The 72,089-nt window shown below is 29.5% G+C and overlaps 5 protein-coding genes across 8 annotated transcripts; 3 read left to right on the top strand and 2 right to left on the bottom strand.

The window, feature by feature from the left end:
- Window positions 1-11,649: 11,649 nt before the first annotated feature.
- Window positions 11,650-16,927, bottom strand: LOC111288199 (protein FLX-like 2). The gene is made up of 5 exons (XM_022878984.2): window positions 16,755-16,927; window positions 13,692-14,272; window positions 13,288-13,433; window positions 13,089-13,186; window positions 11,650-12,307 (listed from the first exon to the last, which is right to left on the bottom strand). Exons 2-5 carry the CDS (start codon window positions 14,249-14,251, stop codon window positions 11,891-11,893), a joined length of 1,221 nt encoding a protein of 406 aa, XP_022734719.1. The 5' UTR covers window positions 14,252-14,272; window positions 16,755-16,927; the 3' UTR covers window positions 11,650-11,890.
- Window positions 16,928-27,979: 11,052 nt separating this feature from the next.
- LOC111288559 (uncharacterized) lies at window positions 27,980-29,037 on the top strand. The gene is made up of 3 exons (XM_022879492.2): window positions 27,980-28,080; window positions 28,417-28,485; window positions 28,588-29,037. Exons 1-3 carry the CDS (start codon window positions 28,018-28,020, stop codon window positions 28,660-28,662), a joined length of 207 nt encoding a protein of 68 aa, XP_022735227.1. The 5' UTR covers window positions 27,980-28,017; the 3' UTR covers window positions 28,663-29,037.
- A 13,624-nt stretch (window positions 29,038-42,661) lies between these two features.
- On the bottom strand, window positions 42,662-47,504 carry LOC111287554 (uncharacterized). The gene is made up of 2 exons (XM_022878179.2): window positions 46,437-47,504; window positions 42,662-43,040 (listed from the first exon to the last, which is right to left on the bottom strand). The coding sequence occupies exons 1-2, from the start codon at window positions 47,388-47,390 to the stop codon at window positions 42,909-42,911; spliced, it is 1,086 nt and encodes a 361-aa protein (XP_022733914.2). The 5' UTR covers window positions 47,391-47,504; the 3' UTR covers window positions 42,662-42,908.
- A 1,521-nt stretch (window positions 47,505-49,025) lies between these two features.
- LOC111287504 (protein MOS2-like) lies at window positions 49,026-50,793 on the top strand. Its single transcript, XM_022878114.2, has one exon. The coding sequence runs from the start codon at window positions 49,239-49,241 to the stop codon at window positions 50,604-50,606; it is 1,368 nt and encodes a 455-aa protein (XP_022733849.2). The 5' UTR covers window positions 49,026-49,238; the 3' UTR covers window positions 50,607-50,793.
- Window positions 50,794-64,068: 13,275 nt separating this feature from the next.
- On the top strand, window positions 64,069-71,817 carry LOC111287095 (KH domain-containing protein). 4 transcript variants are annotated; one of them, XM_089759154.1, is made up of 7 exons: window positions 64,069-64,374; window positions 64,960-65,330; window positions 67,399-67,584; window positions 67,725-67,826; window positions 67,961-68,032; window positions 68,118-68,234; window positions 70,386-71,817. In XM_089759154.1, the coding sequence occupies exons 1-7, from the start codon at window positions 64,185-64,187 to the stop codon at window positions 71,628-71,630; spliced, it is 2,283 nt and encodes a 760-aa protein (XP_089615280.1). In that variant the 5' UTR covers window positions 64,069-64,184; the 3' UTR covers window positions 71,631-71,817. The 4 variants fall into 4 exon arrangements, with proteins under 4 accessions (XP_089615280.1, XP_022733060.2, XP_022733059.2 ...); XM_022877325.2 differs by having other exon boundaries at window positions 67,961-68,035; XM_022877324.2 differs by having other exon boundaries at window positions 64,069-64,392.
- The last annotated feature ends 272 nt before the right edge of the window (window positions 71,818-72,089 follow it).

The following is a 72,089-nucleotide window of genomic DNA, read 5'->3' as shown; positions in this document are numbered from 1 at the left end:
AAAATAATTCTCTTTTTACTCACATTCTTTCTCTATAAAGGTTAGTTTCTTTGTTATTGTTTGTTGTAGAAAATCTTGTTAAAGACAAGGAACTTTTGTCTCTCAACAAAAGGCTTTTAGTGGTTTGGATCCACTAGTGCAAGGTGATTCAAACAAGGCTTCACTGTTTCTTGAAGGCATTTCGATTCACCTCCTGTGCATACCATAATTGGTAGAGGTGAAATAAGACTTATGAACAATGGCAATAATAGCATGTCTTGAAGCCATTTTTGTTTATTATTGAAAATACCATTTTGTTCAACACTAGGTGCAAAAATGAAGGCTACAACTAATTCACAAGTTCATCTACAAAAGTACATGTTTATATTTCTTAAGCCTTGTATTATTAACAATTTTAAGGTTTAATTTCTTGCAAAATGGACAAGTTCAATTCCGTAAAGGAGATGGCTACCAATTTTCAAAAGTTGAAATATGTTGATGGAGGAAACTTTTTAAGGTGACAACAAAAAATACATATCCTCTTCACCTCATTGAAGATAACATATGTCTTTGCTACTCTTAGACCACAAGAGAAAGAAATTAAAACTCCTAATGAAATTCATAAGAGGCAAAAATGGGAAAATAATGATTACACATGCATGTGTTGCATTTTGAATGGTATATTTGATTCTTTATTCGATACTTATATTACATGCACATCGACAAAAAAGTTTGGGATAAGTTGGATACAAGGTACATAAAAAAAGATACTACAATCAAGAAGTTCCTAGTTTCCAAATGGAACATGTATAAGATGTTTGATTCAAAAGCGATCATGAATCAATTTGTTGAAATTGAAACTATCTTGAATAGGTTCGAACAATACAAGATGGAAATGGATAAGTATTTTATATCCTCCATAATTGACAAGCTTTTATCTACATGAAAAGATTTCAAAAGAACATTAAAACACAAAAAGAAAGATGTTACTCTTGAGGGACTTGCAATTCATCTTCACATAGAAGAGTGGTATTGCAAAAAAAAAAAAAAAAAAGAAAAAAAAAGAAAGTGCATGTTTCAATTGTGGGAAATAATGACACTTTAAGAAAGATTGTCAATCTATCAACAAGAAAAAGGATGCACTAAAAGCAATTAAGAATAACTTTGTTTCTATGATTTTTTAAATCAATGTCATTGAAAACAAAGAGGCATGGTAGATTGATTTTGGAGCCACAAAGCATGTATGCACTAACAATTCCATGTTAAAAACTTTTTAAGAAAAAGTGGAAGGCAATGTACTATACATAGAGAATTCTTTAAAAACTGAAATCAAAAGCGAAAGAACAATTGATTTAGAATTCATTTCGGATAAAACATTAACAATTACAAATGTTTTATATGTTTTAGAAGTTAGAAAAAAGCTTGTGTCTATTAGCTTGCTTAATAAACATAGTTTTAAGTTAGTATTTGAAGATGACAGATTTATTTTATGTAATGGTGGCATATTTATAGGAAAAGCTTATGCTTGACATGTTTAAGCTAATAATAATAATTATTATTATTATTATAATAAATTTGTCTATATACTTGACTTATTTTATTTGTGGCATTATAGATAAGGATATGTTCACTATAATAGAATGAATGCAATGTCTTAAATTTTGCTTAATTCCAAATGTGAAAAGTAACAATGAAAATTGTAAAACATGCATTCTAACAAAGATAACTGGGAAACTATTTCCTAAAGTTGGAAGAAGTATAAACATTCTGGAATTAGTACATAGTGATATATGTGATTTGCATGGAACATCATCTATAGGAGGAAAAAAATGCTTTGTCACATATACGGAGGATTTTTCAAGATATTGCTCTAGATACTTGATGTATTCTAAGAATGAAACATTAGATAAGTTTAAGACTTATATGAATAAAGTAGAATTGCATTGCAATTTTTGGATTAAAACATTAAGATTTGATAGAAAAGCAAAATTTTATGATCCTAGTTATTTTGAATCCAATGGAATAATCCATGAGGTGGCTGCACCATACAGTCCATAATCCAATAGTGTGATTAAAGGGAAAATTAGATCATTAATCAAAATGGTTAAAGCATTGTTGTCTTACGAAGTTTTTAGGGTGAAACATTATTAACATCATACCATATCCAAAATAAAATTCCTAATAAAAGGAACAAGTTAACCCTAAATGAATTATGAAAGAAAGGAAAGCCTAACTTAAGTTGTCTTAAGGCATGGGTTGTAAAGCAATTGTAAGGCTTCTCGAAAATATAAAAAAAAATTAGGTGAATAGAAAATTGAATGTATATTTGTTATCTTGTTCAACATAACAATACAAATATATTCATGGTGATAAAGAAAAATGATCATAGTTGTTAATTTCATTTTGGTACAGGCTATATCGATTGGTACGCTTCAGTTATACCAAAACATGGTACACTTAAGGATGATTTTTCATACTGAATTTGGTATTGAGTAATACTAGTTGTTTTTGTTAGTTTTGGCTTATTTGGATGAATTTTGGTGAAATAACATGTTTCAGTTGGTATGTGAATATGAAATATATTTGATAATTTTTAACTTGTTTTTTGTTATTTAATTATTTTTAACCTAATAAAAATAAAATGAATTAACAAAATGACCCTTAAAAGTTAAGTTTCTTTATTTTTTATTTTAAATTTTTTATACTTTATTTTTTCAAACCAAAATTTGTAAAGATTTCAATTTTTTTCAAGAAAACAATTATACTTTTTTTTTTTTTATAAAGTTTAACAATCATAAAACCTTGGTTAATTTTTTATCTCTTTGATTTTATCTTAATATTTATATGAAAAATACTTATTTAAATATCATATGATCAGATTAAGTGTTTAAAATATCATGAAAAATTTATGATATTATTTCTTATGCTTTTAAACTTATTTATTTGATTTTTGAATATATTGAATATTTATTTTGTAGATTATTAATAATATTATAATATATAAGTTCGTATATGTTTATAAATATATTTGTACTAAAACAAAAAATTCAAAATAATATGCCAAAATAACTTATATCGGTATATACCATATTTTTAAAAAAAAAACTAAAATGTTATTTGATACGATATTAACAACCTTGAAAATGATTCAATAACTTTTAATATAGTAATTGAGTCAAGAGATGCTATGTTTGATTTTGACACATATGCATTTATAGCAATAATTGCTATGATAAGAATACTTATAGCTTTGACCTCTATATACAAACTTGAAATTCAGCAAATGCATGTTAAAATAACATTTTTGAATGGTGAATTAGATAAAGAGGTGTATATGGAACAATCAGAAGGGTTTGTAATTGATTCCAAGTCAAGAGAAAAATGTGTGTAAATTGATTGTCATTATATTGACTAAAACAAGCTGCTAAGCGATGGCATTAAAAATTTGATGATATAGTTCTAGATAATGGATTCAAGATTAATAAGTTTGATAAATGTGAGTATAGTAAATTTGAAAGAGATAAATGTGTCATCATATGTTTATATGTAAATGACATGTTACTTTGCAGTATGGATTTAGAATAAGTAGAAAGTATCAAAATGTTCCTGTCAAGCAACTTTGTTATACAAGACATAAGTGTTCTAAATGTGATTTTGAGAATGATAATAATTAGAGAAAACTCTAATATAATCCTAACCTAATCACATTACATTGAGAAAATTCTCAATAAGTTTAATCATTTGAAAAATGCAATAGTTTCAACACCTTTTGATCCTAATTTAAAGTAAACTCCAAATAAAGGGATGTCAGTTACACAACTTGAATATATAAAGGTTATAGGTAGCTTAATGTGTGCAATGACATGCACAAGATTGGATAAAGCCTATGCAATTTGTAAGTTTATTAGATATACAAGCAGTCCAAGTAATTTATATTGGAATGTCATTTTAAGTGTCTTTAGATATTTAAAGAAAACTATGGACTAAGGTATTTCATATAATGGTGAACTTTAAGTTTTAGAATGATATATTGATGCAAGTTGGATTACCAATATAAAGGATCATTTGTCCATAAGTTGATGGATTTAATGATTGGTAGAGGTATGGGTTCCAAGAAATAATCATGCATAACTAATTCTACTATGGCTTCAAAATTGTGGCTTTGGCTTTTTCTTGTAAGGAAGCAGAATGGTTAAGGAATTTACTACTTGAAATTCTTTTATGGCCAAAACCAATGTCACCAATATCTATCCATTGTGATAGTTAACCTACACTATCAAAGGCTTCTAGCCAAGTGTATAATGGAAAGTTAAGGCACATTGGTCTAAGGTATAGCTATGTTGACAACTCATAAAAGATGGGATAATCACTATTGATTTTGTCAAGTCTAGTGGAAACTTGACAGATTCATTGACAAAAGGTCTTTCAATGCTTCCAAAAGGATGGGAGCCAAGCTTATAAAATAAGTCACACATGATTACACCTTAAATCAATACTTGATTGCACCTTAAGTATTTAGTTTTAATAAGTAAAGTACATCATTTGAATGTAATTGTAAGTACTTAAATTAAAAATATCCCAAGCTAGATAAGTACTTGAACTATATGATTATAATGGAAGGATGAGTATAAACTCTTTATGGATCCATAAAATGTAAATAAAGTGTTGGAATTCTTATATGGTTGCATTGTTGATGGAGCCACCCATGTGAGTGGAAGTGGTGTCACTTCTAGGACCTAAAGGCTTGGCTTTGAAAGCATTTATGAATATACTGGACACATGACCATTGAAATTGTGTCAAAGCATTGCCAAATGATACTTTAGTGTGATATAAAGTCTTATGTGTGATTCACTACATGACTAGTCACATAAATTGAATGGTTCAAAGATCTAAGATCTATCATTCAATTTGATTAGATCAACAACACTTTACTACCAAAGTGAAGATTTTAAATCATGTTATATGATATCTTCACCTATGCATAAGATTTTCGAAAATACCTAAACTTGTCCTATTTTGAAAATGGTGGGGGAATGTTAATTAGAAAGATTTTTAAAATATGAAAATAACGTGATTAGGTAAAAAACTTAATCAAAGAGAAACCATGTTAAGCTATATAAAAGCTTAAGGTATAGTTCCATGGTTAAAGGTTTGATTCTGCACATAAAAGAATCAAAGTAAAAAGACAATCATAAAGAGCAATTGATTGCCTTAGCTAAAGCAATTGACTGCTATATACTAGCCATGAACAGTCGACTGCCAATGCCAAAGTAGTCGGCTGCTTTATATTCCAGAAAGGTACCAAAGTTTCGATACATATCTTGAGAAAAACATCAAAGGATTAGTCAATTGCTAACCTTTTGCAATTAATTGCTATGGCTGAAAATAAGCCAGTCGACTACTTAACCTAGAGGCAATTAACTACTATGCCTAAAGTCTTTTATATGATAAAAATTACCAAGGCAGTCAATTGCTCTAAGGAGGAATCGACTAACCTAATGCTAGAATCATTCACGAATGAGTGGGAAGTTGGCTACTCAAAGAAGGAAACATTCTTAATGGCTATGGAGGAGGAACAGTCCACAAATGGATGGGATGAGGCCCAATGGAAGAGACTGTGGAACTCAAATATAACAAATAAAGTCAAGGTCTTTGGATGAAGGATGATCCATGAGATACTGCCAGTGAAACTACGCAAATAACAAGGAAGATAATTGCAGAAGAAAGCTGTCCAAGATGTGATGAACCAAGTGAGTCAGTAATTCATGCCCTACGTGACTGTCCTGTAGCAAAGGAGGTTTTAAAACTCGCAAGTTTTGCTTAGGAAAGGTGGGAATGACAATATCAACGACGCTGCAAGCTAGACAAAAACAGTGGGTGAAAAACTAGATGCAGAAACGTTTGGCCGTTTCGAAACGAAGAAGTGGGGGGACCAAACAACAATCTGGGCTATATGGAATAGTAGAAATGAAGAAGTGTACAAAGGGACCAAACAAGACCAATAACAAAGTTTTGGATATTTAGTGTCGTTTTTGGAAGGTGGAAAGCAGCACAAGTGAAAAAAGAAAACCCATGCAATATAAGATTGGAGGGCTGGAAGGCACCATCGGAGGCAAAAGTGAATTTTGATGGGGTTTTCAACAAAAACATGCGAGTAGGTGGAGTGGGGGTAATTATAAGAGATCATGAAGGAAAAGTTTGAGGGGCTCTCGCTGCAAGAGTGCACGACGTACAGAATGCATGGGTGGTAGAAAGCTAGGCAGCAGTTAAAGCTTTGGAGCTGGCTAGGGTTATGGGTTTCTCAAAAATCATATTGGAGGGCGACACTTTGGGAATCATTAAGAAGCTTGAAACAACATGTATGGATCTATCGTCATGTAACCTAGTCCTTGATGAAGCCCGAAAGCTTGCAGGAACAATGCACAGATGCACATTCAGGCACACAAGACGTTAGGGGAACATGGCTTCGCACCAATTGGCAAAACATAGGGAACAGGTTGAGGGTGATGTTGTCTGGCAGAGGAGTTTCCCAGTTTCTTGAATGATATTGTTGGAAAGAATTGTAATGATGTTTCAAATTTAATACGATGGAAGCTCTTTTCCCTAAAAAAAAAAAAAGGTTCGCAAGTTTATCTACAACAGCACATATATTTTGTATTTCTTAAGCCTTGTCTTAGTAATAAGTTGTGGGGACCAATGTTGTTTAAGTTAATAAAGAGTGTGCAATTTTATAAAATTGTTTACATAAATGTTATTCAAATTCTTAAAATTCTATATCTTTATCTTGTGAAAAATTATTGCAATTTTAAAATTTATTTTTATTATTATTACAATTTTAAATTGTATTATTAATTAAATTTTATTCTTTTATATAGATAAAAGCAATTAAGAATGAATTTATCTATTTACCTATTTAAATACAATCAATCATTCTCACGTTATCATATGCAATTGAAATTTCATTTACATTTAAAAATATGTTTGTATTTCTACATCACATAAGTTTAAAATTCATTATTGTATTAGATGAAGAAACTACTTTAAGACGGATAATATATAAAAAAATGAATTTTCTTATAAGTAATAAGTTTTGGATAAAATTTGGAAACTATTAAATTGTTTGAATTAAAAAATAATGTAAAGAACGAAACATGTAAAAAGTTTTGAAATAAAATTGGAATCTTAAAAAAAATTAGGATTGTCAAGTAAAGGTAAAAATGAAATATATAAAAACTTCTAAGAAAATACTAAAATTTATTTTTTTTAAAAAAATTGGGGCCTAGTAAAGATTTATATGATAAAACCTAAAATTCGTGTGTATGAAATCAAATTTTTGACAAAGCCCCCAATGCCCCTTTTTTCGTCCATTATTGTTTTTAAATGGGTTAAAGTTTTAATTTGGTTCCTTTACTATCTCAATTTTTATGTTTTAGTTGCTTTATTTCAAATTTAATGCCTGCACTTTTAGTAAAAATTTATTAGCAAAACTTTTCGTGGTATTTTCGATTATCATTTCATGGTATAAAGCTTTGAAGGTATTGACAAACAAAATTGTAGTATCTTTTTTAATGAGTGGTGGTTGGACTTGAGTATTAGTTTCCCTCCAACTTTTGGCATATTTTTTAAAGTTCAAAATATCTTTCTTTTCCATGCTTTATAAAGACAGACGGTTTGGTGTCAACTCTATAATATGCTTGTATTGTGCAATAAAGACCCTTGCTAGTTCCCTCGAGCCATGGATGCAAGTTATATCCAATTTAACATAACACTTTGCAGTAGATCTAGTGAGGCTATATTGAAAAACATTAATTAGCATTTTAGTCATTATGTGTGTGCGCAACCATCTTATGATAGTACATTGTGACATATGTTGTTAGACATTTAATTCCATCATATTTCTCGAACTCAAACACCTTAAATTTAGGTGAAATCACTATTTCATGAACTAGACATAGTCTAGCAACATCCATTGAGTCATATAAATCCATCCCTTCAATAACTCAGAGCCTTTTCTTTATAAAATCCATTTTTTGTTGAAATCTAAAACTTTTTTTGGTTTTTATTGTACCTATTTCAACTTCTCTTGTTTCTTTGAATCATCTAAATTAGGAACTTGAGTTGGATTAGAAACTTTCACATTAGGAACAAGAGTGATGTGTCCTTGAAAGTACGTAAGAATCGTTGCTAAAGGCATGAATGAAATTTGAGGTTGTGCCCTTTGGGATGCTTGAGCTTGCTATGAGCCAAAACCAAGTGGGTGTAATGGATCATCGATATTTTCGTTTTGGACAACATCTTTGACCACTATTTTCATTTGCCCAAATTTTTCAATAACTCAACTATGTGTTCTAATTACCCCTTCATTTTTTTTTGTGCCTTTTCCACCTTTTTGGATGTGAAGAGCTTGTTCTTTTATCATAATTTTAGCTTGATATCAAATGTTGTATTGCCTGAAATTATTCAAAGATTGAGCTATCTTTCAAGCTTTTTTACCACAATTAAAGCACCATATTATGAATAATTATGTATAAATGAATATGATGCAACACAATCTAAAAATTCAACAATGATGATGCATGGATATACAATTGAAAAAAATGTGTTAGTATATACAATGTATTCAAAAATAAAAAAAGAGAAAGAAATACAATTTTTAGGTAAAAGAATAGATGTCTCTTCATGTATCTTGTTTTAGGGTTTTCTATACAAATGTAATGGTTAGGCTCTAACTTAGGGTTTGATTTTTAGGGTTTATTTACATGCTGGGTTTAAAGTTTTAACAATCTAAAAGCTTTTAAATTATTCCTTATATCATTATCTATTATAAACTAGTAAAGCATTTTAATCTTCGTCTCCTATTATAGGTTCAAATGAAAATAGTTCAATTTGAATGAGTGTTTTTGATAGCTCACATGAAGATTATCATCTTATGAGGGTGTAGGTACTCGTTCTCTCCTAATAAATGACAAAACTTGGGTCTAAAACTTATGCATAAATGTGCAAATGCAATGTGTGTTTGAAGGAACAAACAAACCTTTTGATATTTTTCACATATCCAAATCTTACATGCCTCAAATAAATGCTATATAAATATATAAAATAAACAAATAAATTAGGACACATGAAAAATAAAATGCTACAAAAAATACAAAACAAATATATTAGTACACATGAAAATCATAAATAATCACATAATAAAAAACAATCAAAATAAGGCTTAATATAACATAAAACATATAACTAATTAATTGCTTGACTTTTTAAGTTTCCAATAAAGTCATCAAACTATCATAATATTCAAGTCTAAGAACTTGCGCATTAGATAAAAAAATAACGGAATCGTCACTAATTTTTTTTATTTAGGGGTGATTGATCATCTATGTAAATCTATCATTTTTAATATTGTCCTAAACTTGAGTAAAGCACTATAAAAGAACAAGTTCTTGTTTACATCACTAGAATTAAGTTCGTAAGTCAATTACATACAAAGAATGTTTTAACACTCCAACAATACTTTCAAATTGGTATCAAATTAGTCTTATGTTATCTTATCTAAGCCTTAGTCAAAAATAATTTTTGTTAATATTGAAAAAAATCTTTAAGCATTCATCTAAAAGAAATTTTTTTCACCTAAAAAATATTCAAAATAAACTTGTTTATTGGAAGAGACTTTGTTATTAGATTTATTAAATTATCTTATGACAAAGAAACCAATTTATTCTCTTTTATTTATTTACAAATATTAATTATAAATAATGATAAAAACATATTTACAACTTTTTAATCATAATATATTTACACTTTTCTAAAAATATAGTTCAATTTTATTTTCATCAATTAAATAAATAAATAGGTAAAAATAAAACCTAAATAAAAATAAAGAATAAATAAATAAATATAGAAATAAATAAGTAAAAAAATAACAAAACTAAATAATTTCATAAAAAAATTATTACCACAATTATTGTCCCAAATCTCTTTAGACAACAAATGAATATAACTCCATAATAAATAAAAATAAAAGAAAGTATACTTAACCAATGCTCTTGGACCAATCTGAAATAAAATCTACTACCAAGAAAAATTTTGGTTGACTGTGTTTGTTTTAGTACGATGTATATGACTTTAAAAAAAAAAAAAAAACTTTATGATTCTTCTTGATTGTTGTTAATTACTTAATTTGTTGTGTCAATTGCTTGATGATTTTTTTTTATAATCTTGAAATTGAGTTTTTTATATAGGAATTGAGTCTCTTTTTAATTTAAAAAATTTTAATGTCCACTAAATTTATTAAGATCGTACTAATTTTTTTTTCTTTCTTTTAGAATCTTGATTTCGAAAAATTACTAAAATCAAATTTAACTTTTAAATTTTAAATCTAAATAAAATCATAATTTAAAAAAAATCAAAATTTATATTATTTTTCTACCAAATAACAAAACATAAATAAATTAAATAAAAATAATATAAATAAATTAAAATTACTTTTAGGTCTTTAAATTGGGACTTAAAATCCACGTTCATAAATTAAAATCAGGTTGAGTAATTTTGTAACATATATCAAAATAAAATTTAAAATCCGTTGAATATTCAAAAAAGCTTTGAATAAAATGAAATGCTTATACTAATAAAAATAAAATAATTTACACAATATTCCATTAATATACTTAAAATAAGTTTCCAGTAAAACAGAAAATATGATATAAATATTTCACATGTAACAAAATTGTATTCATGATGTGTCACGTAGGAAAATATTATTATTTATTTTTATAAAATTTTACTAAAATAATTTCCTAGTATATTAAATTATAAATAGTTTTTGAAAAAAAATCTAATTCATCAAATAAATTAGAATTAAATAAACATAAAAAGTTCTAATCAAATAAAATTACAAGTGCTGTTCGAAACTTAAACATAACTACAACCTTAGTTTCCAGAAACATTACTTGCATTCTTTGATCGAATTATAACTTTTGGCGTTTATTTTAATTCTAATTTATCGAAAAAATTAGAATTAATTTATTTTAAATTTAAGATTTAAAAAGTATTTATTTTAGCATCAAATTTTATAAAAAAAAAAATGCCGAGTGTACATTTTTGGTACATGTGAAATACTCACATCATATTTTTTATTCTATGAAACACTTATTTTAGATACTCACATCACATCCTTTTATCTCTTATTGTATTTTTCAAGCTTTGTACCAATTGATAAATTTAATCATATTAAGTACTGACATGAAGGTGTGCTAAGATTCACACGAAAATACAAAAATTAAAAAAAAAAATCTACAAAAGAAACGGATATTCTCACACTAAAGTGCACGTGTGCATACTCTTCTTTATGTGCAATATCCATATATCGAGAAAACAAAAACATAAATTCCCATTTTTAATCCTAAGGATTTGGTTTATTAAAATTGAAAAAAAAAAAAAAGGCTGTATAAAACTAGTTCATGTCTTTAATGTTGATCCGATTACTTTTAGACATGATACATGCCACAAATACAAATGAAAAAAAAATATATGAAATTGACATGTTTAAAATTTATATATATATATATATATATATGAATTTAACAAAACAAAGTTTTGTTGCATTGGATGTATCGTCAGGAAATGTGATTCGGTAATTTTCATATTTTGCATGTATTTGGCACAAAATAAACTCAACATAAATACTTCAAATTTACTTTCAAGACTCCGTTAAGCTTAATAGACAGGGTCAGTGGACTCTAGCACTCAGCTCCGGCAGAGACAAAAATAATAGTAGCATACTTTGCTCAATGCAAGTACATATATGAATGATTAGAGAACAAAGAAAATTGTGTCATGAGAGTTGAGACTCATGACTAGCTACCTGGGAAAATGTTGAATGATATGCCTAGCAGTCCGGTGTATAATGCTCTATCTCCTCACAGGATTTCCACCTCGAGGGGGTGCCTCGAATGTGCTTCCAGCATGAGCAGGAGGTGTTGCAGATCCATAAGGTCCATTGTTCGGAGGTGTTGCTTGTCCATGTGGCACAGCAAGAGTTCTAGCTGTTGCATCAAAGGTTGCACCCCTGGATGTATTGTTTACAGATCCTCTATGGGTGTCATAACCAGCTCCCCTCTGTGCATCGTAAATGGGCACCCTTTGTGATTCATAACCAGTCCCTCTTGACACATCATAACCAGCTCCTTTTGATATGTCATAAGCAGGTCCTCTAGAAACCTCGTAGCCAGTCCTTGTAGGAGCACGTCCAGGCTGAGCTCCAACATAAACAGCAGCACCGACACCTGCATTTGCACCAGCAACAGCAGATGGTAGAGGACCAAGTCTCTGTGATGCAAAATGAGCAGAAAGTCATAAATCTACAACATAGAATTATCAGACAAAATACAATCATCGCTACATTGAATTGTGGATGCATAGAAATTCGAAACCGAAATTAACAACCACATATTACAACGGAGGCAGACGTGTGGGAAGAACTCTACTGCAGTTTGTCCATATACTGTTTCATACTTCAAAAAACTAATTAATCCATGTTTATTTAACAATAAGCATTAACTTCCAAAGATCCTAAAACATTAGTACGTTTGCAGTTAAATATCTAAATTTTTTGTTTTCTTTTTATTGTGCAGAAGTCCATACTAGCAGTTGAACACATACCCATGACGTATTTATGTTTCAGCACACAGATTTATGCCAGCAACCATATAAATACTTCCAGGATTGGTTTTGATAGAAATAAAATAAACAAAATTGAAATCTCAAACTTAACTTGATCTTGGTCAACTATAACCATATTCAAAATATCAGGAATGCATAGTATCTTTAACATGACTATAACTTTTCAACTAACTATAACCATATGCAACTCTTTAACACTGACTAATTTTTTCAATTAAATGTAACCATATGCAAAATATCCTGAGTCTTTCAGAAAATGATATGATTTATTTTTCTTAGAAAAAGGTTTAACACGACTTCCATTCACTCTTTTTATATGTTTCTTTGTAACCCATCTGTAGATAATGTATGACATGGGACTATGATATTCAAGTAAAAAAATTATAGAAAGAAAGACTAGAAAAAGCCATTGTGGAAGATTACACACCTGGTGAATACCATAACCATCTTCATATGCATTTTGTCCCATGGGATGTCCAGAAGCATCATTCTCTTTATTTCCTGTGGCACTACCATATTGCCCAACTGCATTTGGTTGCCAAACGTGAGCCATCCACAGTGGTAATAAAGCAAAAAAAGAGCAAAATCAAAGATCTCAAAAAAGAAAAAATCAGAAGAAAGGATACCAGTTCTTCTGTCAACATTAGCAGCATTCATCAGCTCCGCTCTAAGCTTCTCCACTTCCCTAGCCATGATCATATAATTTTTCTCCATCACCTGAAGTGATTCAAGGTGATCATTGTAAAATTTCTTTTCATAGTCAAATGTAGCCCTGCATGATCAAGAATAGGTCATCACATAATTGAGATAAATGGAGAAACAACTCCAAAAAGAAAGACCTGAAAGAAACAGGCATGCTTGGAGAGGAAAACGAAGAAAGAAAAAACTTTTTGAAAAAACAAAATTCTACATTGGACTTCCAAACAGACAAAAATGAGTTTTAATATTAATTTCCTGTTCAATACCAGCCATTCTAAATCTTTCTCAACTTTGCTCCCAAAACATCCATAGACAAGAGCACAACAAAAACCTGCAATGCTGATATTCCTGTCTGAGGCTCTCAAGTTCTGCCATCAGTGCTGGTAACTGTTGCACATCTACGTGGGCTCTCTGAAGATCTAGATTTAATTGATGCACTTTGGACATAAATTCTTCCCTTGCTAAAACCAAATTCTGAGCTTCAGCATGTGCCTGCTGCAACTCTACCTTAACAGGCTCAGCTCCTTGCAGTTCAGCTTCCATCTTAGCTATGTTATCTGTAAGGTTCTTCATTTGTTGTTCTCTTTCAGATGTTATGGTTCCTATCTGACCATGCAATATCTGCAACTCATGCTGTGCAGCAGCAAGTTCCTGTCTCAATGTCCCATGGGTAGCAGCAAGCCTCTGGTTTTCTGTACCAAGTCTTTGCATCTCCACATGCTGTGCAGCAAGCTTTTGTTCCATGATTTCAGGAGGTGGCAACATATCAAAATGTGGAAAAGGACTTGGGTGGGGTAAAATTCCCAGACCAAATGGGTCAGGATGTATCATGCCAGGGCCAGGGAGAGGATGCCTCAAATTAGGGGGTGGAATTCGACCTTTGCTTCCCATATTTAGTGTCTACTGTATGACCTGTGCAAAGAAATACAAATTATAAGAGCACTGCAGATTCTCGACTGTGATTTGACTAAAAAAATGCAATTTGAAAACTACTCATGCATCAAGTGACATGAGTAACAATTGGATATTGATGCACCACTTTGGGACTTTTGTCCATACATCCAATACAACACAGTCAAGGAACAATAAATACAACAGAACGTACAGTTGAATTTAAACTCAATGACAAAAACATCATGGAATATGTAGAACACTTCAATACATATCATGGCTTATCATCAAAGTGATTCATCATGAAAGTGATTCCTCCTTTATAATATCCTAGTCCATTGCATTTCGCTCATGCAAACTTCAGGCTGAAGTAACATTATATCATCTCAATGTCCGGTATATTAGACATAAAGTTGATCCACAGCAGTCATTTACCAAACAACCAATCATATAAATAAACACACGAAAGGCCATAAAGAGAACATCAAAGCTCATAATTGATTATGAAAGGACCCCTATCTACAGCATAAGTGTCTAACATAAAGAGAACATTACTTTTTTATTTGTTGGTTTCCATGTCAATGTCGCTGTAGCTCAATAGTCTAACCAGTCAGCCTCTTGTGCAATTCCAAATGAGGCCTTTATAATAAACACTATATCCAGCTATCTTCCAAATTTTATATTCACAAGCTAAACTCTAGAAAATGGGATAGGTTCCGCTGACACAAACTGAAGTCATAGCCATCATAGAAAGCCTGGGAGTTGCATGCAGCAAAATGCGTGGTAATCAGCACAGGCAGATTCAAAGGAGCCTAGCAAAAGTTTCAAGTGTAATTGGCCCTAACGTTGACTTTTGCATTAAAGATCCTAGTAACAGTTTTACAAATGATTTTTTCCCCTTTTTCCACAGCTTCTTAGTAAAAGTTAAGTTAATTTCAACAACCGAAAATAAGAGGGAAGTTTCTAGCACATCAATAGCTTGGCTAGATAAAGTACATCCTCTTTGCAAAGAAGGGATAATATCACAATTCACAAGTTGTTTATCAAAAAAAGAAGTCACTTTGGTCCAAGGAAAGATGTTCTTGGTAGCTAATTAGGCATTAGGAAAGTAATTTATTAGTATATTCTCAGTTTTTGGAGTCCAAGGGTATGTTGATAATTTTCTGTTTTGCTAGACGGGACCTTAGTCATGGTCCATTAAGTCTTATTTTTGAGTTTAGACAAATTATTAGGGCTTTTATGTGGTCTTGAGTTGATCATAGTCAAGTATTGGAAACTCCATCCCTTATTTCTACTCTATTCTATCTCTACTGCTACATGCTTCAGGGCAGAATTCACGGAACTAGAACAAAACCATGAGTTTGTTTCGTTGTCATTCCAGCAATCTTTCCCTGAAATCTGACTCTCTTTGACTCCCTAACCCTATTCCCTAAATTCCTACCATAAACCTTAAAACTCATATCTCTAAGCAGGTAGACTTCTCCAAACCTGTACAAAATCAGAAATGACAACTGACCCTCTTTAACTTCCAAACCCTATTCCTAAATTCCTACCATAAACAGTAAATCATAAACATTAAAACTTATACCTCCAAGCAGGTACACTTCTCCAAACCTATCCTAAATCAGAAATTACATCCGACCTCTTTCACTCCCCAACCCTATTCCCTAAATTCCTACAATAAACGGTAAACCATAAACTTTAAAACTCACATCTGTAAGCAGGTAGGCTTCTCCAAACCTGTCCTAAATCAGAAACCCTCTTTGACTCCCAAACCCCATTCCCTAAATTCCTATCATAAACGGTAAACCATAAACCTTAAAACTTATATCTCTAAACTGGTAGACTTTCCCCAACCTGTCCTAAATCAGAAATTACTCTCTCTATAAAAGGAGATATTGGTAATGATGTAGCATATCATTCAACGTTAATGAAAATAAAATACAGGGGTGGGTATCTTTCCTTATGTATGAAACATGAAACGTTATCTTTTTATGGTCAAAGAAAGCAATCTAAATTCTACAGATTTGTTTAACATTCACATTTTGAAGGAAGCTAAAACAACTGCTCATAATTTTTTTTTTCAGACAACTAAGTGCACATTATCAATGTCTAATGGCAATATCACTTAGCTGAATTAATCATATATTCTATATATTTTTCATAAAAAATTTAAAAAAGAAAACATAAAAAAATCCAAGAAATACAACAAATTTTTGTTCATTCCAAAAAATAATTGCTAAATTTTAAGAGATTCATTGCAAAATCCAACCGTTGAATGCAATTTTATGATTATTTATTTATTTTTCATTTTCGAAATATCAACAATAGATTAGAGAGTTTGAATTCTTCTAATTAGTAATGTTCCTTTTTTTTTCTTTTAAGTTCAATTTAGTTAAAGCTAAACCCTAGAAACAATTAACAAGAAATCATCGAAATTATTAATTACAAAAAGAAAAAAGAAAGACCGAAAATCAAGCGACGAAGCGGAGTTTGGGAATACCTGAATGCAGAAAATCGTAGTAAAGATTGTTGAAGCGATACAGCGGCAGGAATTTCCAAGGCAATAAACCCCTGCAATTATTTATTTTTCTTTCACTATTATGAAATTAAACGATCCAAAGTTTTCAGGATAAATACTCAATAACCTTCAAATCTTTGTTTAAAGAAGGTCACAAGGATTTTATTGTGAAGTCTACGACATCTAATAAAAAATAAAAATAATTAAAAATAATGAAAAAATAATAGGACAAATTAATAGATCAATTAAAAAATATAGAAATAATTTTGTTTATTTAATAAATAAAAAATTATAAATTACATATTTTATACTTATTTTCATCTATTTTATAAATAATAATGTTAAAATAAAAATTTAACTATAGTTATATCATATATTAATTTAATAAATAATATTTTGTTATTTCTTTATTATTAACAGGTAACAATGCTACAATAATAATTAACACAAATTCAGTATTTATTTTAATAATTTTTTATTTTTAAATTTAAAATATTAATTGTTTTATCTTTTTTTAATCTTAAAATTAATTTTTAATTAGTTGTTATATATTTTACTTTTATTTATATGATTTTTCTTTTTAATCATAAAATTTTATTAAAATAAATCATAAATATGAAAGTTACCATTTTGTTTGTATGATTTCTTATTTTACATAAATACTTTAATAGTTTGATTACAAATTTTGAAGTCTTTTTATAAAAAAAATTTAGTATATTCGAAACGTCACTCAATCAAAATGTGACATTTTTTATTATTATGAAAATATTTTTACTATACAATGAAAAATAAAATTATTTCACAAATATTTACGTTAATAAACTTTTAATACTAAAAATAGTATAATGATAGTTTTCAAATGTAAGAAAAATTTTACTGTTCCTATCACTTGTTTATGTTAATAAGTGTTTTGTTATTTATTACTTATTTTTTATATATTTATAAAAATAATAATTAATTAAAACTTTATCTACTTGCAGTTATTCTTATTTTCGTTATATTTAAGATTGTCATTATTATTTCTTATTTTGTTAAAACACTTTTTACACATTTTATACTAAATAATACGAATTTTATGTTTTCTCTCGCATATTAAGTTACCAAATTTTTTATTATTTATTATATTTTTTTATATATTTACATAAATAATAATTCATTAAAATTGTATATTATCAATTTAATTATTTATGTTACAATAATATTTTTATATGATTGCTCTTAAGTTTCAATAAATTTAAAACTATCATAACTCCTTTTTAATGTGTTATAACACTTTTTAACTATTTTACGTTAAAAAATACGAATTTTATATTTCTTCTTACTTGTTTACATTATCTGTTTATTTTTAAAATTTCAACTATTTTTTATATTTTTAAAAAATAATTAATTATACTTAATTATTTACGTTACAATAATATTTTCCTACAATAACGTTTATCTTCTATAAAATTTAGGATTATTATAATTTTTTTTAGTATGTGTTATGATACTTTTTATTAATTTTATATTAAATAATATGAATTTTATGATTTCTTTCATTTCATTACAATACAAACTGTTTTTAAAGGCAAACAATTTGAGGCAATAAGCTTGTTTGCCTTTAAATCAAAATTTTCAAAGACAAATGTCATAAAAGTCACTATATTTAATAATATTTACCTTTAATTGATATATTATTTTTAATTAAAAATGTAATTAATATAACAATTTATAATAACTTTTTTATGTGTATTACAAGAAAATGACGTATTAGCGATAATTTTATAGCATCTTTCACTTATAAACCCGTTAGCTTTCGTGTTTTTATAGAACTTCAGATGTTTATTATCAAAACGTCACTAAATTTTCAAATAGCGATGTTGATACTTATAAACGTCACCTAAGACTTGATATCAGCAGTGTTTCTGGATAAAAACGTATTGAATAATTTTTATTAAAAATTTTAGTGAATAATAAAGGCGTATTTTTTACAGTCAACGCCTTCAATAATCAAATCATAAAAAATTGTATGAGATTATTAAAGGCGTTTTCCACAAGAAACGCCTTTAATAATTTGACTAAAAAATTTCACAGGCTTATAAAAATGTTTGGATCGTACGGATGTTTACCATAAGGTTGTAGGTTCGATCCCTTTCTTTAGCCTTTTTTTTAGTTTTTTGCACAGATTATTTGTAATTGATTATTTTAGGTGTTTTCTTAGCAAAAACGCATTCACCAATTGTTTTAAAAAAATTTTCAGAGAATATTGAAGGCGTTTTTGGCCTATGGATTCTTGAAGGTATTTTTGGCCGAACTCGCCTTTTATAATCCAATAAGTAAGTTTTTGTTATGATTATTAAAGGCGATTTTTATCAAAAATGCCTTTAATAAATCACAAGCAAAAATTGAAAGGGATGCTTTAAGGCATTTTTTGCTCAAAATGCCTTTAATATTTCCAACGATAAATTTTAATGATCGGATTATTGAAGGTGGTTATATCCAGAAAACGTCTTTAAAAAAATTTTAGTTGGTATTATTGAAGGCAATTTTTGCCCAAAATGCTTTTAATATTCCACATAATAATTTTTTTTTTGGATTATTGAAGGTAATTTTGGTAAAAAAACGTCTTCAATGTTTTCTGTTAGGGATGATTGAAGATGTTTTCTTGCTAAAAATGCCTTCATTAATCTTATCAAAATAACATATTTGATATTGTATGTGTAGTCAGTTGTAGGTTTATGCCAAAAAAATGTTTGCTGTTAGTTGTATATTTATGCCCAGAAAATATTTGGTTTATATATCTGATACTATGAATTACATTTTGAAATTTACATAATGAACATTGTTGTATTTCAATATATTGACCACACATCAGAAATTAAAACTGATAACGTTGTCATATTAATATACTTTTCTAAAATAATCATACTCAGTAATTTATTAAGTACACATAGTGTATTCATATTAAGTATAAAATAATATTAAACCAATACCTCAATGTACAAACTTAAAGTTTCCATTCAACATGGCATGTTAAAAATATTATAACAATTTATTCCATATATATTTAATTCAACCAACAATGTCTAACCTGAAGGTTTATCAACATTGATAAATGATAATACATAATGACACCATTCTTTACAGACTTTTCATCCAGTTCCTCTTCCGTGAAGCTTTCTTTACCTTCCCACTAAAAAAAATATCAGAAGTAAATGTTAAGAAATGAGAACATAATGTACCTTTTTATTTTTTTCAAGATATAGGGAGTTTATGAAATTTATACTAACCTTGAATGGTGTGGTCATAAAAGCATGTAACACTATCTCCCGCATAGACGTAATATTCACATTCAGTATTACCAGGTTGATGAGATACCTGAAAATTAAATTGAGTGGGTTTAAAAAATATTTATCTACATAAACTCAACATAAAAATAATATATTTCACATTTACTGGTAATGACACCCATTTCAATTTCTTTATCTTCTTATTAATGCAGATATTACCTTAAATTGAAAAAAAAATTATTTAATACATAAATAAAATTATTGATGAAGAAAAAAAAGATATATAATATAATAAAGTGTAATACTTCTTTATAAAAGTTTGAATATCGGAATTAGGCATCGCCATTGGATTAACTGAATTAAGTAAGTATGGCGTTAAGAATTTAGTATCAATCACAATAAGCACCAAATGATGATTGTAAAATAATAATAATGATATATTCAGATTATGCATCTGATCAGATTTGAGTAAGGTTGGAGTAATTAAAGTTGGAATATAGCTTACTATGCATTATACAGGAGCAAATAATAATCAGTCAGTCTTTTCATGCATAGAATCACATGATTAGCATGATAAACGACTGTGCCACTCTGCTCACTAATGAAGTTGGGGTTAATGAATCTAAATCTGTTAGTCAACTATCTCCCCTTAAGCTCTCTATATAGGAAGCTGCACGATAACAGTCAATACTGCCAGTTATTATTACACCCTAATATAAATTACTACATATTGAATGTGCATATTTGTATTTATAAGCTAACCTCATATAAGCAACGATATCAACAGCTGATAATTCATCCAATTCACAAAATTTTTAACCTCCTCTACACCAATGAAAGAAAATGATGGTTTATCAAATAACCATTCCTCAGACTCAATAGTTATGAAGTTTTCTCCGGATAAATGCTTCGGTGAATATTTGGATAACTCATCCATGTAAGCCTAAGCAAGGGTCATACTATGAGTCTGAACATCCTGCTACAATATTTAATGAAATATAAGTACTAAAACCAAATCAATAAATATAATAAACAAATTAATATTCAAATTATAAATAATATCATACTTATTGGGTGATAGTGGAAGATAGGATCACTTCCTTACTTCCAACAGAAGCTTTTCGTACGAGGATGATGCTATCAAGCTAGCCTATTGGCATAACCTGCTGCATTGCTACCAACATGGACTCCAAAGTAGTAAGTCTTTCTTGTTGGTCATTGAGGCGTTGCTCCTGGTCATTAATTTGTTGCTGTTGTTGCTCAATTATTGCTTCATATTGTGCATTTCTCATTCGTGGAGTTTTTTATTGTTTACCAAAAAACATTGATGGCAAGATAAATTTACCAACCCTACGAACCCGACCAGGCCTTTCTTTAGCGCCTAATGCTAAAAACAAAGAATCTTCACCATACTGGGTTGCCAGTTCACCAGATTTGACTTTGACAGCATAATCATCCTAAAAGATAATAATTAATTAGGCTGTAACAATAATTCTATATAAGCTAGTGTACACTCATGGATATAATCACAATGCCAATCATACATTATATCAAAAAAGTAGTTATACATACAATCTTTTTTGCCATTTTCTTGATTATTTCATCTATGAATGATCCATCCTTCTGTAGATGTCTTTATTTCCAAACATCCCATCTAGAAACTTTTGTGTCAAAACTCATTGATTCCTATTAAATTATCTCAATAAAAGAAATAGCTCTCAGTAATTTACATCATCAGCAAGTCAATTTTCGTGAGACATTTCAATATTGAAAAGGGAGTTGCAAACTATGTAATAACGTTTTCAGCAAATTGAAGCAGAAAGAGAACAGGAGCGTGTCAAAATTAAGAAATAACGTGTTAGAATGGAGCAAAAGCATACAAATTTTCAACAATTGCATGATCGATTCGATCATTTTATAAATTTTGCGCAACAACAATTTCCAAAAAATGATCTTGGTGCTCCACCAACTCAGGTATTATATTTAGTAAATATTTAAATATAAAAAAAACTTACAATGAAGTGTTAAAATTTGTATGGTATTAATCAGTTGGTTCTTAAGCACGCTAGTGGCCAAGGTGAAAAATTTTCTTCATCAATTGACAGCCAGCAAAATGTATGCAGTTATACAATTTAATTTTTATTTTCTTAATGTATTAAAAATATTTGAATGTTATTATATTAATTATTAAACTGTGTATTAATTAGATGCATACTTAAACGTGAATTAAGTTTATATTAATTTTAGTTTTTGAATTTAAGCTCTTTAATAAAATTAAAATTTATTAACAAAAATTAAAAAAAAAATTACATTTTTATATAATGACGGTATTTGCATTCAACAATATCGCTAAATGAATAATTTAGTAGCATTTGTATTATAAAATGTTACTAAAAGTAGCAGCGCTTTTACCAGCAAACACTGCTAGTAAGTAACATTTTTTATACAAACACCACTAAAGTAATGACGTTTTTATCATAAAAATGTTACTAAATTAGCAGCGTTTGAAAGATACAAACATCGCTAATATGAAGGTGTTTTTAGATACAAACACCTCTAAAGTAGTAGCATTTTCAGTTATAAATGTCACCAAAGCAACGACGTTTTTCTCATAAAAATGTCACTAAATTTACGGCATCTCAAAGATATAAATGCTGTTAATATAAAGGTGTTTTCATATACAAACGCCTTTAAAATAGCAACGTTTTCAATTACAAACACCACCAAAGTAAAGGTATTTTTCTCATAAAAATGTAACTAATTTAGTGGCGTTTCAAAGATAGAAACGCTACTAAAAGGGCGGCATTTTTTCAAAAATATCGTTATTTTTCGTGACGCGTGTATAACCGGCACTTTGAGTGACGCTTTTCACAAATGTCGCTAAACGTTAAAAAAATGCTGTTAAAAACTTAAATCCCTATAATGATACTTGTTTGAAGAGATATAATTGATAAATGAAAGCAATAGCAATTATGGACCAACTAAGTCTTTTTCTTAGCTCTTCTCTTATTACAGTTCTGAATGGGTAGATACCTTTAATTAAAAGTGAAGAAAGCATCTTAGCCATTTTTATTAAAACATTAAAAGTCTTCCCATGAGAATGTGTAAAGGCTTACACAACCATCAATCCACACTTACTTAATAAAATGTGTGAAATCCACACATTTATGACTACTTTAAATTATTTGGGTTCTCATGTATGTTATGTATTAGAACTAAATTTATTAACCAATTTTATTAAATTATAAAATTATCAATTAATAATAACCCACTTAAAAGATAATTCTAAAAATAATGTCCCTTGAAGTAGTTTGGGTCTGGTGTGGACCAAATCCTGGCAAATATGGTGATTTGGTAATTTAATGTGAGCATCTTGTTTCACCTTTTTTTTTTTTGTTTATCTTTTCAAGGGCATCTAGAATTTTGCTTAATTTTCCCTCCAGTATCTCTTAAGCATTTTTTATCCTTTTGAGATGACTTGCATTATCTTGCTCCATTTTCTTGGCCTAGCTTGAGTATAGTACGATGTGGATCGATCCTTGAACCTTGATTTCTCATAATTATGATGCAATTTTAGAATAATATTTATAGATCTATCAGATTATGCATGAGAATGAATGCAACGATGAATGCATGCATACATAATAAAAAAAGTTAGTAAACATAATATGTAATCTGCATGTATGTTTATGAATATGCATAAAAGAAAAAAGTAAAAAAAAGATAAAAAAATCAATTAGTCACCTCGATAAAAAAGTAAACACTATAACAACATGCCCTTAAATTTTGGGTTAACTATAAAGGGTAGAAATACATGGCTTTATCTATGGTTAGGCTTTTAAAGTTAACTATATGCGATTTGGATTACCTCTAAAATGGTTTTCAAATCGTTCCTTATATCATAGTCCATCACAGACTAGTAAGGCACCCATATCTTCACCCATCATAGGCTACAAGCGAAAATGATTCAATTTGAGTGGGAGTGTTTCATAGGCCTATGCGGAGACATAAAATCTCACGATGACTTAAGTACTTTACTTCTTCATAAAGGTAGAGCTCGGATTGAGAGCTTATGTTATGCATATACAAATGAATGACAAGTATATGTATAACAAATAAACAATTAAGCAGATATAAGCAATGAAGAAAAACAAATGAGTAATTAACCAAGTATAAATAGTAAAAAATAAATAATAAAGCAAGTATAAGTAATGAAAAGGAATAAAATAATTTCAAATTTATTAAGCAAGGTTTGGATAATAAGAAATCATTTATTGGCTTGACTTTCAATGTCACCAGTGGAGTTACCAAACTATTATAACGTACAGGTCCATGGACCTACCGCTAAACATGGATTAGAGGAGTCGCCACCAATCTTTTTTGTTTAGGTGTGATTGGTCACCTGACATAGGTTCTGATCTGCATAACCAATTTTAGGTTCGGGAGTACCATTATGTGTGGAGAAGGTTATAGCACCCCCATAGCACCCATCCAAAGGATGGTACCAATTTAATTTCAAATTATCCAAGCCTTCATCATATCTGTAATTTATCAAATTATTTAATATTACAAATTAATCTTAAAATTGGCTAATATTTTGATAGTAATTTAAGATAATTCTCTCACCTCATGAGTATTCATAGATACTAGTGTCTCATTTTGAATAGGCTTTATTGTCGGATTTATTAATGTATTTTTATTCAAAAAAATTAGCAAAGTCTCCCAATAGTTTGGTAACACTTACTTTGAAACAATCCTCTAATAGTTTAGAGGGTAAGATTTTTTTTTTATCTCATTTTGAAAATTGATTTATGAAATTTCTTAATAGTTTGGTGGATTCCATTTTAAAAATTAAATTCATGAAAATTTCTCAATTGTTTGGTAGAATTCATGAATTTATTTCGTAATAATTTTTATTTGAAAAAGAATTTTTTTATTAAAAGGATTTTATTTGTTTTTACAAATATTTTTTGAAAACTTAAAAAGATTTTTTTTGTTTTTTTTATTATTTTGAAAACTTATTTGAAAAGATTTTTTATTTGAAAATGTTTTTTTATATTTTTTTTTAAAACCTATTCATTTTCAAAAATAAAATAACAAAAATAATTTTTACAAAATTTCTCAAAACTAAAACCATAAAAAATAAAAATAAAATGAGCTAAAAAAATAAATAAAATCAAATGAAATCAAAAAATAAAAATAAAATGAAAAAATGAAACTTTACGATCGGGTCGGGTCGGAGCATGAGTTGGCATTCTGGGACAGTATATAAGCTAAGTCCCAGTATTTTTCCTTATAATCCCTTCTGCTCTCTCTCTCTATAGATCGAAAAGCTTTGACTTCTCTCTAAAATTCCCCAAGAATCCACTAAAAACTTCAATCGAAAACTGAAAAACCCATAAGTTTCTGAGGAAGTCGTCGAAAAATTCAATCGAAAACTAGAGAACCCATCGATTTCAGGAAAATTGACTGGAATCTGACCTAAAATTCAACCAATCATCGAAAAACTCAAAAAAATTCATATTCTTCCCAAAAACCTAGATTTTTCCAAAAAATTTCAGAATTTTTAAGTTTTGCTCAAATTATTCCCTGAATCTTCCAGAACCTTAATCTAACCTCTAAAAAAATTAAATCTAACCCAAAAACTTCAATTCGAATATAGGATTCCCAAAATCAAAATCCCAGAAACCTTTTTACTATCCAGAAATTGTTTCCTAAAACTACAACCAAATCATACAGTTTTCCATCGTTCCTCTTTAAAATCATCGTGTCCTATTCTATGATTTCTTATTCAATTTATAGGTACTCTTAAGAGGATTTTTAAAAAAAACAAACAAAATCAATCCAAATTTGAATCATGGGATTGGTTTTATCCGAGTGTGATCTTGGGTCTCAGATTTGATCCAGTTAATTCCAGCATTTACACCAATTCGCTTTGCATTAAAGATTTGTGATTCTGGTCAAATTCAAATTTTCATATCCCTGGGCAGATTCGAACAAAATGAAAAAAAATGTAAATAATAATAATAATAATAATAATAATAATAATAATAATAATAATAATAATAATAATAATAATAATAATAATAGTAATATGATATAATATACTAATAATGATAAATAAAAATATAATAGTATTAATATGATATAATATATTATACTATATAATATGATATAATAATACTAATAATAATAATCATATACTATTATACTACAATAATATATACAAAAGAGATTAGTCTTGATTAAGCCCGGACACAAATGGATGTTTATAATAATTATATAAAAATTTAAATTCACACATTTTCAAATAAAATAATAATGAGTAAAATATTTAAATTTTCTTAAATTTTATAACTATTTGAAATCATAATAATTTTATAAAAATAAAAATATGATTTAAATATGTTTAATAGTATTTATATATGATTTTCATTTATTCTAAATTTTTTATAATTATTTGAATTTAATTCTCAAGTTAAAAAAATATATGCAAATATTATTTTCAAAAGTTTATCCATTATTATTACATTTAAATTTATTAATTTATTATAATATATAATTATTTATTAATTTATTTATTTAGGGCAATCAAAGATATATACATTAGAATCATTTTGTCAATACTTATCTGAATTTAAAATTTGAGAGAGGAGATAACTTTAATAGTTTGTATAGATTGTTATAGATATCATAATAGTTCCCAAGGTGTGTCTATTGTTTAACCATGGTGGTAGGATCATTTCAAAACCAACTTTTAGCTACAATACTTACCATTATCAGAAGCTTGAATCTAACAAATTTTATACTGCTTAATATCACCAATTTTATAAATAGTGTTTTTCTTGAAATTATGAAATATTCAATGTATTAGCATTTTTACGGTATATAAATTCTCCTTATGAAAATTATATATACTATGTTGATAATAACTATTATTTTTTACTACTTACAATATTAGTTTAATATGCATACTATTATCATCCGGGAAAATGTAATAATTTGTTCAAAGATAAAGAGATTTGTTTTTATACTTGAGCCTATATGTGTTTATTTGATTTTTTTTTTTAAAAAAAAGAGAGTTAAACTTTACATTAAATTTCTTTGTCTTCATAGTTTGATTTTATATGAATATGAAAAATAATAAATTTTATATTAACTTAATATAATTTGCACATGGAAATCAACTTTACATGTTAGGAGAAATTTTGGATAATATACTCTCTATTAATTTTATTTATTTATATCTATGTTTGCAGAAATATATAACACGAAGTATTCACGTATAACGCACAAGACAATAAATATTAATCTTTGATATAAAAAAAAAAAGAGATTTTATTTTCAAATATAATACACCAATGGTTTAAATTTGATTTTAAAAATAATAATGTTAGTGCTTTCCAGTGCACAGTATAACAAATTTACATATATGTACCAATGAAAAAAAATATTAGGGCCACTCATACATGATAGGGTTGAGAAAAAAATTAAAAATCAATTGAAACTGTGATGTTTGGTTTGAATTTTATTATATATATTCTGTTTTATAGAAATGTACGTTCAATTCAGTTTGGTTTTCAAATCAAATTGTATTTTATTACCTTTTATATTATTTTTATTTATAAATTTAAATAAGAACATTAAATAGTGTTTAAAAAATAAAAAAATTTTAAATTTTAAAAATAAATAAATCAAATCCATAGAATGCAGTTTGAATAGATTCATGCACCAGTGGCAAGAATATGTCAGCGATCTCAACCATCAAAACAGCATGAAACTGCGTTTGGATTCGAAGTGAATTATCGATTATAGCTTAGCTTCCTGGTCAACCTCCTCTAAAATTGCCATCCTCTATACGTGTCAATCAACGAAAACGTTTTCGAAACTATAAATTGGAAACATATCTTGATAATGAATAATTCACTCTAATTTCTATTTTTTACAGCTTTTAGATTCCAAAACAAACATCAAACATGTCGGATAACTCTTCTCAAAGCATGAGCTACCAGGCTGGTGAAGCCAAGGGCCAAGCTCAGGTCAATTTTTCTTTATAATTTGCTATATAATATAATAAATATATTTTTCTGTCATACCAATTTAGTAGGTTTGAAATTTTGAGTATTAAGTTTGTTTATTTTATGTTTAACACGTATAATTAAAATATGAAAATTGATATATTATAATTGTATCGATATATTAAATATAAAATATTTTTTTAAAATTTTTATTAAATTTATAAATAATTTTTACTAAAAATTTAAATCATATCGTTTTTGCATCATTTTAATATGATATTATCTTATCGTGTTTAAAATTGACAAATTTACAATTTAAATATATATACATTTTTAATTTCATGTTTATTATTTCAGGAAAAGGGTAGCAGCATGATGGACAGGGCTGCTAATGCTGCTCAATCTGCTAAGGAATCAATGCAGGAGGTTCCCAAAAATTTGCTCCAAATCATACTTATTAGGCATTGGTACCTTTACTTTTTGAAAGTAACTTCTCCTTTGGTTAATTATATTATTATGTATTGACAGACTGGGCAGCAGATGATGGAGAAGGCACAGGGAGCTAAAGAGGCTGTGAAAAATGCAAGTGGCATGAACAAATGAAGCTGACCGAAACTGTCTATCGATTTTACATGTTCTCTTTCCTTGTTTAATTACTGTTTTGTTGGAGCTTTTATGAGATGCTCTTTTAGTTTTTCCTACGAACAAATAGGAGACCTCCTGTATGCAGTTATCAGAAGTTGCTCCTCTAGGTTTTTCTTTAATGCAATTCTAATATGTTTTTCATTCTTACATAATATTGTTCAACGAGTTATGGATGATGCGTGATTTTTTTTTTTTTTAGGAAATTACTAAAAACAACTGTTCAACTACGAAAAATTACTTGATGAAAATTTTTCGTCATTAAAAGTCATTTTTAGCGACAGAATTAAATTAGCAATGCAATTCGATTGGTAAAGAAAATACAATCTTAAATAAGTACTACATTCATATGAAAATTTATTAAATTAAATCATAGAAACAAGTTAATCATTGAACCAACAAATAATTGAATAAATTCAACATAAAATTAGACCACAATGATTGTTAGATTTGTTCAAGAATTTGATTAATTTTTCAAATCCGAAGATCCACTCAAGTTTTGAAAAAATTTAGATAAAAAATTAAAATTCATTAATTGGACTTGTATATAATTTTTAAATCTATTTAAATTTTGAATCGGATTTTGCACAAAAAAAAAAATTAAAGCTCAAGTCTGAAATATCTAACCATAAACATATAAACTATTAATATTAAATATAGACTCAACTTAAATTCGATCTAACTCAACTCATGAACACCTCTAATGATTTTGTGGTGATAAGACTTGAAAGATGAAAACCAAAACTAAAATATAATATAATGGTTTTTTGCCTTTAGTTGAATCAATTAATGCTAATAATTTTAGTGACTCATTTCATAATAATAATTTTTTTTGCACTATTAATTTTATTCACTGTTTTGATTTTTGGGACAGCATTAATTATTACTTTAGTTTGTTTAAATTAATATTCTAATTAATTGCTAGAAAAACAATATAGTACTGTTAATGAAATTTTTTTAATATCCTTAAATATTAAATATTAAACTTTTCATTTTTTGATGGATTTTTTTTTTCTAAATTAAAATGGATATCATCTGGAACAAACCATCTTGTAGATTTCTTAAGCATACTCGCATTGCCTTAATAGCTATTAGTACTGTCTCTTTCTCTTCCTTTTCTTTTTCGTAATACAGTTTCTTCCTTAAAGGTTTATATTTTCAAATTGGTCAAGTTTTGGGAGACGTTTTGAAACCTAGCTATTAGGGTTATGCTGCTGTGGATTTTCAAATCCTGTTATTCCTTTTGCTTTTAATTTGGTGTCTCAAATTCTTGGATATAATAAGGTTTGGGTACTAATATATTATCGGTTGTTTAATATGTCATGCGTCAAACATTGAATAGAAAATTTTAAATTTTTGTTAATAGATTTAATGTTTGTATTAATTTTTGAAAATAATTATATTCGAATAAAAACATATGTTTATAATAGTTATGCATAATCCATAATTTTAACATAATTTGTTAAAATTATGTTCGATAATTTTAGAGTAAATTCTCTATAATGTAAAAGCCATAATCCATAGTAATACTTAACTGAAATTATGTACATGAATAATGTTGATTTATCTTTATGGCTTGTGTTGTGAATATATTTTCTATTTAAGTTGGATTTTAATTTAATCTGTGATAATAATTTTGAAAAGTATAATAAATTTGATATATGTGCATGAGTTTAGATACCGAGAATCATGAATTTAAAAATATTTAGCTTTAAAATTTTCTAAATGTTTAAGTTTTCTATATTTATATTTAAATTTTTTTATATATACCAAGAATCATTTAAAATTTGGTATCTATACATTACATTAGAGTAGTCCCTTAAAAATTTTGTTTGCAATTTTAAGCCAAATCATATTTGGCTTTAATTATGATTTAAGTGGTAATTTTGGAAATTAATTTTAAATGTAAGGTTAGTTACAGTAGGAACTTAAGGATGAAAGGGTTAAAAAGGTCTTTTACATATATAAAAGCTATCCCGTTTATCATTTAAAGCCATTCGTAAAATTGAAACATAATTAAAAAATAAATGTATTGTGGCATCTGTATTCTATAGTCTACTATCTATACAACAAATAAAAGCTATCTCTTTTTGTAAGGGTGTTCATAATTTAGTTTTAATCGAATTAATCGATAAAATTGATTTAATTTTGTTAATAGGTCGGTTATCAAATTAATTTTGATTGGTTAAAGAAAATTATTTTAAAAAATTTTGATTTTTTATTAATTGGTTCGAAAGCCAAATTAATTAAATTAATCAAAATTTTAACTAAAATATAATAAAATCTAAATATGAAATGAAATATATATAAAATGAAACATTTTATTTCATAAGTTATTAGAATTTTTAACATAATACTCTGATATTTAAATATTTTATTGGATAATTTTATTTAATTTGTTTAAAATATGAGAAATTAAGAATTTAAAATATAATTTAATTTAAATATATTTATTATTCAATTAACCAAAAATATTAATTAAACCAACCGAAAAAAATTAAATTTGAAAAATTAATTTTTGAAATTAATATTGTGGGTTCGATTAATAAAAATAAAATAATTTAATTTAATTAATTCAATTTTTTATAATTCAATTTAAAATTAATAAAATCGATAAATGAATACTCTTATCATTTTCAATTTCTATTCAATATCATGTTAAATCATAAATTTTAGTATTCATTTCAAATGTCAAATCATCTCATGTTATATTAACACATCAACTTTATTAAATATTATTATATTTAATTATAAAATGGTTATCCCTTCAATTCTAAAACCTCTTTTATATAATTGGGAAGCCTGCATATATTTATTATAATTTGACCTTACACTTGTCTTATCTCTTATCTATGAATAAAAAATCTACTTTTGTTTCATTGGTTCAAGAATAATTTCTCAACATTTCTTTCCTTATTCTTTAAGTTTATAATCTATAATTATTTTTGCAAAATCAATAACAATATATAAATTGCCCTTACATTTCAATTGGCTTCAATTTATTGTTAAGTCATCAATTTTTTATTTATTTAGATGAAATTTATCTTCTTTTTTTTTTGTTGGATCTTAAATTTCATTAAATTTATAATTGTTACATGTCTAAGGCCTTAGGTTTTTTTAACTATTTACATTGGGTTTCAACGTCATGTCATTGATGAAGAGCAATACATAAACATTATGAAAGAAATTATTAGAGTCAGCCCCAAAATTGGAATGAAGGAAAGATCGATAAAATAGGCAACTCATTTACTTTGTATTCATAACTTGTATAATGAATTGCATCGACATCTTTGCCAATAATCAAATACCTTTTTTCTGCGCCACTAATTGATGAATGCAGAAAGAATAAATCAACTGTTGCAATCAATTATAATGCAAGACACAACTTGAGAAACCACTAACTCTCAGAGGGCAAAATAAAGCCAGGAAATGACCAAGCAACTTTAAAATTATAAATAATTAACAGTTGTTTAATAGTATAAAATAATCATTTTGTCATAGAAAATTTTAAAAAAAGTTTTTGGGTATGATTTTTGGATCAAAATTTTAAAAAAATTTTGTAAAATTGATCCATTTGAAGAGAATTAATGAGCTAGGGATTTAAAACCAAAGTTTTAAAAAAAAAATAGATTGATCTATTTATGAGTAATACCCTAACTTTTTTCCATTTATTATTTGTATTTAAAAATTTAGACTAAACCCAAAAATTAATTAAATACTTATAAGCCCTTTTTTTGGTTATTTAATTTTTTTACATGAATTAAATTTGTCGATTACTTTTTAAATAAAAGGGTAAGAATAAAAACTAAATATAATAATTTATTAAATAAATTAAATGATAAAAAAACTATTTAGAAAAACTCTTTTTTGTTAAAAGAATTTGATAACATAAAAATTAATATATTTTTATACCATAAATAAAAATGTCTGTTAAGATATAAAATAAAATAGAAATATTTTTTTGAAAATGCATATAAAATAAATTTTCAAATGCGTTTTTGTAATGTAATTTATAAATAATTAATTTTTATTTATTTAATTTTGATAATTGATAAAATATAATTATACCAATATCAATACATATATTTAAATATATGTAAAATAAAAAATTATTTAATAAATTTTATTTAATATAATTTAATTTAAAATCATATTTTAAAATTAATTAAATAAAAAGATTTATAAATATTTTTAAGAAACCCTCAATGAAGTGAGAGCATCTTAAAGAAGTTTTTTTTTTTTGTTTGATATATGTGTATGCATAAGAATCTATATAAATTTATGCTAAAGAACTACCTTGTGTGATGAAATGCATATATATAAGGCCATGTTAAATTTTAATACCATGAAATTCTTTGTAATGTCAAGGATATAAGGAATATATCCATTATTTTGAATTGTTACAAAACAAAAAATATATGTAAAAGTTACTATTAAGTTTTTCAAATCTTTTAAGACAAACATAATGAATAAACAAAATTCACTCAATGATGTTAAATTCATTTTAGTCTACCTTGGGCTATTCCATTTCATGGTTTGAGTACAAGATTTGTGAATTATATGGCAATGAATTAAAATAACCATAAGCCTAGAATTGAATATAGAGTACTTGCTAACTTTAGTTATGAACTTTATATAGCTTGTTATATCATGGTAAGGCCATGATTGTTTAAATCAAAATGACGACTTGTCTTAATGGGAAGAAGGAGGCTTTAGAATCTTGAAGTCCTAGGTTCAAATCTCACTGTATATGGATTGGTTGTCTAATTATGTTTTAATTTGTTAGTTGATTATTTAGTAATTGTAACTTGATTATGATGTGATAGTTGATTATTTAGTTAATTATATTGATGTAATTCTTAATTATGATTGTAATTTCAAAAAAATCAAAATGAAATCTCAAAAATTGCTTCGAGGCAAAAAAAATTGTGAATTTGTAGATTTTTCATTGAAAAAAGCATATACATGCGCTTTTCTCATAAAAATATATTTTATTCCATGCTTGCATTTAATTGATCTAGAGAAGAATGCTTATTCATATTATTTGATTTATATATTATTTCAATCTTTATTTCTTATTGATTAAGTACTTTATTTATATTATGCAAGAAATAAACATATTATTTACTTTGATTTCGTTAAAGAAGTTATATGATTCCTAAATAAGCATAGAACTTGAAAAAAGTTAAACTATTAACCATGAAAAAGAATAAAATGATAAGGCATTTTTTATCAGAGTTTTATAGTCCATGTTACCAAAGGGTTGAAAGATAAGACATCCTAGCACTACTCTCATCAAAGTATGTTTAACTATGGAGTTCTGATTAGATCCGATATTTAAGTGCTAATATAATCGCACCATCACATAACATGCAAAGAGTATATACAACACCACTATCTCCACATATTACTCAACATATCCCTTGTGAGTTCACATCTCAAGAATATATGTTACACCTTAAAAAAAATTAATCCATGTGTCAAGTCAACACTTATTAATTATTTGAAATGATAATAAATGAATAAATAAATAATAAAATAACAAATTTACCAACAAATGAAAAAAGGGGAAAAATGCAACACGAGGACTTCTTAAGAGGTCACCAACACTATACTACTCTCGTCTAAGCACACTTAATTATAAAGTTTTGATTAGAGCCGATGCTTTAGTGCTGGTATGATTATACCCATAACATGACATGCAAAAAATGCATACAACCTTGTTTTCTCCGCACATTGCTTAGCATATTCTACGTGGGCCCACATCTGAGAATATATGTTTTGCCTCAAAATATTAATTGATTTGTCAAGTCAACACCAATTAATTACTCGAAGCGATAATAAAAGAATAAATAACAAATAATAATAACATATTTACTAACTAATGAAAAAAAAAAGGTGCAACACGAGAACTTCCCAAGAGATCACCCATCCTAGTATTGTTATCACCCAAGCATGCTATATTGCAAGTCCTAATGGGATCTAGTATTTTAGTACTAGCATGATTGCACACATCGCATGACACGTAAAAAATATATATAACTCTGCTTTTTTTGTACATTACTCAGCACACGGGCCCACATCTTGAGAACATATGTTATGCTTAAAAAAATTAATCAATTTGTCAAGTCAATACCAATTAATTACACAAAATGATAATAAATGAATAAATAATAATAATAATAACAAATTTACTAATAAATGACAAAAAAAGGGTGTAACACAAGGACTTCCAAAGAGGTCATCAATTTTAATACTACTAATGACCAAACATATTTAACTATGAAGTTCTAATGGAAATCGGTGCTTTAGTACTGGTATGAATGCACCCATTGCATGACATGCAAAGAATGTATATAACCAAGCTTTCTCCATCAATTATTCAACATATCCCAACGTGGGCTCATATCCCAAGAATATAAGTTACGTTTCAAAAAATTAATCGATTTGTCAAGTCAACACTAATTAATTACTTGAAACTATAATAAATGAATAAATAACAAATAATAATAACAAATTTACCAACAATTGAAAAAAATTAGGGGGGATACAACACAAGTACTTCTCAAGAGGTCATCCATCCTAATACTGCTATCGTTAGAACACTCTTAGCTGTGAAATTTTGATGGGATCTGATACTTTAGTGCTGGTATGATCACACCCAACCCTCAATACATAAAAAATATATATAACCCTACTTTTTTCGCACATTGCTCAACACATCGCCAAGCAGGCTCACATCTCAAGAATATATGTTACGCCTCAAAAAATTAATCGATCTGTCAAGCCAACACCAATTAATTACTCGACACTATAATAAATGAATAAAAAATAATAATAATAACAAATTTACCAAAAAAAAAAAAGATGGGTGCAACATGAGGCATTCCCAAAAAGTTTTCTATCCTAGTACAATTATTGTCCAAGCATGCTTAATTGTGAAATTCTAATGGGATCCAATACTTTAATAATGGTATGATCACACCTAACACTCAGCATGAAAGAATATATATAACCTTGCCTTCTTCCCACATTAATAAGCAAATCCTCACGTGGGCTTACATCCCAAGAAATATTATCCCTCAAAAACTTAATCGATTTGTCAAGTCAACACCAATTAATTACTCAAAATGATAATAAATGAATAAATATTAATAATAACAAATTTACCAATAAAGGAAAAAAAAAGTGCAACACAATGACTTCTATGAGGTCACTCATTCTAGTGCTACTTTCATGTAAGCACGATTAACTGTAGAGTTCTAATGAGATCTAATTAGTGCTAGTATGATCGTACCCATTGCATGACTCGCACAAAGAGTATATAACCCTGCTTTCTCCGTACATTGCTCAATATGTCCTTACGCGAGCCCACATCTTAATAATATACATTATGCCTCAAAAAATGAATCAATTTATCAAATCAACATCAATTAATTACTCAAAATGATAATAAATGAATGAATAAATAATAATAATAACAATTTACCAACAAATGAAAAAAAGGAAGGGTGGAACATGAAGACTTATAGGAGATCGCCCATCATAATACTATTATCACCCAAGCACGTTTAATTATGTAGTTTTGATGGGATCATGTACTTTAATATTATTATAAAGGCATCAGCACTCAATACAAAAAGAATATATATATAACCCTGCATTTTTCACACATTGCTCAGCAAATCGCCATGAAGGCTACATCTTAAAAATGTACATTACGCCTAAAAAAATTAATCAATTTGTCAAGTCAACATCAATTAATTACTCGAAACAATAATAAATGAATAAATAAAAAATAATAATAATAATTTATAAACAAATGAAAAAATGGCAGAGATGCAAGATGAAGACTTCTAAAAGGTCACCTATCCTATTACTACTCTCACCTAACATGCTGGACTGCGAAATTTTAATGGGATCTAGTGTTTTAGTGTTGGTATAATTCATCCAATGAAGTTAATGATATCTAGGGGAAGGTGTCAAATGTGCAAAAAAAAATCAAGAAAATAAGGCAATCATAAGCCTCAATAATTCAATCACAAGAGGAAATGAAGGCAATCTTGTTAAGGCTCACCCAGATGTTTGATGGTGGTTCATTTCTTGGATCCAAATCTTGTGGACAACATAGATAAGGAGGTAGTGTTTAGTGACATTATCAATTTATTTAGATGGAAATACATATGACTTTTATATATACATGTTATTATTGTTGTTGTTATTATTGGTGATGCTTGTGGTTTATGGATTTATTAAAATTTTCATAGATGTTTATAGAGGTTTATAAAGTTTGTGTAATTATTGAATGAATTGATGGGTACTATGAATTTTTTTTATTATGTATGTATACACTATTGGTGGATTTTGTAAAAATGAACTAAATATTAAATTATGGTATAACATAGTTGTATTGTGATTTATATCGATAAATGCAATTGGTTTGAAATTGCATTAATAGACTTAGAACTTTAAAGGATCGATCCTATTGAGTAAAGGATAGATCTTTAAAAAGCAAGGATCGATCCTAATAATTCACCTATTTTAATGTTTAGCTACAGAATATTCTATTACTAATACTATTTTACAACGAAAATTGAGCATTAAAAATTTAAAAAAATTTATGCTTTTTAGTGACAAAATTTTCGTTACCAAAAACTATTAGTGACGAAATCATTAGTGGTAGATTTAGTTTTTTATTGAAAATTCTAATACCAACAGAATATTAGTTTTTAGTAACAAAAATTTTAGTTGCTATTGTAATTAGTATTAGTGACAAAATAGGTTTTTACCTACAGATTAGTATTAGTGACTTAGAGTTTTTTGGTAGACTTTTAGCGAAGAAAACTTCATCGCTAATAATAAATTTCGAAGGTAAAAATGTTATTAATGACAAAATTTTTCATTGCTAATTGTCCGTTTTCCTGTAGTGTTTAGATCACTGTCGCATATTATAATTGTTTATCCGATAAAAAAAATCATATTAGAATTATTTTATATTGGGATTGTTGTCAAAGTGACATGGATCAATATATAACTCAATCATACATCATATGTATCGAATAATGCAATGGAATAAGGAAAACAATCAAAACTGAGACAACCATTAGATCATATTTTTGTTTATGCATGTAATTTAAACTTTTAAACACAAATTTGTTTAGAATCATACCTGAACTCAAAATATCATAATCAAGAGTTCAAACAACCCTTGGTTGTGTCTGAAAACCACAAAGAAATCAAGACTTAAGCCACCAAAGCATTTGGCCTTTAATAGTGATCTACACAGCCCCTATTACCAAAACCTTTACAAAAACAGATTCTAAACTTGTGTTAGTAGGTGTTTCAACTAGAAACCAATCAAATCTTATTTGTTTGCCTCAAGATATTAAGAAGGAAAAGGAATAAAACAATTTTTCTTATAAAATAAGAAATGTTGGCATCTCTCTGATAAAACCCTAGCTTGGGTGATTACATTATGGTTATGGGGACTGGTGTTTTTGTAAATTTCAATTGCAATAAACTCTTCTCAAGTGTCTTAAGATATGTGGCTAGAGCTAGAAAGATATCTATTTATAATTCTCTTCAGTTCTTACTTTGCACTTAAGGATGTAACTTTTACAATCCTTGCAATTTAGTCCTTGTAAGCTTTAATTCCTCTATTTTAGTTTCTTTTAGTAATGTCCAACTTAATTAATTAATCTCATATTAATTCTACGATGTCACCATATGTTTGTGACCAATTAGACTTTCAATATATTGGTAATGAATATAATATCAAACTGATCAATAACGATCAACGTATATTCATTGATCATGAATGGCATCTAGCAATACATCATAGCCACCTAAATATTGGAGAGTTAAATGAAGTCCCAACTAAACCTTTCAATGTTTAGCCTATTAGTGCAATTCGATCATTTCACCTTATACTTTGAAAGGTTTGAGCATGGTGTAGTGCCTACTCTCAAGACCTCTCATATTAATTCATGCAGCTTCTAGTTAACATTTATGAATTTAACTTAAAACTATTTCATCTAAATTCATCGTCAAGCTTTAACTAAAGACTTTATAAGTCAACTAAAGCCAATAATAAATAAGATATGTCTTCTCATATCACCTAGGATGACGGATCCTTTCTTAACCACTCATCCACATTCATATGCTTTAAACCGTTCCCAAAAGCGCACTTTTAGGCATCAAACATCCTAACCTATAAAGGTGAAATCAAAATATAATGATCTATATACAAAATGACTAATGTTTCAAGTCTAAGGACTAGTTACACAACTGACATATGAGAACATTTTCATATACACTTAAGTGAGATACTAAATAGAGTTCTCATAGCAGGCTATATTCAATGAACTTGTTCTCTAACAAGTACCTACATATTATCCCAAGTTTCTCCTTACTATAACCTATGAAACTAGTTACTTACTTCATAATCAAGGAGGCTTAACATATACTATTTTTAAGCATTGTTGATGCCCTATCTAAACAATACATTTACCATGAACAATTTAAGTACACAACTTTGATGCATAAAGATCTCACAATTGTAACTATTTACAATTCCTTTGTAAACCAATTGTGTTCCATGAGCTTCATTCAATTAGCAATTTGATAACTCTTTATCCTTTTGCTTATTGATGAAAGAAAAACTTTTAATTACTAAAATATAGTGATTAAGGCAACTTAGATGTATGTCCTTCAACCAATCAACTGGCTCTAGGGTGTATACACTAAAACTTTAAAAAAGAATTGAAAAACAACATAGCTTTTAGTCTGAAAATTTCATCTTTATTCTTTTGTAAGTATATTTAGTTTTCTTGTTTTGATAAAATGTTTAATGATTGATTTATTCATATTTCTTTTTAATTTAATTTCAAAATTGTCAAAAGAATAAAAAAATTTCTCATAATTCACTGATAGATTATGTAATTAATAATTTTACTATTAATTATAAATTACATTATTGTTAAAAGCAAGACGTTGTCATAGTAATTTTTTTTTATAATTTTATGCGCTTATCATATTTTTGTTAGTATATTATATATATATATATATATATATATTAATAAGAATATGTCTAAAGAAAGAAATAAGATAAAACATATTATACATTATTAATTGATACCCTTAAAATTAGTTGTCATGATTCGCGACTAATTCAACCAATAATCCAATTCCAGTCTGACTTAAGATGTGCTTCTAGTACTATATATATAGTCATTGACTTATCAGCATCTTAAATATGAAAGTTCGCATGTAGATTTATGCAATCTGTCTATAACTTTTTTTTTTAATTAGGTGTTATATTATTCGTCTCTAACAACTCAATCTTGATTTCTCTAGTGTTTGGATTTACAATTTACAATAAACATTCGACTTGTACTCATTGAGTTTTTATTAGATTTGTTGATCCATCCAATAGTATTTGAATATTTACATTTATAGTTTTGTCCACAAATATGTGTGCATTTATGCAGATTTCACAAATATATGTTGATACTGATCCCAGGCATTTCTTGTTGTTGACAGTATCCAAAATTTTAGTGCCACCGATGCCTTGAAACTCAAAAGAGTTGTTACCTACGTATTGAATCTTGGTGGGTTCCAGTTTGATCCTGGGGATTGCTTTATTTCGATGTCCTTGTCTATCCAGATGACCAGTTTAAAGGTTAGCTATTTGCTTTCAGGAAAAAAAAAATTATAATTGCTGATACCAATACTTAATCATGATCATTTGAATAAAAAATTAATATTTTACTAATAGGTCATGCTACTGATGGCGACACTGAGAATTTCTACCAAAGTAGAATCTCTACATTTATCCGTCTTTACCTCTCCTTTAGAAAAATTAATTTTCAAGTGTTTTACATTGAAAGGGCTAAAAATATACTTGGCTCTTTTGCTAATTACTTAAATTTTATCTTTTATTCATGCACATTAGGTACATACATGAGTATTTTCTTTGTGAATTAAAATGTTCTGGAGATTGAATCATTTTGTTTTGCGAAAAGCTGACCTCCTTGACTGCTTGGAACTCAATGAGATTGCAGGTTTGTTTCATTACAGTCACTACAATTAACATCTTAATATATACACATCAACATATATTTTTGCAATTTTGAAGAAATTTTCTTCCTCTGTCCAAAAAATAAAAGGATCTTCTCTTCTTTGAAACTGGACTTTATTTATGAAAAGATGGACTTAATTCTGTAATGCTGTTACTCCTTGTCTGTATGGTCTAGGATTAATGCTTTAACTACATTTTCCAATTTGTTCCACAGATTTGCCTTTGACATTAAAATCCAGTGGTATCTTTTTGAGTGTTAGCTAGTTTAAAAACTGAAATATAAAAAGCGCTCTCCCTTTTGTTGATTGATTAACAAGAAATTGGAAGTGGCACTCGTTCCAAACGAGCTAATTTGGAAATTGATCTTTAAATCTTTCATTTGACTGTTCATGTCACATAAAATATTAAAATTCATATATTTATAATTTATTTTATAAAAAATATATATTATAATTTATTTTAATAAAAATTATAAAAATATATATTTTTAATTTATTAAATTTATATATAATTATTATTAAAATTTTAAATCATATTATTTTTATATTATATCATATCTGCCTATCATATTCTAAATTATTATATTTTTAAAGGTTTGAAAAATCCCAAGAAATACTATAAAAGCAGCACTCAACAGCCTTCCATGGGTTGCCTCTCCGCTATGGTCGACGGTCTAGCGTCGCATCAATCCAATCTGACCGCCTGTCTCTCTTCCATCTTGTGACTTTTCTCATATTTTCTTTTTATAAAGAAAAAATTAATAAAGCTAAAAATTTCATAAAAATTTTATGATTTTATAAATTTAAACATAAAATTATTTTTTAGATATTACATATTTAAGTTTCAAATGATTTGATTAATTCTTTTTATGTATGACTAACTTTTAAATACATATATCTAATTTTTAACATAATTAATTAAAAAAAGACGTTTTCTTAAACCCCCAAATCAGGGCACTATAGTTGAAATTTTATCTCTACAACAAAATCTTTTTACTATTGAATAAAGCCAGGTGTAATTTGTTTATTAAAGTCAAATCCAAGCTTGAGGCAAAACCCCAAAAACGAAACATTTTATCCTTTAAAAAAGAAATAAATATATTTTTAAACCATTATTTTGTCAATGGCAAAAACAACCTTAATATTTTACCATTTGTAAATATATTTTTAAATTATTTCATTAACTAATCATGTCATGCCAATCTCCGCCAAACTCGAAAAAAAAAGCTAAACCAATACCCAGTGCCGACCTATGGGCCAAGGTGGGCAACCCATCTTAGAACACCAGAGTTTTTTGTAATTTTTATTTACAATTATTTATTTAAAATATTATAATTAATAAATTATAATAACAAATTATATAATAATTCACCATTTAAAAATGAAAACTCTATATAATTTTTTTATATATTTTATATAATATTAAATTATAATTGATTAATTAAACTATAATAATTATAAGTAATATACTCCCTTTAAACACCTATCATTAGACTTAAAACTCATGTATTTATTTTCGCATCAAACATATGTAATACAAAAATTATTATATCATAATTTATATTAACATATCAAATATAAAATTTTTTTTTATTTCTGTTAAACACAATCTTTATAAAAACATTGAATTGTATTGCATTTTTATTTTGTTTATGTTATATTTAAAATTACCTAATCTACCAATTATAGGCCATATGTAAATCAAAAACACGGACTTTACTACCCGTATCTACGTTTTTTCTCTCTCTTTATTTCAGACAATTGCATGCTCGTAAGGCACGTATGCGAGTGGTCATAAATGCAAAAGAGAAAATACAACAAAATGGGTAAGGAAGGAAGAGGGGCAGAGGGGACGGGATCGGACTATCCAACTAAACGTAACTTATGAATTACAAATAGCATGATTTTGTATATAAAATTGTTGCTTAAGGTTATATAATATAAAGGGTGCTGAAACAATTTACAGTCTGAAATTTACATATTGAACAATTTCAGAATCCATACCCAAAGAAAAGAGTAAACTGAAAACAATCATCAGAGCATAACAGAGCAAAGCAAACATAATATTATGGCTTACCTTGTCCACACCCGGTTTTCTTGGTCTATGTTTTATCAGTAGCCGTCGCCTTTTATCTCAAACTCATTACAGGCCATGGATTCGCCCCAGTAGCCGGTAGTGAAGGCCGTATAATGGGGACGCGCCTTACAACTGAAAATGCTTCATTGAGACGAGCAGCGCGAGTCATGAACTGAGACACCTTCTGCAAATGCAAGTCAACAAAAAGAACAAAAAGTTAAATGTGTATCAGCAGTCAACCCTAGTGATATTTCTTATTTTAGAAAGAAAAACCAGCACAAACATATGGTTTTTTTTTTTTTTTCAAAAGCTCTGAATCACCATATTCACTACATCTCAAACTCAACAGGCAAAAATAAAAAACGAATGATACACAAAAAAAGGGGAACAAACAAAGTGCAAGCAGAATAAGAACCCATATGCAGGAAAAACTTAACACTCAGAAAATAATGGGGCTAAGATTTTAATTATAAAAGGGAAAACCTGTTTCGAAGTTGGATGAAAATAATATCTTAAAAAAGAAAAAAAAAAAAGAAGAAGAAGAAAAGTATTACTCAAATCTCATCCACCAATTTATCCAACCCAAAACAATAATGGAAAGAAGCAAATAATTTAGTTGTTTTTTAAGAAGAATAAAGATGTTGATGCAACCACCCAGATATATGAGAAATTAGAACTCAGAAATTTACAATCACAACTCCACATATAATTACATCCACCCATTAGTACGAAAGTAAATGAGTCATGCTGCTTGTGAGCTACTTGGCTCAATTTGAAGAATACTTAAATTCGACTTGTTTAACATGAATTGAGCTTGAGCAGCACCACTAAATAGTTGGGCAAAGTTCAAGTTTTGAAATACTTGACTCAAGAGAGATCACCAGCCTCACTGAGTTTTGGAATTTTTTACATATTTTCTACATATAAATAAAATAAAATATTTATTTATTTATACATTTTTAAGTTTTATTTGAATTTTGAATTCGATCTCAAGGTCTAGAGCTTGAGTTGAGTTTTGAGTTCCTTAGTTAATGATAAGTCAGGTTCAAGCAGCTCAATTATTTTTCAGAGTCAACTTTTAGCACAGAAAATGAAGCTTGAACCTCCAAGTTTTAAGTCGAGCCAAGCTCAAGCCTAGTAGTTGTATTGACTCCTTCCCAAACTAATTAATTCATTAAAGAAGAAACAATTTGACAGTAGAAGAAAAAACTTACTTCATAGATAAATAGTCATTAGAAATCTGTTTTATCCAATACAGTAATGCATATATATGTTGGTTAGATGTAAGTGTGGTGTCAAGCATGGTATGCGTCAAGGCATTTGACTTGTCAAAAAGTAGGATACGGATGTTTGGGACTCAAATTATTTTAGCTAAAATGAAAAGATGGACCTTTCAAGTATCACTTCATATATGGGTTTTCCATGTTTTAAAAGTGGGAAATAGAAAAATCAAAGCAATTAAAACTAAGATTGAGTCACTTCAACCCAGTCTTCTCTCTAATTAAAAGCAGACATATGTACCAAAAAAAGGGACAAGGACCTTGAGAAATGCTTGAACAAATGGTGATAAATATGATTCATACTTTCATAACTTGGGTTACTCAAAACACCGATCCTGGAATAACTTGAATTGCAACCCAAACTAGGGATCACACATAACCTCTTCAACAACTGTATCTTAAATATCAGCCACTACATCACAGATTGCCCAATATCTAATTGATTTAAAGATCTATCATTAACATTGCTTGTTATTTCTGGTAAAGATTGATTCATGTGTCAATTGGTTGAATTACTAAATAAGGGCCATAATCCCTGAAGTTTTTTTATCACCTTATGCCTCAAACATTAAAATTACAAACACAAAAAAGTCGAGATCATTAGAACCAAAACGTGTACTCGTCCTATCTGACTTGGCTTAGATGTGCAAGGAACAAATGGAATGAGAAGAGAATAACAAAGAATCAACTACATATTTCATTTCTCATAAATTAATTGTTTCTGCAAGGAATAATGATTCCTTTCAAAATAAAACACAAAATAACAGGGGCATCAGGGTAGCGAGTGGGATAGAGTGTCCATTCATTAGCAGAAAGTGACGTCTAGGAAGTCATTTTCTGTTGTCCAACAATTGGCACGCCAAAATAATATAGGTCAACTGAAAGGTTTTTCAAGTAAAAAAAAAAACACTAAACCAAGGAATGCAACTCTTACAAATTTACATGGTAAGTTGGTTTTGAGATCAATCTTACCATGCACAACCAATTTTATTCTGTCTATCACTAACCCTTCCCTTCCTCAGTCCCTGTCTCGCTCTCAAACTCTCCAACAAATTTTACGTGGGAAGTTGCTTTTAAGGTCAATCTTGCCATGCATACCCAATTTTATACTCTCTCTCTCTCTCTCTCTCTCTCTCAAGATCTCTCATTGCAGCCAAGGAGGAAAATAGATGCATCATCATCCACCAATGAAACTAGGAAGATGAGTTCTGTAAATATAGACCAATCTCTAATTTCCAATCAGCTGAATTAACCAAAATGTTCTTGATCTGCTATCGATACTTGATTATCCAACATACTTTAGATTTTAATTGTGTACTTTTCACACTGATAAATGTGTTGGCTACCATGCAACTGTCAGCTAAATAGTCTAAGGGCAATTTAATGGTGAGAAGCTTCTTGATTTTGTTTCTCGATTTTATATATGGGTTTTTCATTCAGCTTAATTATGTTTAGTGTATTGGTTAAAAGTTTTGGGTCAGTGAGAGCAAATAAAACAGTGAAGGAGGAAAAGAAAAGATGAAGCAGTCCAGCCACACTCCTTCATAGCAGAGTGGTAAGCTGGGGTTGTAAGTGAGAGGGAACCCAAAGAGAAAGATGAATGGAAAAACCACACAACATTGAGAAATATATTCTTTCTATGGAAAATATTTCCCACAGAAAATCTCTTTCAGAAAGTTGCTTTTTGTGAACCAAATGGAGCACAGGTAAAATCCAAGATCTCAGGAAAGTACCTAATAATAAAATAAATTACTCTACACTCCAAAATCAAGAAAGTAGGAACTGTGACTAATCAATTGTTACAGGCTATTAGTGTAATAGGGAATGGGCCTAGTAGTTACTTAAATCCAGTTGTTTTCAGCCCAATAAAGGGTGCTTATTCTAAATGTCTGTTAAGCTAGTTAATTAGTGTTAATTGTTTGATTAGTTACGCATGCTGAGTTTAGAGATATTATAAAACGGGTATCGACAGTAAGGGAGGATAATCAGAAATGAAATATTAAAGATTCCCTTCGTCTGTTATTTCTCTCTATCTCTCTACTCTCTCTCTCTTTCTTCTCTTGAACATTAGTTAATTCTTCTCAATCCTTCTCTGTTTCAGTTATAAGTTGTTGCTTGAGTGGAATTCTTGCTTGCGTCCATTTTAGATCGTATCATCAATCAAACAAAGGATCTCAACTAGTCATCAAGAATCTCAAAGAGATAAAGCAATAAGAATTAAAAAAAAAAAATCATAAAGATTCTTCTAATAAAAGAGAATGCAGTTCAATTGAACTGTGAAACCATGTGCAGCAACGTACCTTATCATCCATGGTAACCTTCAGCTGCAAGCTCCGGCTCTTCCGCTTCATCTTATACAATTTGTACCCCAATATAACAAAACCCATCACAGCCGCCGCAACAGAGAAGGACCAAAGAGGGCTAACCTTGAAAACACAGTATCTCAAGAGCTCAAAAGGAACTTTCCACCATACTACCCTCTTCTTGTCTCCCTCACAAACTGATTTCACAGGTAGCTTCATTTCATCAATGGTAGAACCTTCATTCCCAATTAGATTACCTTCTCCTCCTTTCAACTCCACGGTGGAGACATTCCTATCATCAAACTCACCTGAATTCTCCAACTCAGCTCCCTTTTTCACACAATCACTAAAACCAATGTCACCCTCCTTCTCAACATCGTCAAACTTCATTGAAATCAAACCATCTCCACTAGAATCAGACCAGAGTTTGCCCAAATCCTTATCTTGATGGTGAATTTCTCCAAACCCTCCAAAACCTAATTCCTTTTTCATACCCAAATCACTAAATTTGGTATCATCAGGCTTCAATGCAACCGATTTGTCACTCCTAGCTTCCACTTCTCCAATCCGTTCAAAACAAACAGCGACTTTCTCATTCTCAGCAAAACCCAACTCCTTTTTCACATCGAAATCACTTAACTTACGACCATCTGACCGATCACTACCAGAATCAGACCAAAAATCGCCCGAATTATTCCTCGCATACCGAGTCTCCGGCTTGGGATCAATCCAACTTGGATTATCAGACTCGACAGAACCTTCTTCACTCACACCGCCTTCCTTTGCATACATACTCTGATTATCAAGAGAAAAGTAATCAGGCCTTATCAGCCCTTCCGCGTCACCTTCGATCTCCTCAAGATTCCTCAACTCGGGCGAGTTAACCATGATAGAATTTGAGTCAGAGTCCGAGTTGTGAACCACCTCCCAATCCGTTAGCTCACCTTCCATGGCTGGGTATTGATTTTTTTTCTTTTTATGGCGATAAAAAAAAAAAAAACCAAAAATCAAACCCTAATTCCCATATAAATCTGAAGTTTTAGAAAAAAAAAAACAAAGAATAGCGAATGCAAAAAGTCGGTTCTTCCAAAGTTAAAACACCTAGCAGATGTTGGAGTGTTGTACAGAAGGAGACAAAGGAAGAAGTGAGTGGTGTCGTGGCATATTTGGATTAATCTATTGATGGTCAAAATCGTGATGGTTGACTTTTATGTTGATGGCTCAGTGAAGTTGTGACACGTCAAAGATGCAGGGTAGGGTTCAGAACTGAGAAGCGGGCAATAAAATGAATGAGATATATTGTCTTGAGAGAGAGAAATTAGGTGTCCAGGAGGACAAGTGTCGACAGACGTAACGGACAGATAAGGAATGGAATAAAAATAAATTAAAAAAAAGGGAACATTACATATTGGAGTGGTCAAGCAAGAATAATAATTGGTTACCGCTGAGTTGATAAGTCGTATTCTTATGGTACAAAATATTAATAATTTATATATTTTTATTGTATTTTAATAAATATTTTATGTTAAAATTTGTGTTCATATATATAAAATATAATTTTTATATTTTAAAATTATATATTTTTAATTTTTATAAAATTTTAAATAATATATCATTTTTAACTTTGAGGTCATATTCATCATCTAACAACTTAAATGATATATAAAATAAAATCATAACCGAATCTTACTTACCAAGAATTGCATTCGGTCAACACGAATTAATTTTTTTTAATATTGTTCAAATTCTTAGATCTTGCATTTTTTATATAGTCCACGACTTTGCTCGAATTCTTAAAAAAATATGGAATTTAACTTTATGTAAAATATTTTATTAATGCCATTCATAAAAAATGAAATTTAAATATTTCATGTAATCTTACTTCAAATAAAAATAAAAATACTAAAATTTAACTTATGTAAGAAATTTTTATCCAAGTAAAAAAAGTAATTAAAATTATCATTTTATCCTATCACATCTTTTTTTGTACAAAAAAAAAAAAACTTTTATATCATATCCTCTATTAATAATTCTATACAATTTATGTTTTTCATATCATTTGTATATAGTAGTTTTAAATTATGGGTTAAAAAGCTGTTAGGAAAAAAAAATGCTAAGTTGAGAATTTGGAAAAAGAGGAAATTATTTTTACAATTTCACCCTAATACTTAAGCTACCAATTTCATATATTGTGAAATGTACATGTATGCTCAAGAATATGTTATTATATTTATTATTTTTATTGAATTCATATTTTTTAAATAAAATTATATTTAATATAATCTTTGTTGTTTTAAATTTGAATCTATTCGAGTTTTGCTTAATTTAGATTTGTGAAAAGTTGAATTTAAATTATTTTCAATTTTAAATTAGAGGGATTCGAAATGTTTTTTTTTTTAATGATAAACTCGATTTGAATTAGGTTCTAATCTCAGTAAGTTAAATATTTATCGGATTTACATCAAAGTTGACAGGTCCACTACCATTGTGCTATAGCACCCAAACGGGGTGCCGAACACGGTTATGACCCCAACCGTACCGCGTCTTGACTCATTTGAATCCAAACGAGGCGTAAAACATTATTCAACTATCAAAAAGCAAGTCGCAAAGTCGAGGATAGTAATTTGGGGCGGTTTTCTTCGTTTTTTTATATTATATTTTTTTTATCCATCTTTCGCTGCTCAGTCTGACTTTTCCGACGGTGTTCCAATTTGACCCATCCCTTCCATCAAGATCCAACACAAACTTGCTACCGCTTTCAGTTGAGTTTCGATACGACGCCGCTCTATCTCTCTCGCCATGAAACTATCCTTCTCTCTCCCTCCCAAACCAAAACCCACCCAAAAAGCGCCCACTCCGAACGCTTCCGCCCACGAAGACCAAAACCACAAAGAATTCGTCACTGAATTCGACGCCTCCAAAACCCTATCCGACCCCAACTCCAAATCCTCATTCGTAATCCCTCCCAAACAAAACGAATGGCGCCCCTACAAGAAGATGAAGAATCTCGACCTCCCTCTCCAATCCGACGCCTCTCGTGATCTCCAATTCGAGCTCGATTCCTCATCTCATTTTCCCCACCCCGACTCCAAAATCTCCTACGGTCTCAATGTACGCAACAACTCCACCAAGGATGACGCGGAGGACAAACAGGGATTTCCCGAATCCGCAGCTCCGGTCGAGACGGTCCTTCTCCAGAGTTTAAAAGAGGATTTGAAGAGGTTGCCCGAGGATCGAGGGTTTGAGGAGTTCGAGGATGTTCCGGTGGAGGGTTTCGGTAAGGCTTTGCTTGCTGGGTACGGGTGGGTCGAAGGGAGAGGAATTGGGAAAAACGCAAAGGAAGATGTTAAAGTAAAGCAGTACGAGAGAAGAACCGACAAAGAAGGCCTAGGGTTTAGTTACAAGGAAACTAAAGAAAAATTTCACGGTTTCATGAATGTCAAAGATAATCTTGACAAAGAAAAACGGGTGAAGGAGGATGGAGACGGGTTTTTTGTTGGGACAGATGTGAGAGTGATTGAAGGGAGAGAAATGGGTTCGAAAGGTACAATCGTGGAGAAATTGGGTGGTGGTTGGGTTGTTTTGAAGTTGAAGAACAGCGAAGAGGAAGTTAAAGTTCGGATTTTTGAGATTGCTGATTTGGGTTCAAGGGAAGAAGAAAAGTGTTTGAGGAAATTGAAGGAGTTGAAGATCAGGAAAGGCAAAGATTCGAAACACAAGCGGGATGAAAGAAGGCATAGCAAACAGATTGGAAAGAGTGAGAAAAGGATCGAAACGAAAGTTAATGGTGATCGAGGGGTTTCTTGGCTTACAAGTCACATTAGGGTTCGGATTATTAGTAAAAATTTGGAAGGGGGAAGGTTGTATTTGAAGAAAGGGCAGGTGATGGATGTTGTTGGACCGTATATGTGTGATATATCAATGGATGAGAGTAAGGAGTTGATTCAAGGGGTTGAGCAGGAGCTGCTTGAGACTGCATTGCCAAGGCGTGGTGGTCCAGTTCTTATTTTGTATGGTAGACATAAGGGTGTCTATGGAAGTTTGATAGAGAGGGATTTAGATCGAGAAACGGGTGTTGTAAGAGATGCTGATAGTCAGGAATTGCTGAATGTGAAACTTGAACAGATTGCTGAGTACATGGGGGATCCAAGCTATCTTGGGTATTGATCATGGCATTTGCCTTCTCTACTGGAACCAATCCATGGCATGCCCTCTGATACAATCAATAGGTATTTTGTGCTAAACTGTGCCCCTTATGTATATCAACTATCTCTGTCATCTATTCTTATGAAAAATACTGAATTATCTATTGTTTGGTAAAAAATTTTAAGGACTCCTGCTGTACTTTTATTCATTCTTAAAATAAGCTTTCTCCATTAGTGTTCAAAAGCAAAAAGCATTCAAATTATAGATAAAGATTCCTTTCAAATTGAAAGGGCGGATGTTCTCTTTTCCTCACCTCTACATGTCCCCTACCGGCCTACCTTGATCCCACCATGAACCTAAAGAAGAATTGCAAGACCCCAAACTTCTGTAATTACTGAGGATGTTGACTGAATCTAATAACGAAAGTAAAATGAACAAAACCTTGAAAGTGCTCTTTATGTTTATTGCCGAAACTGATAGCTGGTATTTATCTTGGCTTGTTCTGTCATCTGTTTTCTTTCTCTGATTCGTCCCTACCAATCACTGTATGCTAAAATAGACTAACGTTAAGGAGAAAGGATACTTAAAGAGACAAAAGAGTGTTCATTGTGACACTGCAGGTTCGAGTAGCAAGGAGAACTTGCAAAAGCATGGGTTAATTTAGTGATTGATGATAACCTATTGAAATTATTTTGATGATCGATCAATTAAGCGAATTAAATTTAGTTTGATCGGTTAATTTTATTTTTAAACACCCTTAACCCCATGCACAATGGTAAGTTTGTTTAAGTAGCAAAGAGAACTTGTAAACGCATGGGTTAATAGTCCCTTGATACACAATATGGAAGTCTCATGCACTTCACCCCATTCCGCTTTAAGTATTTGTAAATTCAATTTGGATGTTGTGGTTTATGATTGAAGCTGTGTGTAGATTTTTTTTATATTTGAAGCTGATAGGGATTGAATGTTAGTCGTTGAAATTAAAAGTTTAATACCCCAATAAACAGGTAACACCATTGTATGTAAACTGATATTTGATATTTGAGACTCTGTAAAATGATGTTTGTGTTTGAGCGAAAGTTGAGTATTTAAATGGGAGAAAATATGAAAATGCAAAGGAGGTCGGAAGTCGCAAGTCACAAGAGAAGTATCCTGGTATAGTTTGTACTTATAACAAGACTGATATGGAACATAATGATGGAGGAAAACTTTCTTTAGCAATTGTAATATTAAGGTGAATTATGAACTATAGGACCCACTTATTTCTGGTTCACTAAGTTTTAGTTAAATTGTAGGAGTGGCTCATTTGCAATGAGAATTAACAGTTCAAATAACTTGTGCCCCTTTCTACTTTATAGCAATAAAATTAGGTTGATGGGAATTTCCTGGGCATCAAGAGGCCTATCAGGCGTTTAGCTAGGCAGCATGTATGTCGGTTATATGACCAATTTTTAGACTTGGAGCGGTATTGGATCTAGCTACATGGACAGGATTGATGAACTTATGCTTAAGGTGCTAATTACTTAAGAAACCTTTCATCTTTTTGGGAGATTTATTATTCATTTGATTGGACAATTGCAATTCCATTCCCTCATTTTGTTTGTGTTCCTTCTATTTCGTTGATTGGTTGATTTTTTTTAACAATAAATAGCTATTTCAAGAAATGTCAATTCTTTAAATATAAAAAATATCATTTCTTTACTCTCTTCTAATAATTGCAATTTTTGGTTTATAAGGAATTGAAAATAATATTTATCGATTAATTTTGTTCTTATACATTTAATTAATTTTAATTTTGTCTTTATATGTTTAATTAATTCTAATTATTATGATTAATTAATATTATTTTATTTCATTAATTAAATAATATTAATTATAATATTTAATTAGATAATTAATTAATATTAATTTAATTATATATTATTAAATAATTCACCAAATAATATTACTTAAAATATTATTAAATTAATTAAATAATACATAATTTTTTGTTAAAATTAATTAAATTATATTAAAATAATAATAAATTCATATTAAAAATAATTAAATAATATAAAAATTAATAAAATAAAAGTAAAATAATATTACAATTAATTTAGTATTAAATTTATATTAAATTAATAGGAAATTAACTAAGTAATATTAAATAATCTTAACATAATCGTAAAATCCATTAAATAACATTAAAATGTTGTTACATTAATTAAATAATATTAAATTATTATTTAATATTCTTAAATTAATAGTTAATATTGTTAAATTAATATTCAATAATATTATACTAATATTCAAATTATTAAATAAATATGTAATACTATTATTCTAAATAATATTAAAACAATATTTAATATTATTTAATTAGCGTTTAATAATCCTAAGTTAATATTTAACAATATTAAATTCATATTTAATGTTATTAAATAATATTAAAAGAATATTCATATTAGATTAATTAAATAATATTATAATTTATATGAAAATTAATTAAATAATTTGAAAATAACATTAACATATTATGAAATTAATTAAATACTATTAAAATGTTATTAAATTAATATTCACTATTATTAAATTGATATTTAATATTATTAATTTAATAATCAATATTATTAAATTAATATTTCATCATATTAAATTAATATTTAAGAGTAAAATGAATATTTAGTAATATTAATTAATATATAATATTATTTAATATCAAATAATATTAACATAATATTAAAATTAATAAAATATAAAATTAATAATAAATTAATTATCTATTATTAAAATAATATTAGAATTAAATAAATATTATTAAAATATTATTAAATTAATTAAATGATATTACAAAATTATTAAATTAAAATTCAGTATTAATAAATTAATATTTCATATTATTAAATTAATATTAATTAATTAAAGTGTTATAGTTTAATAATTTGAATTTAATATCAATTAATTAATATTTAATTTTCATATAAAGTTATTATTAAAATTTTATTAATTAATAATTTTTATAATAAATTATAAGAGAAGAGTCTTTTAAACTTGTTCCATTTGTATTCTTTAAACATATTAATACTAATTTCTCCTTTATGTAATTCTACTAAATTAAATTTCATAATAAGTATTATATTTCATCCTTCATATTTTTTATTTTCACAAATCAATTCCATACCAGGAACCAAACTACCTGCTAAAACAGGAGATTAGGAGGGTTGAACAGTTTTCTATCCAGGTTCTCTAGATGAAGCTTACCAGAGTGTCTTAGTTGTTGAGAGATACGCTAGGATCAAATCCAACCGTAGGACTTGTTTTTCAGTTTGCGAGGGACAGTTTTCATTCTTGAAATTTAAATATGATAGCACTACTAACAATTAGGAATTTTCTTCATTTGATCCTATTGATGGTTGCTTTTTTTTTTTTACTTTTAATTTTGTGTTTCCACATTTAATGATAAAAGTCACATAGCTTTGCAATGTCCACAACAAACCTTTTACCAATTGTTAGTGTTAATAACGTGTGAATGACATTTTCCAAATTTTGTTTAAAAATATTATTTTTACAAAAATAAGATATTTAATTGTTAAAAATTAATCCTAATTTGAGCAACCTTTTAAATGTTAAAGGATTAAATTGAGCATTTAATCGTCATTTGAATGTTAGAGATAGCTTAAAGGATAGTAGTGGAACTGATTCATGAGGGTTTGGTTTATGATTTTTTAATGACATTAACATGTTCAGGATCAACAAACTTAATAGGTCTGAGAAGCAAATTATGCAGGTGGAGTAGGATTGCCTTGCACAAAAGTGTGGGCAATAAATCTCAGCTGTGTAACAGCAATTGGCATGTTTTAGCTAATATACAAGGAAGGTTATGTGTTGGTAAGTTATTTATGAGGGGTAAAATTTTCAAATCACAATAGAAAGAGAAAGAAAATGATTAACAACAAAGGTTGGGAGTGGTCTCAGTATTTAAGTTCCGACACTCGAGTTAGTGATCGATCTAGGAAATAAATGGGAAAGAGATGACAGTAAGAAAAAATAAGATGATTGAAAGGTACTTGGGTGGTGCTATTTATACTTGTAAGATGAAAGTTTCAAGCAGCCTAGACTATCTAAGACGGCCCTGAGAAGTAGAGATGACCTAGTAAGCTCAAGCCGAGTTGGTAGTTGACTGTCCATTTAAGACGTAATGAGTTAGCACTTAAGGGGTTTAGCCAGCAGATTGCTAAGGTGGTCAATTGGACCCATGAAATTCTGTTGGCTCAACACATTAGCTCGACCAAAATGATTGAAACGACCCTGATTATCAACTGACTAGTATTAATGGGGAAAAGGTCTATAATGTCTTTTAGATTTAAAAATACCCCTAACATTCTATCACTTCATCGAGCAATTTGAGATGCCAGACTAATGTTCATAAAGTATACCAACTTGATCAGCCCTTGGTAGGATTGAGTTGTTAATTAAGTATGAGATGTTTTTATTTTTATTTATTATTTTATATATTTTATTTTTTTATAATTATTCTGACCTCATATAACATAGGGGGTAATTGGCAAGTGCTGATGTGGACAATGGGAGGCACTAATTGGGTTCGTAATGTAGTTATTGATGTAAGTTGGTATAACTGACATTGTACTTACTTTATTCGCAATTTGCTCATCGTCTCGTTATCTTGATGGTTGACGTGAGACTTGTGACTTTTTCTTTCGTAATAACACTGAAAGGTTTGATGTGTTATGCATGTACGACCGATGTGATGCTATGTTCTATATAATGAATGTTGCAGTAAAAAGACCAAAATGTCACTCGTGCAGATTCATCCAAATTTGTATTTCTTGATGAGAGATAATATTTGGAGGTTAAATGTGTGACGACTGAGAATGCGAAGAGTCATTTTTGATAACGTTATGATGATGTGGTTTAATTTATGGTGTCTATATGATTTTTAAATTGGCTATATAAGGGGCCCTTTGAGGCTTTAGAGCTTCACTTCACAGACTTCTAGCTTTCAAGTTGACCAAATTTAATTGACCTCTAATACTTTTAGCCTTTTTTTGTTCGACCTTCTTACCTTCAAAGTCTTCGTTACATTTTTTTTCCCTTTCATTATCTCTTTTGGTTTAAGCATGTCTAATAACTTGAGGATAAAAGTAAAAGGAGGTCAGCTTGGTCATGAAGCTTTCTATTCGGATGATTGAATACCCTTTATCCTTACAGGAATGGACTATCTTCAAGCCATCTAGTAGTTAAATTTGATGTCTACTCAAAACCAAAACAAATTAAGGACAATGCTTGAGCAATGGGAGAAAGGGTTTATCATAAAATGGATGAGCTTTTTATTGTAATTGATTCTAACCTTCAATACTCTCCAATCCCTATACCTGTGGTTAGTCAAGGTCCTCTGGTTGACCTTTATTTCTTTTCCTCTACTCTTCTCTTGATAATTTTCGTCCCTCTCGTTTCTTTCACCCTTCATACAATTTTTTCTTTTTCACAATGATCCAATAATCCGAGCTTAAAATTCAACTCTGACTCGTTCGAGAAGCTTAAGGCAATGTTGCTAATATCATATCGAATAACGTTTTGATTTTTTTAAAAAAATATAATATATATTAGTATTAGTTGTTTCAGCATATTATTTCAAATTTTTTTATTTAGTACAAATATATTTATAAATATGCATGAGCTTGTATATTACAATACTATTAATAATTTACAAAATAAATATGCAATATCTTTAAAAATCAAGTAAATAAGTGTAAAAGTGTAAGAAATAATATCATAAAATTTTTATGATATTTTTAAACACTTAATCTGATTATATGATATTTAAATAAGTATTTTTTTCATGTAAATATTAAAATAAAAACAAAGAGATGAAAAAAATTATCCAAGGTTTTATGATTGTTAAATTTTATTAATGGAGCATAATTGTTTTCTTGAAAAAAATTGAAATACTTATAAACTTTGGTTTTTAAAAAATAAAGTATAAAATCATAAACTTTGATATGAAAATATAAAGTATAAAAGAAAACAAGTTACAATAAAAAATAGAAAAACTCAACTTTCAAGAGTTATTTTGTCAATTAATTTTATTTTTATTAAGTTAAAAATAGTTAAATAACAAAAAAAAAAAGTTAAAAATTATAAAATATATTTCACATTCAAGTGTCAGTAAAAACATGCTAATCCATCGAAATTTATCGAAACCAACTGAAACTAACTAAAATAATCGGTATTATCCAGTACCAAATTTGGTACAAAAAATCATCATTAGATGTAATCTATTTTGATATAATTATAATGTATCGGTAGGTACCGAAACAAAATTAACAACTATTTTTTGAAGAGTTTTCTATCTCCTCTTCAACTTCTTTTCCCTCAACATTGTGGAGGTCTTGGCCTTTGTTCAGACTTAAGTGCATACTCCCTCTTCAAAAGTTAAGCAGTCAGGCAATAAGATTTTTAAAGTTGAGCAAGCTTGGAGTCTTGAACAGGCGAAAGGGTCTAACCATGCCGATGAGAGAGATGAAGGTGTAAGGTGGTAAAGGTCATCGATCATAATGGTGATGGAGACCTTTCACCTTTCTACACCTTACCTTTTAGGTATAACCCTGAAAAAGGTGATAAAGAGCTTGAAGGATAGAGCCAATCTAGAGGTTGCTCAAACTTATGTTCAGTGCATCATGCTTTTGCAGTGAAAGTCAAATTTGACCTTCTTGATGAGGGGTACAATGTAATAATGCTAACCTTAAATGATTGGATTACCACACTCTTAGATTCCGATAAAATTTATGTGTATTGGGAGACCATAGCGGTCGACCTTAGGTTTCTTTTACATTTTTTCATTATAAAACTTATTTTATCTTATAATTTGATTATCACTTAGCTCATCCCAAATTATTTTCGATACATAATAGGTTTTATTATTTTTTATAAAGAGCTAGGTTTAATACCCAACATCCATTTATTTAGGAAATTTTTTGTGGTGGAAAAGCATTTTCATGATAAGAGTTAGTTCATGTGATAGCTTGGCCCACAAAAAAATTTTTGTCAACTGCCTGAGCTCAATAAAAAGTTTGAAGGGCCTCTTTTTGTGTATAGAGAATGTTAATGGGGTTTGAAAAATAAATAATAGACCCAACATATCTAAAGAAACCATGGTTGGCCCATTGGTTGTAGATGAGCTAGGTGCTCAGGATATAACAATAGATCTTTTTCAGAGTAAGGCTAAAGCTTCGAGCACCACATTTCTATAGAACTAGGTCAATTGGTCTTGATACTTGTTAGACTAGATGAAGTTTTAAAAGGCTTTTTTTTCTCTACCTCTTTAGCCTTTTTGGCCTTTTTCTTTGCTAAGGTAACCTCATCCTTCAAGGCATTAAGCTTAAGTTCAGACTTCATTTATACAGACTCAAGATTAGCCTTTTGAAAAGATATGTCCTCTACTCTTGGGTTAGCTTTCCATTATTCTTCAACTTATTAACCTTTGTCCGTAAGCAGACATGTTATCGATAGGGCCGAGTCAAATTTAGGCCGAGTCTAGGCATGATATTAACAAGCTTTAGACTTGTCCAGACTCGACCTAACCTGAAATACGGGCCTAATTTTGTTATCCAAGCTCAACCCATTTTTAAAAGGAGTTGCCCAAGCACGTCCATATTTCAATTTGAAAAATAAAAATAACTTTTATAATAAATATTAACAATAAAGAATAAAGAACTAATAAAATAAAATCTTAAAAAAAGACTTTGTTAATTTAATTTGATGTTTAGATGGGATTCGTATGTATAGACATATGGTATTAATGTGTTTAATTCTTATAATTTAATTGGTTGGAACACATCATCCTTGGTTTATAAATAAGATTAATGGCTAGCCAACGAGAATTAGATTAGAGAGTGAGATTATGAGTAGATTTTAGGATTTACATTTCTTGCATTTACTTTTATTGTTTAATTTTCTTTCAAGTAGTTTCCTCTTTGTTCTTTTAGAGGATTGTTCGAAAGAAAATTCCTTTAATTTTCTGGAAAAAATTTACATTTTTTGCATTTACTTTTCTTGCATTTTAAGATTCAAGCAATGTAATTTACTTTTTTTTTAAGTTTTCTTACACAATTTTAAGCTTTTCCATTACTTTCTCAATGATGTTTGGTTATTTTCAACTCTGCATTACTTTTGGTTTTCATATTAGATCTCTACGATTTCTTATAAGTTTTGATTTAAATTTTTTCTAAAAATTCTCATTTCATAATACTTCAAATCTAGAAAGTTTCATTTGTAAATTCATTCTACAAAGTTTTTTAAAAATCATGGAAGGCTTGATTGGAGATCTAACAGCAGAGGTGGCAGCAAATGGTGACAACGCTATGGAGTCTTCTTTCATTACTTGGCATTTGGTCCACTTCCTCCTTGATTTGATCTTATTATTTCACTTGCTTGCTGTTAAATCAATTCCTTGCTTTGAATTTGTTATTTTCTAGGGCTGTTGGGCTAATTTTCTTTTGAATGCTCTGTTTTTACATTTTCTGCACTTGATTTTTGTGGAACTTGATTAAGCTTGTTAATGCATTGTTTTGATTGATTTCTTTGTTTGATCTTGTAGTTAACTTGTAGATCTAAGTTGGCTTAGCTCATTTTAAGTTAATTCACACTCTAGGATTATAGATCTAGGTTTTAATTTCAAAATTGTTGCATTTTTGTATTTGAAATTAGTTTTGATTTTTTAAGATTTTAATATTCCTTTGCGTTTTCTGTTGAATAATTTCAATTCCAGTGCTTTTTAATTCTTGTTACATTAATGTTCTTACATTTAAGATTCTATTTTAGGAAAATTTTAATTAGGATTGAAATAAATTTTCATTTGAAGTTCAATGGTTAGGTAGTTGCAGTTTAGCTAGTAAAATCCGATTATAAGTTGAATTCACTTTCAATCCTTATATTTGCTATTCTATTTTAATTTTAGCTTTCTAATTCATTTTCATTGGTTTAGAATTATTTTTCATTGATGTTTGATTTCCATTAATGTAATTTAGCTAGTGTTTGGATTAAGGTTACATGTTATGTTCTTTTTATGTTTGCTTTGTATGTTTTCAGTTTTTACAATTACTTCCTTGTTTTTACTTTCTGATTGAGCCTAGATTAGTGATGTTTCTTGTTTTTGTAAGAATTAACTTTAAATAGAGTGTGCCGATAATGGGTATTTAGTTAGGATTTCTTCACTAATCTTCGTGGGAACAATACTTTGACTTTGGTCACTATTATTACTTGAACGATCTGCGCATTTGCAAAAATCACCAACCACCAAGGCTTGGCTCATTTTTTAAACGAATCTAAAATTTATATGTAAACCCTTTTAAATTTTAGAAAGGCTTTCAAACTTGGGCAAGTAGCCTGACCCACGAACAAGTTTATCTGTAAGTCGATGATAATAGGTTTCAACTTTTATTTTAATTGATCAAAGTTACATTGTCTTGACCAAATCTTCTAGCTGATCCATTTTGAGCAAATGAGTAAAAACCTTGTAGGATTAGGGGATGTTAAAAAGTATTTTGAGAATAAGAGGTTAAGACTATATCATAATTTGTAAAAAGATTGAAACTGGGCTTATAAGAAACAGTTATAACAAAAGAGGTAAGACTTATAGGAGATCAGGTTGATACTTAACCTTAAAGTGGTTAGTGTATATGAGCCAATCGATTGGCTAAAAGACATACATCTAAGTTGCACCAATCACTATGTTTTAGTGATTAAAAGTTTTCCTTCATCAATAAGCATGAAACCTATGGAACTGAATGGCCTTGCAAAGAAATTTTAAATAGTTATAATTGTGAGATCTTTATGCATTCAAGCCATGTGCCTAAACTATTTTTAGTCAATATATTGTTGTGATAGGGATTAGCAATACCTAGAGATTGGTACACGTTAAGCCTCTTTACTTGTAAAGTAAGTAACTGACCTTATGGGTTAAAATATAGAGACACTTGGGTTAACATATGGGTGCTTGTTATGGAACAAGTTTATTCAACATGGCCCACTATGAGAACTCTATTTAGTATTTCACCCAAGCATCTATGGAAACGTTTTCATGTGTCATTTGTTTAACTAGTCTTTAGACTTGAGACACCAAATTATCGTGTATGTGAATCATCATAATTTGATTTTCAATTGTATAGTTAGTGCCCTTGATTCCTAAAAAAAAGACATTGGGGTATGATCTAAAGCATGCGAATGTGGTTGAATAGTCAAGAAATGATCCATCATTCCAAGTGATCTGAGGGGACTTATCTCATATGTTCTTAACTTTAGTTAACTTATAAAGTTTTTGGCCAAATCATGATGATGAATTTAGATGAAAGAGTTTCATGCTAAATTCATACATTTTAACTAAAAACTATAAGATATAAGAAGTTTTGTGAATAAACACATAGCCTGCACATAGCCTTTTGGGATATATGGTGGAAAGATCAAATTACACTAATAGAGTGCACATAGCTTTTTAGGATATATGGTGGAAAGATCGAATTACACTAATAGAGTGAACACTGAAAAGTTAAGTCAAAACTTTCTTGACTTTCCAATATTTTGATAGTCATGATGTGTTATTAGATGTCGTTTTATGATCTATGAATATACATAAGTCATTTTTGATCAATTTGATATTATATTTATTGCCAACATATTAAAAGTCTAATCAGTCACACACAGTGACACTACCAAATTATTATGGGACTAAATTAAGTTTGATTTAATTGAAAGAAACAAAAAATATGAGGATTTAAAGCCTATAAAGACTAAATTGAAAAGGTTATAAAAGTTACATCCTTAAGTGTAAAAGTGGAAATTCAAGAGAATTATAAATACATCTCTTCCTAGTCTTAACTAAAAAGAAAAAAACACCCTTTAGAAGAGTTTATTGCAATTAAGAATTACAAAAACACAAGTACCTCTAGCTATAAAAAAATTTGCAAAACCTTTAATTTTATAGGGATTGAGCTGACTTCAGTATATCACCAAGAAAAATGTTTTCTTTCTCTTCTTTCTTGTGACCTTGAGGCTAATATGCAAGATAGGATGGTTTCTAGTTAGAACACCTTCTAGTATGAGTTTACAAGTCCCTCATTGTAAATGTTTTAGCAAAGGTTGCTATATGGATGATCATTAAAAGCCAAACACTTGATTGGCTTGAGTCTTGATTTTTTTTTTTGTTTTCATACACAAGCAAAGGTTTTTTTAACTATTGATTATGATATCTTAAGCTTAGATATGATTATAAACAAATGTGTATTTAAAAGTTTTAAAAGGCATGCGTAAACATAAGTATGTCCTATAGTTGTCTTGGTTTTGATTTTTTACATAATTTTGTTACGTTATTTGATACATATAATGTATGTTTTCGATGTTTGTGATTCCATGATGCCGAGACAATAATCTCAATAATTGGATCATTGTATGCCTATTGATCTCTTGGCTACCTCAGGATTATCAAAGGCATTGTAATTTTGGCATACATTGACAACTAACGAAAACCTTACCCAGTAGCATTGTTAGACACCTTAATAGGTGTCGAATGAAAAGCACACTATCTTCAGGTTGACTTTTCCTTAGCTTTAACCTTCTATTTAAGTTTGGACATAACAGTTAGAAACTTTCCTCTAGTTGGGGAATGTTAGGTCTACTTAGAGATGGGCATCGACGAGAGAGAAAGTTTGGGAGCAAGAGGCTGGGATCGAAACTATTGGATGGCCTTACCCTTGTCCTTGTCTTTCGAAACAATTTGGGTATACTTGTTCATATTGAAATAATATTTCTTCCTTGTAGATGAATCGACCTAGGAGCTTTGACCTTAACCTACCACGACTGATAATAGAGATGAATTAAAAGTAAAAAAAATTAACGAGAAATTAAGTCATACACATACACAGCAAATAAGTTAGAAAACTACCTCCAAACTTAACCTTTTTATGGGCATCTTGAGATGTTAGACTGAGGATATTTACAAGAAAAACATCGTGCTCTAAAAACTCATTTATTGTATCATAAGCACTAAGCTCATTTTTCGTTAGCAGACTTGACCCACAATCTTCAAAAATGCTATTTATTTTCCAAACCCAACCTTCTTTTTCTATACAAAAAAAGAGGACATTCTAGGTCTATTGAAAACGAAATGTTAATAAATAATTTTTTAGTTGGACAAACTGTTACATACTACCAGTTATTGTCATATTGATGAACTTTTAGTGCAAGAAATTTTCTAAATAAGCTTATGGGCGAGATAAGATCTAACTATTCATAAATTACTATAAAACCTATTATGCGATGATAGGCGCTAGGGATGAGCTAGCAAATAGTTAAATTATAAGAAAGGAGAAACTTTGAAAAAAAAAAAAAAAGGGAAACCTAAGCTTGACTTTATGGAATCCCAATAAGCTTAGAGCCATCTTCTCCCTTTAGGTTGATTAACTTATTATTAACGCTAGGGTCATCTACTTTGTAAGGTTTAAGAAGGCCAAATTGGGTTTGAAAGGCAATAACATGAAAAAAAATGCACAGGTTTGGACTACTCTTATAAATGGCATTCCTTTTTAAGTTTTTCATGACATTTTTTGGAGTATAATCGAGCTTACACTGAGCATAGAGTTGGGTGGGGATTTATCAAAATTAGAGGATCTACCACCTACTTGATTTCAATTTTTTTCTTTTGAGCCTCTTTTTTTTCAGTTTGCTCGCCCTTAGAGGGAAATTAAAAATCAAAATGGTTGTTTAATTATTTTTAACATAATAAAAATAAAATTAATTAATCAAATAACCCTTGAAAGTTGAGTTTTTTATTTTTATTTTTTATTATAATTTGTTTTCTCTTATACTTTATTTTTTCAAACTAAAATTTATAAATATTTCAATCTTCTTTAAAATAACAATTTTACTCTTTTTATAAAGTTTAATACTCATAAAACCTTAGTTAAAATTTTACTTTTTTGTTTTTATCTTAATATTTACATGAAAAAATATTTATTCAAATATTATATGATCGAATTATGTGTTTAAAAATGTCATAAAAATTTTTTGATATTATTTTTATACTTTAAATTTATTTATTAATCTTTGAAAATATTGTATATTTATTTTGTAAATTATTAATTGTATTATAATGTACAAATTTATATATATATTTATAAATATATTTATATTAAATAAAAAAATTTAAAATGATATATCAAAATAATTGATACTAATTTTATAAAAAATATAAATATTATCCGATACATATTAATAATTTTGAACAAAACCCAAAAATATGGCACGTGACATACAGGCCAACAATAAATCTAAGAAAAACCAAAGCAAAATCCGGTCCCTAAAAAATGGGCCATACAAAAAGTCAAGCCCATTGAAAGTAAATGAAAAAACTAAAAAAAGAAAAAAAAATGTTACTTGTGAATTTGTGATATTTTCCAGCCATATAAATCAGCCATAAACCCTATATGTTCACACGACAAAAAGCACTATCTCAATTTCTTACTACCCAACTCTTTATACTTCTCTTTGCTTTGCATTTCGCGCTTTCATCTCAAAACCCTAGATTACTTTTCATTTTCTGTACGTTTAATGGCGGAAGAAGAGGTCGTCGCGGCTGCACCCAGCCTTATCCCCTCCGATCATAAGCGGAAGCTTGAGGATGTCGAGCCCCACCTCGCTGTTGACAAGCCGCTCGACTCTGCTTTAGAACCTGATGCGGTGGATAATGACGTAGCGGCATCTGATTCCTCGGAGGCCAAGCGGCCTAGGCTCGACGACGGTAAGACCGACGGCTTTGGTAATGAAAATCTTCTTTCTTTTCTTTTGGTTTTATTTTAGGGTTTTCTAATGTACATCTTAAGGAACGGATTTATGGGTTTAATATTACTTCTAGGGTTTCCATGTTATTATTTTCGATTTTATTTTTGAGTTAATTGAAAATTTTCTATTTGATAAAACAGTTTGTTAGGAAAATTGAGGAGGTTTAACAATTGCTTGTTTTAGTGGTAAAATTATTTTCTAGGTGAATGTGAACTGATAAAATTAAGGCTTCGTTTGGTTGTTAATTTTACTAATATTTCTTTTGTTTATTTACTTTTTTTGCTAAAAGCAAAGCAAATGTATGAAGGAGCAAATGGTTAAAATGTGAAACACATTCAACCATATTTCTTTTATGTAGAAATAAAATATGGTATTTTCTTTTGATTTAAACGCCCTTTTTGCATTTTGTCCAGAAAGCAAAAAGAAATAGGAAAAGTAAAACCAAACAGAACTTGGACTATGATTAGTTTATGTCTTATGATTGTTTATTGCTTTATATATTATAACTATTCTAATTCTATGGTTCTTGTTCTTAACACAACAGCCAGTGAGAATGGGTTTGAAGCTGAGAAGTTGGGTGAAGCTGCGAAGGAGGATGAGGAGGCTTTGCAGCAAAATGAGGTTAATGAGCAAGCAGATGATGGTGATGCTCCATCAGAGGATGCTCCATCAGAGGAGGCTCCAGCAACGGTAAAACCTGAGCAAGTTGAAGGAACAACAGAGGAAACAGAGCAACAGTCTACAGATAATCATGAGACTGCTGATGCTGAGTTTGGTAAAGTTGAGAGTTCTGAGGCATACAATAGTCAAGAACCTGTAAAAGAGGAGATTAAGCAACTTTCTGATGAGATGCCTCAGCAGGAGTTTGATGATGGTTCAACTATTACTCGAAAAATGGAGGTTCCTAATGCTAAGGTATGCTGGTTAATATTTTTAGCTTTCTCAGTGAGAAGTGTTGAACTGAGTTCAAACTAAATTGATTTTGCTTTAGTTTACATCAACAAACGGTAAAACTAACCTTTCATGCTCTGTAATGTATTTAATCCCATGTCCATGGTGACTCGGAAAACTGTGGTCCTTTTTTAATTTTTTCCATTAATGGTTGGTCCTCTTTTTCTTCCTCTCCTTCTCTTAACTTGGATGTCCTCTATTCACTGACATGTTCTAACGGTGATCTCCTCCATATGTGTCTAAACTACCTTAGGAGTGCGTTTGGTTCAGGGGAATCCAAAAATTTTCCCCCAGAATCTTGATTGTGGATATTTGTTTCTCACATTTGGTTTGGGGTTATCCGATTCCAAAGGAAAATATCAGATTCCCACCAGTACCGAGAGTCTCGGAATAAAAAATCCACCTCTCCCTGCGGTATTTTAGGATTCTAGGGGGAAAGTTGTTTGATTTTGAAATTTAACCTGGATAAAAAGATTTGTCACATCTATGTTACCCTTTTTAAAAGCAAGCATGGAATTCAGTTTTAGTTTTTTTTTTTAATTCAATTATGGCGTGTCTTTTGAACAAAAATTAATGTAAATTTGAAGTTTTCTAATATATCTTATAAGTTCCTATTGTGGCATTTTTCTAATACATATGCCATATTTAGATATTTTAACATTTATAATAAATGTGACAATTAAGGCGTTTCAATGAAGAAATGTCGTAATTGAGTAACAATTACAGCGTTTCTTATATCAGACACCTTAATTGCAACATATTAATATTTCTTGTGTGTGAATTATTGATTCCAAGTTGACAGCAGATGAGGTTGACAACTTGGCAATACAGAATCTAACAAAATCTTACAAGGACAACAAGGGCAACCATGCAATTAATAAAGATAATATATATATTATAATTGTATATATATATATGTATATTGTAATTGTATATTAGAATAAATATTTAATATAAATTAAATCTCCAATTTTTTGTTTTGACTCAATTAAGGCGTATATGTTTGAAGGACGCCGTAATTGATAGTTTTTTTCCTGATTCTTATATTCACTCAATTAAGGCATTTATATTAAAAAAACTCCTTAATTGAAAGTATTTATCAATTCTTATATACACTCAATTAAGGCGTTTATATTTAACCTACGTTGTAATTGACAATTTTTTTCATTTCTTATATTCACTCATTTAAGGCCTTTATTTTTTCAAAAGGCCAAAATTGAAAGCTTTTATCAATTCTTATATTCACTCAATTAAGGCGTTTATATTAAACCCACGCCGTAATTGATAATAACCTCATGTCTTATATTCACTCAATTAAGGCATTTATATTACAAAAATGTCGTAATTGAAAGCTTTTTCAATTTGTTCACTCAAATAAGGTGTATATTTCTAACAAAATGTCGTAATTAAGGGATTTTTTTTAAGCCAATTATGGCATAATTTGCAATTCAACATTGTAATTGAAAGATTTTTTTTCATATTTGATTTAAACTCAATTACGGCATAATGTGTAATTAAACCCCGTAATTGAGTATATTTAATTTAAAAAAATAACATCTTTGTGTTTCATTTTATAATAATGGCATCATTTGTTGTTTGGTTCGTTTTTTTTTTTTTTTTTTTGTAATAACAAAATGAAAGGTTGCCTACAAGTTGTCAAGGAGATTATGGTAAAAATACATGATATAACAAATGCAGATTCCCCTCAACCAAACACAGGAATTTGAAAATGGGATGCCCTGAAAACATATTCCCCTGGGTATCAACCTTTCTCCCAGAATCCAAGATTCCACTAACCAAACAATCCCTAAATGTGTTTCCTGCATTTTTCTGTCCACTTTTTTTTTCCCTTATATACATTCCTAATCATATCTTTCCTTCTTATCAAAGCAATGCTTACTCCCTCTTTCATTATAGCATTATCAGGTCAGCAATGCTCATTATGTTATTTACATGTTTTAATAAAAAGCTCAACTTGAATTTGTTTGAAAAGTATGTTTTCTGATTTTTATTTTGTGAATGCTTGCTGCAGGTTGGTGTTCTCATAGGCAAGGCGGGGGATACCATAAAGTACCTGCAATACAACTCTGGGGCCAAAATTCAAATTATGAGGGATGCAGATGCTGATCGGGATGCTCCTACAAGGCCCGTGGAAATAATAGGAACTTTGAGTAGTATAACCAAGGCTGAAAAGCTTATACATGCTGTCATAGCAGAGGTTGTATGCTGTTTTTGAAATTTGTTTCTTCTGTCTCCCTCATGCTTGCATTATTTATCCTGTTCCTGGCCCTCCCCCCTCTCCTGCCAAACTTTATTTCTTTTGCATTGGCATTCACTTAAATTTGGTATTTGTTTCAGGCAGACGCAGGCGGCTCACCTTCCCTTGTAGCTAGGGGCCTTGCTACCACACAAGCTGCTGGAGCTGCTGAGCAGATCGAGATACAAGTTCCAAATGAGAAGGTTACTCCTTTTTCTTTCTTTTTCTCCTGTATGTAACTGCAAGCACAAGTATAGAGTTACTCATGCGTCATCACACCTGTTTAAGCATGCATTAGTCTTTCTGACTATTGTGTATGTTATCTTTCCTGTTTCAGGTTGGTATAATCATTGGTAGAGGTGGGGAAACTATCAAAGGACTGCAGACCAGGTCAGGTGCCCGCATTCAGGTAGTTGATATTTGTTTGCCTTGGTATGGATTGAAGTTCTTGCAAAATCACTCCTGCTAATACTTCCAATTTAATATCTGTTTAGTTGATACCTCAACATCTCCCAGAAGGGGATGGATCTAAAGAAAGGACAGTTAGAGTGACTGGTGATAAGAAGCAAATTGAGATTGCCAGAGAAATGATAAAAGACGTTATGAATCAGGTTTGTTTTTTGACCTTGCATCATCTTCTCTAGAATTAATCTTATAATGCTATTTTAACTGCATCCAGTGTGAGTGTTTCTTTTTCATTGAATTTTTTATTACCAGGGTTGAAGTATTTACTTTGATGAAAGATTGACATAGTTTGTTATTGAATTGCCAGCAATGAACTTTTGGTATAAATTTATGTGATCTTTGATCTCTTTTTCTTTGGCCAATGATCTTTGATCTCTCAATCCATTCATTTGTTGAGTTGTATTTTGGAACATCCAATTGTTATTATATTTTTGTGTGGATGGCTTAAACATGTCTGAGATATGAAGGACGCTAGTTAAGAACATGTAATGAGCAAAATATTATTACTTGTGTAAGTAGGAATTTTGCCTGTATGCTTTTCTGGTAAATTTAGTACTTGGGATTTAGTGGAGTAGCGTAGGTTATCTGCAGGTTTGATTGTTGTGTTAGTAACTTCAAGATTTTGTTATTATGAGCATATGCAAGATACAGTTGATAGGATCACTGATATTCCAATTAAAGGACATTGTTTTAAGAACATATGCATGTAGAATTGGATGTTTGTGATGCTAGCCTTTTCCTTCTCTTCACAAATAAAAGTATGCACTTTACGGGACAGGATTTTATCCAAGGATTATTATTCTATACGCTGGTACTGAAGTTTTTGAACTTCAGAAGTGGGGTTACATTGTTATCATGTATTTATTTAATTATTATAAGAATTTATTAGTTTTCTTAAATATATCCTAATAGGACATGTGGAAACCCTCTAACCTTGCTTGTGGAGTTTAGAAGCTCCACTGCTGGTGTATATATAATTTTCCTTTTAGCAAATATTTGAAATAGAAAGTCTCAGGTCATATATAATGGGTGGGTACATCTCAATCTCCTTCAATGGATTTGCCAATGCAAACAATCAGTTGTAGTTAACTCATAACTACTTTTCTTCTATGACACCTTTTCATCCAACTCGAGGAAGACTTATTTCATAGTTTCTCTGCGCAGTGAGAGTTTTATTTCTTGAACTTTAAAAGTGTGAATGATCCATGCCAACATCACTTGAATGCTATTAGGAAAATAATATATTCAATCCAAGATGTCGGTTGCCATGCTTTTATTTATGTTGAAGGTGCCGATTTCGAATTCGTTGGCTTTAAAATCTGCAGATTTGGATAGCCTTTTCCATGGGGTGAGCATTGCTTTCTTGGTGTAGCAATAGACAACCACTATTCCCCTTCCTCCACTGAAGAGAGGTATCTGGCATTAAACTCGCATTGCAAGATGTTAATAGTTGGTAAGATTGTTTTGAGACTTGAAAATTAAGAATAATAATGTAGTGAGACTTCATGTAAGCGGCCTCCATGTTCTATGCATGAAACGTGTTGGAAGAAGTACACCTGGTGAAGTCATCATGTCTGAAATGTTCATTGGATGAGTACCTCCTTGAATATTGTTTGTTGCTATGCTGAAACTTCTGAAGAATATGGTACTTGTCCTTTGATATGTAAATAGAGATGATGCACGATTGTTATAAGTATATTGCTATAAGGTCTGAGAAAGAATTGACATGGTGTTACATTCATATGCTACATCACTTGGATGACATGATCTTATGTGAAAATTTTAGCACATTCTTTTTGTAGTTTGATACATGAAAGATTATAGGTTCACTTTTATCATGGTTAACTCATGAAATCCCATATTCTTCTCTTTAATTATTAACACTTAATCTCTTCATTTTAGTGTTTAATTACTGGTTGCTCTGATGTTCTTTTAGTCCTCTGTTTTGGAGGGAAATATTCGATAATGAGATTAGTCTGCTTAGATAGAATTTTAGTGTCTATTCATTGTGTTTTTTATCCCCTTGCTTCATCAAAGTTTGAATACAGATGTGTTTCAACAGACTTATTTCTCTTAGCTTGCTCATCTCTCATTTTTGTTTAAATTATTTTTAGTTTCATCATTGTTGCCGTATTTGTTTATTTGCTTTCTTTTTGAACCAAGATGTGACCTAGTAGCCTGTTTCTTTTGTTTAACATGGTTAAGCATGATGTGAGGCTTACTTTTCACTCTCTGATTTTATTTTTAATCAGTGAATGAAATTCCTTCTATTAACTAATTATTTGTTAAATGAATAGACTGTCAGGCCATCACCTCTTTCTGGTGGTTTCAATCAGCAGGGCTATCGACCTCGGGGAACCACAGGTCCACCTCAATGGGGTCCCCGGGGCCATCCTGCCCATTCAGCAGCATATGATTATCAACAACGGGGACCATATCCTTCTCAAAACTCTCATTATCAACCTCCTTATGGTGGCTACCCTTCTCATCAAATGGCTCCAAGAAGCAACTTTGGTTCTAGTTGGGAGCAGAGGCCTCACAGCATGCAGGGACCTCAGAGTGGAGGTTATGATTACTACAGCAGGCAGGGAAGTGTCTCTGCCCCTCATTCGACTTCAATTCCTGGGCATGGACCTGTTCCATCACCTGCTCCAGCAATGGGGCCAGCGTCATCTCTGTCTAATTATAATTATGGACAGCCTCATGGTCCAGCAGATTATGCACATCCACCGCCATATTCACAAACTGCTCCCCAGCATAGCTACGGACATGGATATGAAGAAAAGTACGAAAATCATACCCCTCTTCAGCATCCTTATGGAGGACATGGGTCTTCTCAGCCAGGGTATGCACAGCCAGGTCCTCAACCTGGGTATACCTCTCAGCAGCAGTATGGCAAGCCACCATCATATGCCATGCAGTCACAAGGACCCCAAACATATGGTCCTCCTGCCAATCAACCAGGAGAAGTACCATATCAAGGTCCAACTGCCCAGTTATATGGTCCGAATGTGCCTCCTCAGCAGCAATACCCATATGCATCAAGTGGGCCCATGCAACAAAGCTATCCTCCGTATGGCTCTGCACCACCTAGTGATGGATATAGTCAGCCGCCACCTGCTACTGTCCAGGCTTATCCGCAGCAAGGTAGCCAGCCTGTTCCTGGATACAGCCAGCCTTCTGCCCAGCAAACAACTGCTTATGCACAAGCAAGTGCTGCTGCGTATGGTCAATACCCAGCCTCACAACAGGGTTACGCTGAACAGGCAGCTGCAAACAATGCAGGTTATGCCTATCAAGGGGCGCAAGATCCTGGTTATGGTGGTGGCGCTGTGACAACATATGGTGCACCACCACCAAGTGGCCAAGCAACTTATGCTCAACCAACAGCTGCTCAGCCTACCTATGATCAGTCTGTTCCTCAGTCCGGTGGTTATGCAGCAGCACCAGTTAGTGCACCTGTTTCGTATGGAAAAACAGTATCACCACAGCCTGGATATCCTCAGTATGATTCGACCCAGATGTATGCTGCACCCCGTTGACGGTTTTCCTTTAGTTGTATTGGTGATAATGTAGTCATGTACTGGACATTCTGTGGGTAGTGACCTTTATTTGTTTTTGAGATCTTCTAGCTCTATCTATTTCTTATTGTCGGTTCCCATGTCCGTTGGGTAATATTGCCATCTAAATGTTTCCAACTTCGTTATTAATAATATGATATTTGCTCCTTTCTTTTGTGGTCGGGGTTAATAAGAAAGCGATAAATTCAAATTTTTTGAGTTTTATTCAAAACTTATTATTTAAAATTTTATTATAACTCGATTGAATTTTAATTTTTAAGTTTGATTTTGATTTGAGATAAAAATTAAGATATTTGAGTTTGTTTGATTATATTTATTTATTAAATAAAAAAATAATTTATTTATTAAATAAAAAAGTAACTTTTATTTTTATGTTTGATTTTAAGTTAGATTATTTATATTCAAATTCAAAATTAAACT

The sequence above is a fragment of the Durio zibethinus genome, chromosome 4, assembly GCF_047325235.1.
Source record: "Durio zibethinus cultivar Kanyao isolate XHJ-2024 chromosome 4, ASM4732523v1, whole genome shotgun sequence".
Taxonomy (NCBI): Eukaryota; Viridiplantae; Streptophyta; class Magnoliopsida; order Malvales; family Malvaceae; genus Durio; species Durio zibethinus.
The sequence above is the reverse complement of the archived record's forward strand: the minus strand, read 5'-3'. Positions and strand labels throughout refer to the sequence as shown.

Coding starts and splice junctions, on each gene's coding strand:
- LOC111288199 (XM_022878984.2), bottom strand. CDS start 14,251: ATGGGAAGCAAAGGTCGAATTCCACCCCCTAATTTGAGGCATCCTCTC. Junction 13,187..13,287: donor TAATGTTGACAGAAGAACTG/GTATCCTTTCTT, acceptor AACCAAATGCAG/TTGGGCAATATGGTAGTGCC. Junction 12,308..13,088: donor ATGGTTATGGTATTCACCAG/GTGTGTAATCTT, acceptor TTTGCATCACAG/AGACTTGGTCCTCTACCATC.
- LOC111287095 (XM_022877323.2), top strand. CDS start 64,185: ATGGCGGAAGAAGAGGTCGTCGCGGCTGCACCCAGCCTTATCCCCTCC. Junction 65,331..67,398: donor TGGAGGTTCCTAATGCTAAG/GTATGCTGGTTA, acceptor TGCTTGCTGCAG/GTTGGTGTTCTCATAGGCAA. Junction 67,827..67,960: donor TACAAGTTCCAAATGAGAAG/GTTACTCCTTTT, acceptor TTCCTGTTTCAG/GTTGGTATAATCATTGGTAG.
- LOC111287554 (XM_022878179.2), bottom strand. CDS start 47,390: ATGGAAGGTGAGCTAACGGATTGGGAGGTGGTTCACAACTCGGACTCT. Junction 43,041..46,436: donor AGGTTACCATGGATGATAAG/GTACGTTGCTGC, acceptor TTGCATTTGCAG/AAGGTGTCTCAGTTCATGAC.
- LOC111288559 (XM_022879492.2), top strand. CDS start 28,018: ATGTCGGATAACTCTTCTCAAAGCATGAGCTACCAGGCTGGTGAAGCC. Junction 28,081..28,416: donor AAGCCAAGGGCCAAGCTCAG/GTCAATTTTTCT, acceptor TTATTATTTCAG/GAAAAGGGTAGCAGCATGAT. Junction 28,486..28,587: donor CTAAGGAATCAATGCAGGAG/GTTCCCAAAAAT, acceptor ATGTATTGACAG/ACTGGGCAGCAGATGATGGA.
- LOC111287504 (XM_022878114.2), top strand. CDS start 49,239: ATGAAACTATCCTTCTCTCTCCCTCCCAAACCAAAACCCACCCAAAAA.